A 72089-nucleotide genomic window follows, 5' to 3' on the forward strand; every position below is an offset into this window, starting at 1 on the left:
GGGACAATTACATACCATGCCCCGGGTGCCTCTAAGAGGCAATACTTCCCCTCTCACAAGCACAGAGTCCGAGTGTAGCAAAGTCCTTTTAATAAAGGAGGGAAACAATGTGGCATTATGTTGGGGAAACACCACAAATAGGATTCATAACACAAATCATGAGCAAAAGACCCACCCCCAAGTAAGTTTGCCAGTGTCCTTTTCCCGTAAGGGTATTAAGTCCAGCAACCCAAAAATCACCCAAAAGTCCAACAACCCAAAAGTCTCTGTCCTTGGTCAGAGCAGCCCCAGAGTTCAAAAGTTTATCTGCAGAGTTTTACCTCCCAACCTCGGTGGAAAGGAGAGGGGCCACAGGGATATTAAGGGGCATCATGCGTGGTCCGAGGCCGACTGCCCCGCCTCTTTGTGGGGTTTTGCTGCAGCCTTCACCGCCAGCCGCTCCGCCAGCCGCTCCAGCCATTCCACAAACTGCTCCACTCCACCAGCCACTCCGCTTGCCCTCCTATGATCCACACTGCAAACTGCTCCGTTCCACCAGCCATCCCATGAGCCACTCCAGCCGTCCCGCAAACTGCTCTGTGCCACCAGCCACTCAGCAATATATCTTCAGCCCCTCCCCCAACACTTAGTGATTTCAGCTTGTAGTAGGAGAGCCTCAGTGCTGCTACACCATTGGCCCAAAGTGAATTCAGCTCAGCAGCCTGTAACTAGACTCCTAATGGAATAAAAATTAGCTCTGATATTCCACAGTGGAGAGAGGAGGAGGTGCAATTGGTGTTTCAGGCCCTCAAATAGGGACCCATACTATCAAGTACAAATGCCTATCCCCAGCTTCTCTCTATTCACTGGGTTTTGGAACCCATGTCCCTTGTCTAGCGAGTGCTACTTAGTTGATGGTGAGTCCCTCTGTTATAAAACAGTTCCACATAATCAGGGTAACACCACTTTATTCTTCCTGCCCCAATAATAGAGAAACTGGGGATTCCAGAGCAGCCAAAGTGACCATTTGGGCTGCTGTGGGCTCATGCTAGGTGGGGTGGGTGTGCCTATGCAAACAAGATCAGTCCCTGAAATTCTTTTCCACAACTCACCACAATTCACTACCAGATGTCAGGGTAGAGCTCATCCTGACTCTGCTTACATAGCAATGATTATTAATCATCACTTAAGGCTAACTGTTTTCTTCCCAAGATATTATTTTCTCTCTTCCCACTAAAGTCCCCCATTTGTTTTATTGGTTATTTTGTGTGTGTCATTGCTTTGTTGGGTTTGTTTTATTTACTTTACTGTCTTCTGTGTACTGGGCTTTACACTCATTGTCAGCTAGTAAGTATTCATTTTCTGAAGGGACAACAGCCCTGTAGTATGGCATAGTGAGGAGTCATGATGGGTGGACACACTAGGAAAAAAAACAGGACCCAATCCACACAAAGAGAGGGGAGAAGTCACTCCAAATACTGGTGATAGGAAGCACCAGGGAGAGAGAAAGGAGGAGGTTTGAACCACACTTCAGGAGAATAGTGTATTTACATGGATACTTATAACATGCACAGGCAGATTGTGGTTATCTATGGTCAGTTACACACTTATCTAGCTACTTGAGGGCACAAATCCCCAATCTGCACACATAATTATATATTAGTGTTTAGATTATAGATTCTTCAGGTCAGGGAGTCTCTCTTGTTATGTGTTTGTACAGTGCCTAGCTCACTGAGGCCACAATTTTGGTTTGTACTACAAATGATAATAAATAGGGTACAGACAAGAAGGGTTCAAGTGGAAATTGAATCCTGACTGGCTCAGGATCTGATAACAATTCACAGTGAGACTTTCTCTTGATAAATATTATATTCCATTGTTTAATGTACCCTTTGCCACAGAAAAGTGCTCCACTTTTGTTTAAAATAATAATCTTTATTGTCCTTCTGCTTGAAGACAACTCTGAAAACATGAAACAAATGTAAACTAATCAGAGTTGTGCCCCTGAGCTTGCACAGAACCTGAAACAATAGCTCTAAAAATGTGAGCTGCTTTATCCATATCTCAATCAGCGCCTGTGGATGCCATAATTCCATGACCACCAAATTTGACATTTTTCCAAAATGCAGCAGAACTCAATTTTGCTGTATTCAGGCTCCTGATATTTTGTTTTGTCTCTTGAATTGCTGGGACCTGCCTGCAGCTACTTCTTTCTATCCAGTTTTCCACACAAGGGGAGTTATTTGGATTATAGTGCATGCTCCTTGCACTGTTTTATGGAGCCAGGGAGTGAAAGGAACCAGAACTATAGGCTGGCAAACTGAGCTGCATGGAGAACAGCCCAGGAATCAAGGCCTGGGGAGATGAGAAAATGAGCTACCAAAGCTGGTTCCAAGCTCCTCTCATCCCTGCCACACATGTGGCTGGGAGGAAGGAGGTTCTGATCGGAGTCATCTAGAGGACATCAAACTATCGTGGCCTATGTTGTTAAGCTATATGGAAACCCTAGCAAAAAATAAGTGCTAAAAATAAGTATTAGCTAATTTTACACAAATGAGTATTTAATTGTGAGCCATAAGGGTGTGTGTATGCTTAGTTAAAAGGACATGGTGGCACATTGCTGCTATTCTTAGGGTCCTTGGGCTGGAACTTGGAGTAGTGGGCAGGCCCGGTCCCCCCCATAAGCCACTGGGGAAGTGGCCTACAAATGGACAGTGATAACCCCCCAGAAAGGGATATAAACTGTTAAGAGGCCCAGCTGGATAGCTGGGGCCAGAACAGACCAGAGTGGGTGAAGGGTCTCCAGGGAGGAAGCCCTTTGGGCACAGCCCCTTACCAGAGCCAGGAGCACTTAAAGATTTTGTTGGACTAATACTCGGGAAGGGGTCTGTTTGAGTTGTGCTCCATACAGAATGTGTGTCACTCGGCCAGAGGGCTGAGTCACTAGGAACCGCCAGAGAAACTGCCAGAAGGGGTCACCACCAACTGGAAGAGATGCAGACATGCACCCAAACAAGGGGGCGCTCACGAGAGGTTACAGGCTGCTATCAAAGGGGTCTTGGATCCAAAGACAGTTACACCTCATGAAAGTCAATGGGCATGTTGACTGCTTTATTTCAAACTCACTGGAAAGAGCAATCAAGCTCACAGAGAGGCAAATATGAGATTTCAGAATCTCTATTCAAAGCAAAAACAAAACACAAAATGAAAAAAAAAACCTTGCCTCCATCATCCTTGATTAAGCAGAACCTATCAAATTCTAGGTCTATCTACATGAGATGTATGTGGTCTGTAAATAGAAATGGCAATCTGTAACATGGTTCCAAGAACAAGGACAACTTCAATAATGAAAGCCTGCTGACAATAAAACATGTTCAGTCCCTTTCATGACCTAAGAAGTTATTAAGAACATGAGGGAAATGAAATGGAAGCCAGCTTTGGGAACAGATTAAATCTGCTTTAAAAACTTGTACAAGGTGGAACGTGAAGGAGATAAGTTAGCTGTTCTCTACAGTGGTTCATAACACTTCTCATCTCCATCAGTCTCAAGGAATTCTCTGGAGCAAGTCTATTCCAATCCCTAAATCTATGGATCCGGAAGACCTAAATGATGTAGGAAACTGACATCCCATAACTATTGGCTCTATAGTGTTATGGCTCTACTCCTGATTACTGAGAGCTCATCTCACTCACCCCTTAACACTAGACAGAGGACTTTTATATCTGCTCTCAGCCACTGAGAAAATTTAGAAGTACTTGAACATGATGATTAAACATGCCAGAAAGATGAAGCTCCCATTGGAAAGTATATTCCAATGGGAATAACATTTGGAGAAGCAGAAGCATTTGACTCTGTCTCATAACCATATATTGGGATATTATCAGACAGAGACTTGGACCCACACATGCGTATCATTATCAAGGAATGTTGTATCAAAATAACAACTCATAAGGAGGCCAGAGAACAACTCCCACAGAAACGAAGGATTACTACAATCCTCATCACTTTCTGATTCCAGGTGCAAGGCATGCTTATTTGGTTAAAGGGATGTATAAACACAGCAAGCTGGAACTCTAAATTTCTTCCTCAGTCTTCCAAAGCTGGATGGGGTTTGCTCCATCTCTGCAGGGAAGGCTAGAGGTTCAGTCCCTTAAGCCCACAGATTCCCTGTGATCGGCTGGAGATAAGGACTCCTTGTCTCTTGTTCTGTTAAGGATTCTTGTCTCCACACTGCAATCCGACTGCTCCTCTTTCTCTTGCTTTCTATGACCTTCGGACAGTGTAGCATCTCCAGCTTCTCCCTCCCAACCTCAGTGGTCCCAGGAACCTGTCCTTCCTACTAGCAGAGGCTCCAAAGTCTAAAGGGAAAAACATTGTGAGGGAGGAAGAAGACCGTGCCACAGAAAGCAGCTTTTGCCCTCCAGGGTCCTACTCTCAACCCAAAATCTGAAAAAGAACTTCCAGAGAGCGTAGAAGCAGGAGAAAAAAATCAAACAAAACACAACTCTCCTGTCATCCTCTCTTCCATTCCAGATCCAGATCAATGGCTTTATCTTTATTGTAAAAAGCTGAGGGCAGCATAGGCCCTACAGCATATGCACCTTACAAAAGTAATTCTACTATTTTTCTATGACTTCATATATGCTAGGAGACTCTAATGACATATTGCATGTCACTCTAGAGATAAACCCCAATATTAATTTGAAATATATATATATATATATAAAACCATGCTTCAAGAGCCTAATTTTGTTTATCATTGTTGCCAACGGAACCCAAAATGACAGAGGATATGCCTCCCTCATGGCCTCTACCCAGTCTAATTATTCTAGAATAGATTTTAGTGTAAACAAACCAAAAAAAAAAACCTGAAAAAAATTAATAGCAGAACATATTGACAAATGGGTTTATTGGACCATGTGCACATCAATCTGAAATGGCATCTTTGCACTGGCAGTATGAATAAAACTAACATAAACTGGCATTTCAATTTGTTACTATATACAACTCTGGGGGAAAAAAACCTAATGAAGACTATATGTTGTTGTTTTTTAACCATAATTTGGAATGCATTCAAAGGCATGATACATGGACAAATGCTTCTCATCTTAAAAAGAAATAAAGATCACCAACAACATTGGAAAAACAGATCAAAACATGTACTGATGTGTAAGAGAACTACCACACTCACAGCAAGGTGCCTTAAGAGGCACTGAATGGAAATCCAAACAATTTTTGGGTCGCTTTAATGCATTTTTAACATGAGCAGGGCCTAGATACTACAGTATTTATAATTACAGACAGGTCACTCAATCAAACAGACACTTTAAATGTGCTGCTGTACCACATTCTCTCTGCAGGCCTGCTAGTGCTCGAGGCACAATTTCTTTAAAATTTTCAATGCAATACACCTTGTTTACCTAAGCAATTTGGAGTGATGAACATTGATGGCCTGTTGAGAGAAGGTAAGATCATGCATCCTGGGAGTTCCATGTGGTGACAAAAGATTGCAACGATTCATAAAGTTTGCTGGCACAGAACTCCACCAGTTAAAATAATGTCTTGGGGGAAGTGATCTTACAGTGTCCAGGTGTTGTGAGTGGCTCTAAACTGAAATAGCTGTCGTTCTCTATATTACTGTTAGATTTGTATACAAAATAAAAATGGGCCTCTATCCAAAGCTCTAGGCATCCCTGTCTTAAGTTAGAAAAGCAAATTTATATCACCCACAGAACAACAAATTCCCCTCTCTTCTACACAAGATTTCTCTCAAAGGCCTACTTATGTAACAGTCTGCATAAATAGAGGAGTCTTGTAAGTGTGCCCTGAAGATCAATATACTTGGGCAATTTCAGACAAGGGACTCGGAGGGAACTTTGTTCCAGAGCTGAAGTCCCCCTCAGAGAGAAAGCTCTGACACCACCCCCCTCTCTTAAATCAAGGGGGAGCTAGCTGGAGTGCCCCCACCAACTGCAACTTTCACACAATATTGGCTGAGGAGAGAGGAGGTTTCTGATAAAGACAGTTGGGAAGCCAACAGACAGCCAGTGGAGATCATTATGCATCATGGGATCCCCAGCACCTTCATCTCTTATCTGTGGACCTTATATGAGCAAGTTGACAGTTACTCTTTGGTTAATGGCTGGTTAGGCCAGACGTCTATCCTCCTAATGTCAGAGGTGAGGCATAGCACACCTGTGAGCACTTTGCTCTTTGTGTTCTCAGTAGTTCCCCTTGTTAGGGTCCTGGCAACAGGCAGTGGAATGTGAGAGGAGGGCAGGGTCATGTTATTTTCCATCAGGTTGGTTGTGACCCATGAGGAGAATGACACACTGAGGTCTTGCCTCTGGTGCTATGAAAAAGTGTTGGGATCTTGGTTAAGTTTGATGAATAATAAAGCTTTGTGGATGGGTGATGAAGGGGACAAGAGTAGGCAGCAGGAAGGCATACTGAAGATCTTTGGGGCTAGAATTCTGTTTGGAAGGAGTGACAGTGACACTGAATTGGGAATGGGATCTGGAGTGTGGGGAGCATGATGGAGGAGCTGGCATGCACTCTCCATATTCTACAGTGTGTGAATGATTCATCAGTACCTGCTTCTGCTCTTCCTTTACTTGGCCAGAGGGTACTTGTCCTTGGCGCAGTTGATGGGGAGAGTGATGGTATTACAAGAGATTTTTACCTGCTTTGATCCCATATAAAGATTGCAGCACCCTGGATAGAGATATTGACAGTCGGGGGTTGGGGGCGGGGGCAGGAGTGAGAAACATTGTGAACAATTCACCTCTCCCAGTTAGCATTACTAAGGTAATGATAGCATCAGAGTGCTTTAGTTTGCAGGGAACAGTAGTTAGTCCTAGACTACATGCTTTAAATAAGTTAAATTAATGATTGTTTATAGTTAAAAATCCAAAATGTCCACCACAATAATTCTATATTAGAAAATATCAAAGATGGAGGACACAGACTAAACTGACAAATAGCAGATATGAGATGGGGTGAAACAAAGTTCAATGAGACTCCAAAATACCTGAAGGGAGGGGTAGGAGGAGGAGCAGCCCGCGTGACAGGAAGAGCTGATTGGCTGAATAGTTGCCAACCATGTAGGGAGGAGCAGGGGAGGCTATGCTAATTACCAAGCCTGAAAGATCAACCAATCGGAGGAGGCCAGAAACTGAATATAAGGAGACACTAATGGGCTGGTGTGTGAGAGTGGAGAAGACCAGGAAAGGAGCAACAGGAGAAGATCAAGAACTGCAGAGAAGGCAACGAGGCGGAAGCAGCAGCGATAGAAGGGAAAGATCGGAGCGAAGGCAGAAAGAGCAGAAGGACCTGAGACAAAGCAGAGGGATTGGTGAAGGAGTGTAAGTTCGATTTCTTGTCTATTTTATAAGACTACTTGTGGGTGTGTCTGTCAATAAAGCTGGATGTCTGCTTCTGAGTGTGATCTACCCCACACCATCCTGTGAGAGTCTGATCACTGCTCACAGAATGGTAATATTAATTGTTCAATATTTCTTTAATGTTATAGTGTAGCGTTGTTTTATACATCTGCATAGGGTAATTCTATGTTATATGGTAATGAGTCTAATATTATTGTATAAGAGGCCTTATGCATATGTATGAAAAGGTAAGTGTGTACGAATACTGCAACATTGTATTCATCATATAGTCTGTGTAGTCTTCTGTGCCATTTGAATGTATGATCTTTAAGTACAATGTAATTGTGCCTTACTACCTATTATATATTCTAAGTTTTCCCCCTTCCTTGCTTTACTGAATATACTGTAGTCACCTAATTTTTTCTCAATAAATAAGACTTTGTTTTCAAAGAATTACTGCTTGCATAACAATCCTTTGAGCGGAGGGCTGTATCCGTGTCCTTTCAAGAGTTAGCAGGATTAGCCTGCTCTGGGGAGTCCTCTACAGGTTGGAGACAACCCCCTCCACGCCCCCCGGTAATACCCTGGCAATTCCTTTAGGGCAGCTCATCACCTTATTACGCATTTGGACAGAGTAGATTGACAATCAATTTATAATTATAGGCAGGCCAATATTGGGATGCTTTAAGTCTAAATAGTGCGGTAACAATGGAACTGTGTTTTTTTCCCTTTTGGTGGGATTTATCTGGTGGACTTATCCATTTATTAAGAGGTCTCTGGTCTGTTGAGCAGTGGAACATGGTGGCTTGGAGATGAGATTCCCAGAGGTGTTTCTAAGGACCTTGAATTTGCATTTTTATCTGCAAAGAATGCAGCAGTTCTTGAGTAAGCAATAGGGTCATGTTTAGAGTATGGCACCAGTTTGGGTTGAGTGCCCTTAGGAGTAGGGTTGGTGGGCATTGTTGCTGTAATGGTGGGAAGGGAAGCCTGTGAAGCCATGGCAAGGATGGAGAAGTAGGACAGTAGAGGAGAGGAGCCAGGGAAAGCAGTAGCCTTGCTGGGATGCAAAGTAGGAAGAATCAGCTCCCTCAATTCCTGGTCAGGGTGTGTCAGTACTTATCTCATTGTGTAGTTTTATGTACATTTTTCTGGAAGGCAAGGTGAGGTGATGTTTCAAATGAACCCCCTCACATAGGCTTGTCCCTGAGGAATTGGTGCAGACAACTAGGAAGGAGCAGGAGTGTTGAAACATGCAGAGAGGACACGTTGTCTGGTGGAGAAATGGTAGTGGAGGCACATCTGAGTTTGATACGGGTTGGGTTTGACAGGATGGGGGCAGAGCCTGATGGACAGTTACTGTTGTTACTCTAGATATTACAGATAGCAGTATGCTAGGGGCATGGGGTATCAATGATGAGACTCTATTATGCAATGACTCTGGGGATACTGTTATTGATGTTGATTGTTTCCCTTTGTCTTTAGTTTTTCATGGAGGGACTTGGCCCATGTATATTAAAGAGCTGGACTTGTACCCAGTTATTGAGAGGACTCTGGAAACAGAAACTCAGGCATCATGCAATGGACTTTCTATAGGGTTGGAGTCTCTGTTACGGGACTAAACAAGAACTACTAGTCATGCTTGGCTTCTGGTTTGATTGAACTTTGGATGTCAAAGGCCTGTACTTCTTGGACTTTGCAAGTGTACAGTGCTGGAATTCTCCTGCCAAAGGCATAGCAGACATTGGAAGGGACGGGTGAGTTGTGCTCTTTGGAATCAGTTTGGTCTCTGTTTTGACTTTCTTATGTTGTGTTTTTGATGTTTTGGTTTCTGTTATGGTGTTTGGAATTTGTTTGTTTTGATGTTGGCTGGTGTATTTAATAAAAAATCTCAGGGACCAGTTACCCTGTGACACATCCTCCCCACCCCATTTTCCATGAAATTTCCATTTTCTTCTGTGGCAAGATTCAGTATCTACCAATGTGTATATAGGCTCAGTCAGGATGACCTTATTAATCAACTTTTGTAAGGCTGCTGGCTTATTTACCTCTTTTAAACATCTCTTTCAGGCAGGGGGACATTTAATGTTTGGCTGCCTCAAGGAAGTATGCAAGCCCTTTAACCATTTTTTCTATTCTCATCAGTGAACTACAAAAATACTAGAAGTCACGTTCTCCAGTGTCATTAGTGTGGAAAATGAACTTCCCCATAGTCTTCAGTATGTCATAATTAAAAAAAAATGTTGTACATCTCACAAGTCTAGTCCTCTGACTGCATCAAAGTTAATCAACAGCAGTGGGCTCTAACTGTTGGCAAATCTGTGTATGGCTGATTCTTGGTCTCCTCGCAGTACCTTTAGGCTAGACTTATTTTAGGTCCATTTGAATTAGCATCTTCTGCTGCTGTTTCCAAATCTAGTCAGAGCAGTGATTCTCAACCTGTGTCCCGCAGGCCACTTATGATCCAATCAGCACACATCTGCAGCCCATGTGACTTCTTGCTAAAAAAAAGTTTAGAGATTGCCATGCAGATTGCCTCATTCCTAGGTCCTGGTAGGGGCAGGACTGGCTGAGTGGGAGGTGGTGCCACAGAGCCCTGCTGGAGCATTCATTCACTGCCCTGCCTGGGAGGATGAGCATGCGCCAGTCTGCAGTGCTCCCTGTATCCACCCAGCTTCTGGGCTGCCTGCAGCAGACAGAACCTGCCTGCCCATTCCCTGCTAGCCATATCTGGACCTGGAGCTCATAGTCAGAGCAGCAGGCTGCCCTGTAAGTCCTGTCTTTGGGGGGACAGCTGGGCAGGATGCAAATCTGTCCGGTGGCTTCCAAGATAGCATCCCCCAGGACTCAGTGGGTGGGATCACCCCTGCCACTAACTGTCTGGGAGCAGGCATGGAAGGACATGTGCACAACTGGGCAGCCACTGTAGGGCAGGGTGAGGAGGTGCCCCCTCTCCTTCCTGTGCAATCTCTGCTCTAGGGCTCTAATGCCCTCTGCAGCCAGGACTCTCTCTGGCCTGGACAGTGGACAGCACCCCAATGTTGAGCCCCACATGGGGCTGAGTTCACGCTCCTGGTGCCCGCGCTACTGAGCGGGGCTCTGAGCAGCCCTCCTCTAGCCAGCTGCACCCCCTTCACAGTCACTACCGTCAGCTGGAGGTCAGTGCCCACTCACCCACCCACACACAGGGACAGCAGCTGGGCAGCCTCCACCAGGGCTGTGTCAATGCCTCAGATGAGCTCCAGGTGAGAAGCGTCCAGGCCCCAGAGCTGCTGTGTATGCCATGCGCTATGCACACTGCCTCCTGCACTACTGAGGAAGAAACACTGCTGACACTGCAGCTGTTCTGTGAGCCCAGCTCAGGCAAGGTTTAAAGTGTGCAGAGTCGCAAGGGGTCACAGTCCAGGCAAAAAAAGAATTAAAAATGGGGTTGGGTCACTCCCCTACCAAATGCATGAACATTTATTTAACTGGGTTATCACAGAATCCCGACCATACACGCACACATGCTTTGTCTAGGCAAATTTAAACACTGAGCTCAGGGATTCACAATTATCTTGCAGTGGTCAACAGTCCAGAACGATCCTGACTATTGTACAGAAACCCCGCCCCCAAGTATTATATATCATGGGCACTGGTACTGTCTGTCTTCTATGACTCATACACACTGGCTGTCTCTCATACACACACTTCCCGTCTGTTTCACACAACTTTCACCTACACACACACTCATTCTCATACACATGCACATCCACTCAGCCACATCTGTATAGATCAATGTGTCAATAGAAAGAAAAACCTTCACTTCATTAAACAGATTGGGCTACTTTGGGGCTAATTTTTAAGTGAATTTGGGCTATTAATGCCATAGAAATCTGGCAAATCGGGCCCTGGGCACATGAGAGAAAATAAATTGCTTTGTTGTTCACTGAGAGAAACAACCATTGGTAGCTTCAGAAACGGACGAAAGAAAAAAAAGGAATATGAAGGAAAGAAGCATCACAGTTTGGCAGTAGAAGGCAGAAAGGTACAAGATGACTGGAAAGAAATGTTTGCAGTTAAAGAAAGAGAAGGGAAGCCATTTTGTTTATTATGTTGCACTGCCCTCACTCTGTGCAAAACAAACAATGTAAAAAGACACTCTGAGATAAAACATCAAGACTTTCAAACTAAATATCCAGAAAAATCTGAATATAGAAAGTTGAAAATTAGTCATCTTGAGAAATTGCTAAACAATGAGCAGTAATTGTTGTGTGCCACATTTACTGGCACAGATGCTGTGACACTTGCGCCTTACAAAATTGCTTGAATGCGTGCCAAAAATGGGAAAGCATTTAGTGACGGGGACCTAGTACAAGAATGTTTTTTATAATCCGTGTACTGTCTCTTTTTAATGATTTGAGAAACAAAAACAAAGTCATAAGAAGGATAAAAAATTTTCAGGTAAACAATGACAGTATGGTGGCAGATCTCAGAGCTTTTGGAAAATCTGTCTACCTAACTTAAATCAAAGATAGTCTCTGCTGCAGCTTTAAGAATAGCAGTTGATGAATCAACAGACATAGGATTTGATGCATTGATACTGCCAACTTTCAAATGAACAACCAAAGACTTGCTTTTGCTCCAGTCACCACACGATCATACTCGTGGGGAAGATATGTACATTGCTGTTCGCCAAGCCTGTGATGAAATGAATGTTCTGCTAAATTCAGTTGTTTCTGTTACAAGAGATGGAGCTTTGAGTTTGACTGGTAAACATTGGGAACTAGTTGCTGAAATGACAAAGGATCAGGCAAATGTGTAGCATTTCACGGTATTGTGCATCAATAGGCTCTGTGGAGTTGTTAATGTAATAAACTTCATTTGTGTCATACCTTTACTACACCACTGCTTTCTTTCTTTGCTGCAAGAAATTGAGTCTTCATATGGTGATATACTAAGTCGAGATAACCTTCTTCAAAGATTTGTTGCATTACTTCCAGAAATTGTGCAGTTTCTTTCTGAAATCGTAGAGGAGGATAAATATCCCAAATTAAAAGATGACAGCTGGAAGAAAGACTTGGCATTCCTTGCTGATCTCACTGGGCATCTAAACAAGCTGAATACACAACTACAGAGTGAACAAAAATTGATGAGTTAATGTGCGCTGTTACCAGTTTTAAGATCAATCACTCAAATTAAAGACGGAAACCTCACGCCTTTCCTGATGTTAAATGAAGCATGGGAGGTGCTCTGGAAAGTGACAAAAGAGAAATATTTATTATTTTAGTACAGCAGCTACAAGAAAAGTTTTCAGCACATTTTGGCGATTTCGTGAAAGTAGAGTCTGCTGGTGCTTTTCTCCCGGATTCTTACACCTTCCCTATTTTAAAACTAAAAGATCTTGCTGAAACATTTAAAGTTCTCAGGCAGGGACTGGAAATTGAGCTGTCAGATTTGCAGGGACCAAGAGCAACTTACACACTACAGCATGCAAGTTCTATTCTGGAATTATAGAAATGTGTTGCTGAACAAAATTTGCATCTTTTGAATGCCAAAATACAGTCTGTGTTTGGATCGGCTTACATTGTGAACATACATGCTCAGCCATGTGCCAGATTAAGTCCTGATATCGTGCACGCTTGGCTGATGCAAATCTTCATGTCCAGCTGCAATGTACTGTTACCCATCTTCAACCTGACTGTGAAGCAATTATTGCTTTGAACAAAGGAAGCTGCCAGATTTCCCACTAATGTAAGTGTTAGACCAAATTAATTTTAACAGTTAATGTTTTTGATTTATTTTGCTAATATAAAATGCTCTTGGTAGACATTTGCCAGGGTTGAAATGAAAGGTACTATATCAATTTGAATTGCATTGCTGTCAGATAACAAATACTAAACCTTGTGTTTTTTTTGGTGTAGATTTACAGGTAGTGTGTACATATATATTGCGTGGATGCAGCCTATATAACATACAGAGCTGCATATGTGGCCCACAATGGTAAATAGGTTGAGGACCACTGGGTCAGAGAGAGCAGTCTCATTTCTTCCTCTGACCTTTACCAAGCTTTCAGTCTGTAATTGCTCCAGCTCACCTTTCAGCTGGCTCTTCTCAAAGAGTAAATGACCACCCCCTTGGAGCTCCTCTTGCATGTCTTGGATCTACACTTCCCTCTCTTTCATCCTCAGTCTGGAACTCCACCCTTTGCTTTTCTTTCAGACACTCTTTTCCCCCCCAGGGCTTGATGCTTGGCTTCTTCTGAAGCAGCAGGTTCCACGCATTGCTTCTTGCCAAGGAGAGCAAGGTTCTCACATCCTCTCCTCTCAGTGCTGTACTCATGGTCAGTTTTCATAGTTTTTACTGGCCCCCTTAATGGGATCTGCTGCACCCTCACATTCTTTTGATACAGTATGTGCTCTCTCTCCTCCATTGTTGATCCATTCAGCTCCTTAACTTGTTTTACGAGGTGGCTGTTGGTTTGGAACAATTCTTGTAGATGGGTGTTGATGTCATTCTGTTGCCCCATGAGCATCGCCTTCTCACATTGTTGCAGCTCCAGGCTGAGCACTACACTTTGGTCCCCCAAACAATTCAGCTCCTGTGTTTTTGATGTCTAAATGTGTTCTCAGAGAGTTTGCAGGGCAACCTCCTATTCATTCTGCCAGTTCTGCAGCTGGTCCTGCATATCAGAGAAACTCTGTGTAGTTTCTGGTTGCTGAGCTGCAGAGATTTCAGATCCTCATACTTTCTCTGCAGAATCCCCTCACTTTTGGTCCTACTGTCATTGTAAAGAGTTTCCTTCTCCCTGTGCAGCCACAGGAAACTCTGTTGCTTTTCAGTTTCTCAGTGAGCTTGTTCAACTCTTCCTGAAGCCAGGAGATCTTGGCTTGCTTTGCTGACTCCAAATTCTGTAGTTGATTCTTTAACAGCTTCTTCTCTTCTTTCTCCATCTCCCACTTCAACTCCACCATCTCTGGGCCCAGGCAATACACAGCATGGATTGTGAGATCAAGAATTGGCCAAAACTCTGGAAAGACATGTGATTCCATACACAGGGAGGGGAGGCACAGCAAACAAGGGAAGTGGGGGGAGCAGAGCTGCATTGTATCTCTTTCTCACACACACAGATCCCTTTTCCACAGGCTCAGAGACTTGCCTAACCCGAAAGCAAAGGACATCCTCCTAGGAGTCCTCCCTCAGCCATATCCCAGAGCATAGCAGAATCACTCTTCATCTCATGGGTGCAGAGGCATCATGAGTTTATTCCCTTCAGCTGTTCAAGCAGCTCATACACACATAGAGGGGAGAGTGAAAGCCTGGGTCTCATTTGGCTTGCGCTCCAGAACCAGCAGGGCAAGTACCAGGTCTGGCAGTGAGGGAGTAGCTATTGGGAATCCTGGGGGGAGAGGGCAGGGCAGCATGAGAGGCACAGAGCAAACTTCAGTGATGCACAAATTGAAGTAATTAATAGCTTCATGTGCCCATATCGATATGCTCACAGGACGCAATGGCTCAACAATGAGCATGGCTACTTGGGATAGGCTGCTGGAGGAGTGCAAGGACTAGGTTAACATTCTGGGAGAACACGTATGGGAAATAAAGGACATTAAGAAAAAAATAGAGATTGATGAAGGAGCAGGCCAAAGCACGCTTGCAGGAGATCCAATTAACATCGCCATCCCTACTGGTTTCAGCTAAATCCCAAACACTGCCTGGAATAAAACAGAATCGAACTTTAACAACGGCTGCAATAACAACAGCCCCTCTCAGCTAACTTTTTCAGCATTCCCCAAAAAGATAGTCATTATCAACTTTAATACCATCTAGAAGACTGTCAAACAAGGGTTTCTGTTTTCTTCTAAAACTTTCTCTAGCTAAAGGAACACAAAAAAAAATCTTTTAAAGCCTTGCTTAAAGACTTTACTTTCAAACGCTTTAACTGTTTTTCCTTCTTTTCTATTTTTTTTTTAATAAAAAATGAATATGATTTTAATGGGGTGTTTGCCATAATACTGAGCAGGCTGAGGTCTCTGTATGCCTCTCTCGACCCTTGTTTTACAGTTTAATGTTGGACAGTGAAAGAGTTTATACCACTGTTAACTCTTCTTCTACATCCTGATCCTGAAAGATGTCCTGACCAGACTGAGCTAAAAAGAAAGGGATTACAAGAACAGAGGATGGGTGGGCATACTGAGGGGAATGGGGGGGACTTTAACAAAGGGGAGGGGAACTACAGGCCAATCACCAATAGTCTCCTATACCAAGGCAATTAATTGGTTCCACTGTAGGGGTTACAGAGCTCCTTACCATATAACCTGTAACTGGCACCAGAGTTACAGGGCTCCTTGCTCTATAACCCATTATGCGGGGTAGGGTCTTCTCAGCCTACCCTGTTAGGCGACTCGAGAGTCCCCCCCCCCCCACAGGTCACATCCTTAGATGCTCCTGTGTCCCCAGGGTGAGGCACCTTTGCCCTTCTTGTTTATGTTCATCTCATCACTGTTCCAGCATGTGTTTTGTTTATGTTGTAAGACATGTTTGGGTTCCATATTTTTCAGCAGTAGGGGGAGCCATGGTTGGGCCTGTCTGTGCAGGCTGTGCATGTGGCCATCACAATGTGCAAACGTTACTTAAGATATAGGGTGGGGTGGGGTGGTAAGAGCTTCTCCGTGTAGAGAGGTGACACATTCTGAACAGAGAGGAAGATTCGTCTGCCCACAACTGGTACGCTTCACTGGACCACCCTTTCCAAATCTTCTCTCTAACTCCTTTAGGCAGATGATTCCTGAGTGGGTGATCAGATCCCACATAAGCTCTAGGGGCATCAGCTGCCATGTCTCCTGCTTGCGCTTCATTAGAAATTATATCTCCTGTTGATGGAGGGGTCCCTCCCTAATTGCTCTCTATTTCCTTGAGGGATATTAGTCTCACCCCAACCCTGTGACAGTGCTATCACCTCATCTGAGAGGGGGCCACTCTTATTAGGCAGGCTAACCAACCCATGGGCCATCAATGCCAATGACTTTGCTGGTTAACCTCATAGTCCTTGACAGAGGGTGCCCAAGGGAGGAGGGAGCTGGGCTGCCACCCTTGCCCCTGAGCACTCAGGTTCCCAATACCCTCCTTCAGTATCTGTGGACTGCCAATCAACCCTATAGCCACATCTTGAGGATGTCTGATGGACTCTTGGCAGCTTATGGGAGTGAAGTGCAGGCCCAGGGCCACTCACCTACTCCTCATCATGTCCATCCACCTCTATGAGGCTTGGACCCTATCCTCAAACTCAGACCCTGAATCCATCCCATGAACCTCTTGTGTGAGGGTTTCTGGGTCCTATCTGAGAAGAACACACTCTTCTGACTCACTCCCATCTGCAAAATGAACTGTCCCTGCCAAGGTCCCAGCTCCTGCCCGGCTGCTCCCCTCGACCTGTGACTCTCCTCCTGTGCCTTTTGAATGCCATTGCTCCTCGCCTGATCTCCATTCCTGAAAGACTGAGCCTATCCTCCCACACAGGGCTGTGATGCCCATCCCACATTCCCTGGCAAAGCTGCTGGAATGAACCCTCACCCACCTCTGAGGCCACCACTCCTAGTGTCTCTATTAGGGCAAGGATGGCCCCCTTTTGGGTCTGCAGGAGGGTGCCCCTACTGCCTAGGTCTTGACTCCAGCTGCCTCACCCCAAGTGAGGTGGGGGAAGGGACTAGGCATTTTGCCTGGCTCCTTTAGAATAGCTCCTGGAGTGGGCACCTGCAGGCTGGCTGGCCATACCCTTGACCAAAGCCCCACAAGCTCTTCCCCTGCCACACACCAGAAGCTCGACCTGGAGGAGGTGTGCAGGACACAAGGAGCAGTGTGCCCGCATGGCCCCTCCTCCCACATGCAGGGGGAAGGGCGGAGCCTGGATCTCTCAGGGCCACTTAAGGACCACCCCAGACACCGTAGCAGTACCATTTGACCCCCATCCCCATCTCTGATGAGTGCGACCATCTGGATCCAGCCAGCACCACACTCAGGAGCCATGAACTCTTCATCCCCTCCCCCCACCCCGGATCAGCATAGCCATGGCCATACTGATCTCTGGATCTTTTCAAAGAATTAACACCCAGACCACCAGCACAAGCCAGTCCATGGCCACCAGCATATTACCAACAGTCCCTTGAGGCCTTCATTAGCCACGTGGAGGAGAACATCAATTTCCCTTGTGTCCCAGACACTCAGAGGCAAAACATGATTGATTTCTACCAGGTTGCAGCCTTCTCCCATATGTGAGGGATTGTGGATGTGACTTATGTCAAAATCAGAAAAAAAAACCTGCTTGAGGCCGATGCCTATATAGCAGATATCAAACCTATTCCATGAACAAATTGCCTGTGTGCAATGCTAAGATTATATCTATGGATATTGTGGCAAAGTACCCAGGATCTGGCATGAAAGACAGAACTGGTTGCAATCTGGGCTTACTTGACATGTTCAATGAGGGAGAGTTTCCCGATGGGTAGCTGCTAAGTAAGACACAGAAAAGTTCCTGTCCCTCATTTCTGCCCAACCTCTCCCTGCCCTGGTTGCCTATGTTTAAGACATATACAGCCCAAAATACCACTGCCTACTACCAACCCCCCCACAGGCAATCCTAACATGGGGACAGGTGTCTTACCCCTAATATGCATGTGCTCCACACAGGTGACAGGGGATAACCTTCGGACCATGGCTCCTTATACTGATTGTGAACCCCACAACTGATGCAGAGAAGCACTAAAACCCTGTTCATGCAGCCACTTGATCAGTGACAGAGACAGCCTCCAGCAGCTTAAAGATGCGACGGAGATGTTTCTGTACCTCCAGTGGTACACTACACTATATCACCAACACTGTGGGTAAGATATTCCTGGCCTGCTGCATCTTGCATAACATTGCAATGCAGTACAGAATACCTGTACCTGAGGGACTACAGACACTCTGCAGACTGCCTAGAAGCAGAAAAGTTGGAGGAGGAGGAAGGAAGAGCCACGCATGGTGGTGGTTCTGGAAGAAGGCTGACACCTGCATCACCCCAGGGCACATGCACCGAGGCAACCATCCCTTATGGAGAAAGTATAATACATCCATGACCATTTTCTTCAGGGGGTGTCCTAGAGCAGAAGTTCTGAAACTGGGGGTGGGCCCCTGGGGAGGGGGCACAGAATGTATTCTGGGGGCATGAGAAGTTTTGGAAAAAAATCTTACTTACTGCACACATTTTACCCACGGCAATAAATAACTAGCAAAGCTGATTCCTTCAGACATATTAGGTCCTCAGATGGCGCTGTGCATTTGACTCTAGACGGTACTGTGCATTTTGATGGATTTCTGTTGAGCTTGCATAGCATTATACAGTCATTGCCATCTATATGTTACTCCTGGGGAAATTCTGCGGGACTGCATGCCTGCAGAAAATGCCCCTCACCTGGCAGAATTCCTGTGCTTCCTTGCTGAAAATGGCAGGGAAGCAACGGGAAACCGCATGTGGGGAGGAAGACACAGGGACGACCATGGGAGCAGGTTTTTTTGGGAGGGAATTGCTCCCCCCCCCCAGAGACGAGGCATGGGGGGCACACAGGGTTATGTACCAATGCCCAACCCCGTTGTTTCTGCAAGTGCAGAGCTGCAAACCTGAAGGAGGCTGAGTCTCTGTTCCACTGACTCTACAGCTGAATGCCATCTCCTGGGTCCTAGAACCAGTCAGGCTCCCCTTCTGTGTGCTGGGAGCCTTCCTGTTTTCTGTGCAACAGTGAGTGCCCATTGTGGGGCTGGGTAAGGGGGGGCAGGGCAAATGAGGGAAGGGGGGTGAGGGGAAGAGGCAGTGAGGAATGAAGGGGGGTGGAATAGGGGAGGGAGAGGGTAATGTGGGAGTGAGGGGTGGGGATTGGGGCATGGGACAGTGAGGGGTGGAATTGCAGGGGGGAAGCAGGAGCCCAGCATGCAGCATCCCCTTGGTAGCAGCCGGGGCTCTCCTGTTAAGCAGGCCCATTGAACCCTCACCCTGACAAGCCCTACTTCCCTACACCTAGACCCCCTGACGAGCCCCCTACACCCAGACCTCCATCCCTCTCAGCCCCAACCAGCTGCACCTGGATCCCCATCAAGCCTCACTCCAGCACCCAGACCCCCCCCACTGAGTCCCATCTCCCCACACCCAGATACTCCCTCCCCTCTGAGCACCAACCACCTTCACCTGGATTCGCTGCAGAGTCCCATTGCCCCTGCATCTGGAACCCCCTAACGAACCCTCTGTGCATCCAGATCACCCACTGAACTGTACACACCCAGACTGCCCCACAGAAATCTCTCACCCCACACCTGGATCCCCTCACACTAAGCTCCACCTTAGTTAATACAAATTATGATTGGTTTAACATTTATGTGACCTACATCCTATGAGTAATTTTCTGTAGTATTTTTTGCATATTAAATTTAGCCTTCACACAGTATTATTTCACTGTTTTATATACATTAACCTGAACTACTTAAAATTGCCAAGATACTTTCACAAAAGCATTCTCAAGAAAATCTCACTTTGTTGGGTGTTAACTTTTGCCCCTTATACACTACTATTATTGAACTGTAAGATTTCACAGTGTTAAACACCGCCTCAATAACACAGTAAAATTTAAGAATCATGATTATCCAGTTTAGTTTGTGTTGAAACTAAGTGTGTAAAAATTGTTGTAATTTTTAATTAGGCATGTGTGTACTGAATATTAGCAATGAGATATAACTGTCACATGATTTGCAGGTGTTCCTTCTGACTCCTAGGTTCAGATTTAGATGGCCTTTTTGAACAAATTACTTGTTTGTTGCACTAAAGACTTGTTTATTTTAACACTGTTACTTTTAGTTTTAAGACTATCTCGGTGTTTGATTTTTTAAATAAAATTTCATTACTTATTTTTAGGATAGTTCTGTAGTTTAGGGCCTCAACTTTTCATTAGTGATTTTAATTTTGAATATGCTGTTTTGCAGATGAGTTATGGATGTCAAGGCTAGCCTATTTAGCTGACTTGTTTGTACATCTGAATAAACCGAATGCCAGTTTAAATGGACTGAAAACTACATCTTTAATGTCCGTGACAAAACATGGGCAATAATACAAAAGCCTCCTTGTATAGCATAAGAATGAGAAAAAGGAAATTGCCAATCACGTCCAACCTTGGAAAAATTCCTCAATGAAAATGAAATGAAAACTTATCCTGACATAAAAGAACATTGCCTGAATTTGGTGACCAAATTTAATGAATACGTTTTTGACAGTGTAACAAATAGAAGATACCCTGCTAGGTGGCAAAGGAAAAAGAAGAGTTTTGGGAGGGGGAATGCTGATGTCACCAGAATTTAGTGCCTGCTTAAGACCTTAGTTCTGAGGTGACACTGACATAATCTGCATCCATTGCCTCCCCCAGCACCCACGATGACCCAAAACTGCTTTCCCTGCTTAATGGCTACCTCACAGCGGTGGAGCAATTTAAACTTCATTTTCCAAAGAAAAACTCATTGGGATATGAGAAGGCTGAGCGGGCAGATTGGCAGCAGATGTCCAAAATGGTGCACTCCCACACACATGGGAGTTACTCTGTGGGGAGATGAATAAAAAGAAGGAGAGAGGAGCCCCTGTTAGAAAGGAGGATTTTGGTGAGCTAACTGCTGAATTTTAGGTCCCTTAAATGGTCCAGGGATGTCAAGATGAACAAGATTAAATCTGACATTGAAGAAATTGGGAACAGAGTGATTGATCTGGAAAAAGGCCTGGGGGGAGAGTGTGGAATTAGGAACACTGTTACAGAATAAAATTAAATTGCTTTGGGAAAAAGAAAAAAAAACCTGCAGAAAAGATAGAAAATAGAGAACCATGAAAGAAAAAAATAACATAAGAATTAGGAGACTCCCTGAAGGGGTAGAAAAAGATGAACCAGTTAACTTTCTAAAGCATGCCATTGCCTTCTGTATTTAACTATGGGAAAGAACTTAGAAATACTTTATTGATAGATCTCTCAGAGAATTATATGTCCCCATCCTAGCATGAACAGATATAATGTGAAGACTACACTACTTTGAGCCAAAAGAGCAGATTTTGAGATAAGCCAGAGAACTCTCTGTACTAAGTGTAGGAGGGCACAAAGTGCAGATCTTTCAAGATTTAGCAGGGAGATGAATGAAGTTACAGCCTACCGTAGGGTAGCCTGTATAAGGTACAGATGAGGTGTCCCCTTTAAAGCTCATGTTCACTCATCAAGGACAGCAATATGTCCTCAGGAACTAAAGGGAAGGGGATAAACCCCCCAAGAAATGAAACCTAATGGTAAGGTAGTCCTGAAACCAAGGAGGATTCAGACTCAGAGATCATGAGCCAAAATAGTAGCCAGCTTGAATTCAATTTTCAGAGTGTGAATTTCAGTCGGGTGAGAGGAGGAGTGATCACTGACACATGCAAGCAATGAACAAACAACTCCCTTGGGACTTGGATAGGAAATATGAGGAGACAGAGTGGAGGAGGGAGAGGATGCATATCCTCAATAGGCCAGGAGTAGGAGGCATTCTAGCATTTGGGAGCATTTGGCAGTGAGGCTACCTGCAATTATGGTACAGGGGGCTCCCAGGTAGCCATGGGAAAGACTTTGGGATCAATGTCACTGGTGTAGGAGGCAGCCAGAGATGCTGAGAGATGCACTAAGGGCCCCACCACAGAGTAACATACCACCTGCCACTGACCTCAATATTAGTCTGGCTCCTCAGCCCACACACCTGCAGGTGCAGCCTCCAGCACCTTGCCCGGGTCCCATCCCTGAAGAGTGGGAGTGAGTGTGATTGTACCTGGAAGTTGTGAGGAAGCAGGCTATGGAGCTGCTTTTGACTGTGAGATGGGAGAGGGAGGAACTACAAACATGGATTAGGGTGCTGCTCCAAATGGCATTCATGAGCACAAAAGACATGGGTCATGTGGCTCCTTTAGCCTCCTGTCTCATTCCTTCTACCTGGGGTTCCTTCCTTCCTGCTCCATTTTAGAGTCCACATGCTGGAAACATATTTCTTCTCTATGGGGCAGGACTATTTAACTGTCAATAGGTGGGCCCAGGGGTGTACATAGCTGTACAGCAGGAATCAGTAACCTTTGGCACGCGGCTCGCCAGGGTAAGCACCCTGGCAGGCCGGGCCGGGCTGATTTGTTTACCTGCCATGTCCGCAGGTTCGGCTGATTGTGGCTCCCACTGGCCGCAGTTCGCTGCTCCAGTTTGCCGATCCCTGCTGTATAGTTTCAGAGGTGAGAAGACTTGCCATTTTAGTATAGAGAACCTTGAGATCTCAGATCATTAAATCCTTGCATGATGGAAGACAAAATTGCACCGGCTACTCCTGAGGGCATTCTGCGCCAAAATATTTAAAATCCTGCGCACGGTAGTTTAAAATTCTGCACATTTTATTTGCCAAATAAATGTGGAATCTCCAGCATGGCACTGGGGAGCACAGGTCACTGGCTGCACAGAGGCGGGAGATCACTGTGCAGCTCACCCCTCCAGGACAAAGACTCAGCAGTGAGGCTACACCCAACTCTGACACAGTGCAAGGAATGAACCTGCCCCAGAAACACCCCAGGGCCCAGCCCCTACATGCCAGGTGCACCAGGTGTGTGCAGGCAGGCTCAGAAGGCAGTATCCAAGTGTGGAGAAGCTTAGTGTGGGGGGCCCAGGTGTGGGTTAAGAGGGTTCTGTGTGGGGCAATATGGCTGTGGCCAGCTCAATGAGGGATCCAGGTGCAGGGGGGATCTGGATGCACAGGGGCTTCTAGGGGGGTTCTGGGTGCAACAGTAATGGGACTCTGCAGGGAGGTCCAGGTGAAGGTGGCTGAGGCTCAGCATGGGGGGGATAGAGCTTGGCAGGGGGGTCTGGGTGTGGGGAGATTAGTGGGGTGGGGATCCAGGAGCAGCTGGTTGGGGCTCGGTAGGGTGGAGATCTGGGTGTGGATGGCTCATTGGGGTGGTCCAGGTGCAGGGGGAGTGGGGCTCATTGTGGGGGTTCTGAGTGTATGTGGGGGGTGAGGCTCGGTAGGACGGTCGGTATGAGGGGTCTGGATGCACAGGGGTTGGGAGGATGCAGGAGCAGCTCTCTGTATATTGATCCCTCCCCCTGCAGCTGAGGAACGATGGGTGCAGGAAGTGTGTGTGTGGGGGGGTGGGGGGATGTTGTAGATCTTCCTACAGCCAGGGGAGAAATCTGGGGATGGGTCTGACCTGGTCCCGGATGCCATGCAGGGGAAGAGGAAGTCCAGACCTCCCCAGCCCAGCCAGGACTAGCAGCTGAGCCAGGTGCAGGGTAGCAGCCACCAGCCGGGTCTCTCCCAGTCCTGCCCCCAGCCCCACAGTGATTTACCTCTCTGCCGGATGCCCTGGATACCTGAAACATACTGCTGGGGAGGGTTGCATAACCACTCTTATGGCTTCCCATTGCTTCCCCATCAGAAAGTCATTTTTCTGTGAGGAAGCAAAGAAATCTGTGGGGCACATAAATTCTGTACATTTGTGGTGGCACAGAATTCCCCCAGGAGTAGCCAGCAATTCATTAATTCAAGGGGAAGAGAGATTCTTGTGGGATTACTGTTTATACATCAAAAATTAGGAAAAATGGTTTTATACAACTTTTAAGGCCAGTTGCAATTACAGTCATGTACTCAAGTGAGCCTAGTCATTCTTCAATACATAAACGCCTGGAGAGAGCTGGGAGTAATGGAGGGAGTAAACTGTGTTATCCTCAAGGTTACTGGATAACAGGGGTGGACCAGACTCTTCCTGATGGGGGCGGGACAGAGGTGGGGTACACAGAAAATTGCGGAGGGGGGCTGCACTATACATCTTATGTGCACACATACAGTAGAATCTCAGAGTTACGAACACCAAAGTTACAAACTGACCAGTCAACCACACACCTCATTTGGAACTGGAGGTACGCAACCAGGCAGCAGCAGAGACCAAAAAAGAAAAAAGAGAAAAAAAAAGGCAAATACAGTACAGTACTGTGTTAAATGTGAACTACTAAAAATAAAGGGAAAGTTTAAAAAAAAAGATTTGATGAGGTAAGGAAACTGTTTCTGCGCTTGTTTAATTTAAATTAAGATGGTTAAAAGCTGCATTTTTCTTCTGCGTGGTAAAGTTTCAAACCTGTATTAAGTCAGTGTTCAATTGTAAACTTCTGAAAGAACAACCATAGCATTTTTTGTTCAGAGTTACGAATATTTCAGAGTTACGAACAATCTCCATTCCCAAGGTGTTTGTAAGTCTGAGATTTTACTGTACTTATTTATATTTTTAACAATACTCACTTAAATGTGTGTTCCATCGATGTTATCCTCAAAAGGAGAATAAAAATATATACAGACAGGTCAGTTTTAAATATCATCTCTGGCAGCTCACTGGTGCAACCTGTATTCACAGAAAATCAATCAGAAAAAAATGCAAGTTAATAAATAAACAAATAGATTAATAAATAAATAAAACAAATACTATTAACAATTATAACAATAAACAAACACAAAGATTTGGGGAAATTGCTGGTTAAATAATACAAATAGCAAATTACTTTAAAACATTGAATGTACTGTATTATATTTTTATATATATATAGAATGTGCAGTCTCTCCCACACTAGGAACACAGAGGCAGGATGATGTCAGGGGTTTCCCCCTTCCTCTGCCTCAGGATTGGCTGCTTCCAGTGTCTGTCTGAATTTACCAGACGGCATGCCCATAGACTCAATCTCTCCCAACACACAATCTCTCTTTCCCCATCCCCAGACATGCTCCCTGTCACACACTCTCCCACACCATCACTCCCAACTTCAGTTGAAAAGTGGCTGGCAATCTAGTCGGATGCCCATGGAACAATGGGATTGAGAAACCTTCATCATGTGACACTGTACCTGCCCCATGAGGGATTGCAAACCCTTCCCAAAGCACCCTGTGGCCAGTTGCACAGTGAGATAGCTACCCACAGTGCGCTGCTCTCTGTGTTGATGCAAGAAATGCTAGTGTGGGTGCACTTTGCCAACACAAGGAGCATAGTGTGGACATGCAACAGCAGTTTAATTAAAGCGCATTAAAGTGGCATAACTCTTGGTGACAAAAGTCTGCAGTGTAGACATAGCCTAATACACTGGTTTTAAAAGTAATTACTCCTACGTACCACTCTGCATAATGGTCAAATGACATGAAAACATTTAGGGATTCAGTCTCACTTACATTAAGGGCCCTTTTACACTGCTCTGACTGTGTAAAGTTGGCCTTTATAGTGGGCATAAACATCCTTTACTCCCAAGGTAGGGCCCCTTTATGCTGACTGAGTTGTGTAAAAAGGACTTAGTGTAAAAGGGAATCAGTCTCTGTCTTTTTTAAAATATAATCTTGTTTTTTACATAAGAGTACATAAATGAATTAATTTATCTTTTTTTTCACATTTATCAAATTCTAAAATCAGACAACGCCTTTTATTTGTATTTATTTATTTATTTATTTATTTATGAGAAATTATAGCAAAAATATCATTTGGGCTAAGATTCTTTAATCCAAAAATGCAGCCTGGAGCAAATATCTATGCCTAAAAGACAAGATCCTATAGGCCGAGATATATAAAACAGAACAATTACAGAGCCTTTAACCACAGCAGCACTGTTATGCAATGGAGCTGAAATAATACATATTTCCATAAAATCACTCTTCCAGAATACGAGAAGAGAGATATATAAAAATAGCTTTTGCACTAGTTTTAATTATGAATTAAATTGCTACAGATGTTGGAACTCTTGCAGCCTATCATGTTAACAACCTGAGTATTTAAAGTTCTTAAACATTTACATAAGACACTTTTAAAAATGTTTAAACATATGTTTGCATAATACACCATAATGGTTCAGCATATACCATACTATTCTATCAATTCTTTATGTGGATTTCCCACTAATAAAACTTAAAGAGAAAATAACAAATGTTTAATATATCTCAACAATCCTTAACTCTTGGTGTTGCAGAGATCTCAGGTCAGGGTGTGACAATACATGCCATATGAGTTGCACTAATTAAGTATAATAGGGCAAGTTTAAGAAAAGAATGGGGAGAAGTTAAGAACGGTGAATGTTGGTTTTTAAATGTGCATTTCTTTTTTAGATGTTGATTGTAAGAGCAATGTAATACTGAAAAAGAATAAAACATATATCTAGTTCATTAGGGTTCCCTCTTCCAATAAAGTTAGTTATATGTAATTATCAGACTTGAAAGCAAATGTAAATTTAAGTTGATTCAGAGGAGAAGGGGCGGCGGGGTGCCAGAACAGGAACCTGGAGCCTGACCTGGGTAAGAGTGGCCTGAGGACCCCCTGGCAGCTGTGGGGAGCCACGGACCTTCCACCTGCTCTGGGGGGAGGGGGTATGAGCAGCCCCCTGCTCATGTCCCTGCCCACCAGCACAGGGCAGAGCTGCCCGGGCAGCTCTTACCATGGTCCAGCTGTGGCTCTTCAGTCCCCAAGGTCCCACATCCAGGCCAGGCTGGAAGCTGGAGCTGGGTCAGGGTAGGATCCATGTGGGCAGCTGTGAGGAGCTCTATTTTCCCTGGGGGGGGCGGTTCTGGGGACACGGGCTGGGAGCTGCTCTCAATCCCCTGCCCCCGGCAGGTGGAGAGGCGCTGGGGGAGCAGGGCCTCATAGGAAGAGGCGGGGCAGAGGTGGGGCCACACGGAAGCTTGTGGGCCCCCACTTTTAGGAGGAATCCATCATCCTTGGGGGGGGGACACTACTGACTGGAGTCCTTGTGATTTGGAGTGCATGGCTGGAGACTGGTAAAACAGTATTTTTACCAATGGTCTGATTCAAAGCCCACTGATGTTAATGGTAGGCTTTATATTGAAGTCAATTGGTGTTAGATCAGGCCCTTAATATATATATATATATATATATATATATATATATATATATATATATATATATATATGGCTAATGGGTCAATTAGGCACTAGTGATGTCTGAAAATCTACTTCAGTTAAACAGTATTTTCCCCAATAATCTTGGTCAGCTTTATTGCAATAGCCAGTTATACTGCCATGATGAAAGAAGGCTAATGTCTATCCCATTTAAGTTATATAACAATACCCTTTAAGTAAAAGGAACATGTGGCTATTCCTCATAAATAGTCACCAGTTTAGGACAATGCACAGAACTAAAATAACTTGGGTGAACCAAATGTGGTGCTTCTGGATGGAATGAGTCATATGAAGGTGAAGACAAAAGTACACGCTGCTAAATATACTTCATTAAATTCACCAAAGCCCAAGTGTGACTCCAATATCTGAAGCCACAGACATAGATAAGGAGAAGCATCCTCTCCCATTAGACACAAGCCCACCTGCTCTAGCAGAGCAGTTCGTTTCCCAGCATTGGAGACATAGCACCCCATCCCCAACAATGAACGGGAGCAAGTTCTTGTCACCCCTGATCCTTCTGAACAAAGTAGAAGCTGGTTGTTCCTGGCAAATCCTGCCTTTCAGAGAGAAAACTGGCAGAAGTCATGGGGGGGAAGGGGAAGATTAAAACTTTTGGACAAAGTGAGCGAGCAGCACTCAGGTCATTCTTGGGCCTCACTGGCTTCTCTAAGAAGTTCATAGAGGGATACTCAAAATGGTACAGTCCCTCTATGCACTATTAAAAAAAAGGACAAGACTGGATAAGGGGAGAAAAAGAAAGGGACGCTTTTTGTAAACTCGAGCAAGCCCTTTTACAAGCTCCAGCGCTCACCTATCCTCAGCCTGGAAAACTGTTACATCTTGCAACTACAGATTGAGGAATAAGTGCAGTATTGCTGCAACAGGACAGAACAGAACTAAAACCAGTCGCCTTTGGGTCGAAGTCTTTGACTGAAATTGAAAAACGATACTCCCTGTGTGAGCGAGAGGTACTGGCGCTATCTGGTCGTTACAACATTGGGAATACCTTACGGGAATGTCCCCTGTCGTGCTGAGAACAATCCATACTCCCATCAAGTATTTGATATCTGGAAGGATAAATGAGGGGGGAATATCGAATCCCTGACTATGAGGTTGGACGCTGAGTCTTCCAAACCGTGAGGTGCAGGTAGAGAAGGTGCCAACATTTTCAGCAGTTCCCTTCGCACTGCTCACCCAAGGAAAGGAACACAAGTGTCTGCTACTGTTTGAAGACACCAAGGAAGCATCTTCACCTTTCCGATTGGAAACATCATAGGAAAAAGCCAAGAACAGCAATATCGATCTATGGGTAGTGGATGGCAGTTGCCAATACCACCAGGGCAAACCATACACAACTTATGCGGCTTTTCAAGTAAAGACTGACACTATCTTGCAAGGAACTGTTGTCCCCCGCTCTGCACAGGCAGCCGAAATAGTAGCCGTTGTGGCAGCTATCGATGCAACAGGGAAAGAAAGATCAATGGTTGTATGTTCTGACTCTGATGGGGCTATCCGAGTCCTGATAGACTGGATTCCCATTTGTATGACCAGAAACATGAGATCTGCAGATAATAAGCCCATAGCCTATGTAAAATATCTGGTCCAAGCCTGGAAGCTGGCAGAGTCAAGACAGGGACAAACTTACCTGTTCAAGATACTAGCACACCAAGAAAACATGGCAGAGATCTCCGTTCTGAATAACAGGATTGATCTCCTGGCCAAGCAGGCTGCGCTGATGGGACCAGAGACTCTGTGGACAAAATCAGCAGATATGGTATGTAAGATGCAGCCATCAGAAATTGATAATCAAATGGACATTGTAAATTTGCAAAAACAAGATAAAGAATTCATGGAATTGCTGGAAAAACAAGAGCAAAGGGGATATAAGATCTTCAAACACAATAGTGGCCTGATAATGACAGTCAAGAAAGGTGCTAATGAAGATATTCCCATCCTAGTAATTCCAGGATGTTTAAGGAAGGAGTTAATTGCATTAGCCCACCATCAGGGACAATTTGGGGTCGCAAGACCACCAAAAGAATTTTGACTGTAGGATGGTGGCCAGATTTGCTTAAGGATACTAAGAAGCATATTTGGAATTGTCTGGCATATGCAGAAAATAACCTAGACCAAAAAATCATCGAGGGACCCATGCTGCACCTGTCGATTGGAGGGCCTTGGCATGGGCTGCAAATCAACTATATTGGCCCTTTGCCCTGGTCTGGAAATGGAAACCAATATTGTTTAGTTTTCATCAATCCATTTTCGAAATGGGTAGAAGCATACCCAACGCGTAATAACACTGCTGCCACTAACACACGGGTACTGTTGGAATAATCATTTTCAAGGTTTGTGATTCCTGACATTATCGATTCTGACCAGAGACCCCATTTCATGCAGAAAATCTTCAAGACCATTTGCCTAGCATTCAATATCAGCCAGAAATTTCACATAGCAGGCCACCCACAGAGTTCCGGGGCAGTGGAGCGAACAAACAGAACCCTGAAGACAGCACTGCAAAAAATTATGGAAACATCTGTGAAAAACTGGGATAAAAGGCTACCCTTTTTTAATGGCTATTTGTTCATCCATAGTAACTCATGGGAATACGCCACATAAAATCATGATGGGCAGAGTCATGAAAATGCCAGAACAATGGTGGCTCGGAGGAGCACCCCCTGACCAATATCACCCATAAGTCCAAATAGACCAATATACGGGCAAGTTGTTACACAATATCAGCAATGCTCAAAAACAGGTGGCCTCCCAACTGACATGCAACATAAAACAAATGGACACAAGATTAGGAAACAATCTAAAATTTACTGAATGGCAAGTGGAAGATAAAGTCCTTTATAGATTCTTTTCTGAGAGAGGCCATTCATTAACTCCAAAGTGGGTAGGACCCATAGTTATAGTTAATAAGGAGAGTCCCATCACATACCAAGTAGAAGTAAAAGGGGGAAAGAGAAAAATCTTAAAGTGGTTCCACTCCATGCAATTAAAAGACAGGTGTTAGCTAAACTGCTTCTAAAATGCTAATTGTATCCCTCTGTTTCTTCTGTTTCAGGACAAAGTCAAGTCTGCAAAACAATAAAATGCATGTGTATGGTTCTTATATGTATTTGCTTATAATGAACGTTTAATAGCAGTCAAGGAAAATGAGTATACATAGTGTAAGGTTAACACCCAAAGCCTTAATGAAAATGAATGGATATATGGCATGGATTATAATTTGCCTAATCTGTACTTTAAAGGGATCATCTCGGTGTATGTGTTTGAAAAGTATGGTTACTGTTATATAATATGGAAAGAACAAGCTAGCAATGAAACCTTAATGGCCTTTGCAGATAATAACAAACGCCCTCATGAAGCAATTATTGATGAGGAAGAGCAAATCTCTTTCATACAAAAGCTTCCAAATGAATATGCATGGCAATTCGACAACAGCTTCCTCGAAGGCTGTTCAGATAGAATAGAGGTGTGGGAATCAGCCAAGTGTGAAAAAATTAAATCAAACCTTCCCTCTAAAGTGTCAATAGGAACCTGTAAGGTCATGGTTTTCATGGGCCTCCAATTATGTAATAAGCAGAGGTGAAAGTAAGCCAGTACGCCCCGGAATGGCGTACCGGCAAGAAGCAGCAGCAGCGAGTTATATGGGCTCGTGGCTCCAGCAATATTGAGGGTTGGGGGCTCGGCTCCACAAATGTTCGGGCTCCTGGCCCCACCTGCTGTCCCCGTACCTCCCCTGAGTGCCTCCCGGCTCCCCTTTGCTGCCCCCGTGCACCTCCCTGGGTCCCGGAGCAGAGCCTGACTCTCCCCTTCCCCTGCAGCTCCAGGCTGACTGCCTGCATTAACTACCACCGCAGGGTCCTAGTGCCCCCCTACACTACTGCCAGGGCAGGCTGCCCTTCCCCTGCCCTTCCCCCTCAGACCCTTTCATTTTCCAGTGGGACCCTCCACCAGTACAGCCGCCCCCCCCGCCTGCAGTCACCGCTCTTGCCCCACGCTGGGCAAGGGGCAGCCCCATCTCCCACCCCCAGTGAGGCTACAGTGAGGGGCAGTAGCAGGGGAGAAGGCACACATGTGATGGCAGCCCCCCCGGCACCCACCACAGGGGAGGTGAGGGAGATTCCTGGACCTGAGAGTGGCCCTAGGAGCATGTGCAGTGACAGTGGTGGGGGTGAGTGTGCTGCCAGGGGGGAGAAGGGGGTCCCTACACCAGAACTCGCTGCTGCCGGTGGGGAGAGGGCTGGGGGGAGTCCTTCTCTCTGGCTCCAGCCCCAGGGCAGCCTGCCTGCACCCCAAACTCATCCCCAGCCCTGCCCCACTCCAGAGCCCACACCCCCAGCCAGAGCCCTCATCCCCCACACCCTAACTGTCTGTCCTAGTCCTGAGCCTCTCCAACACCCCAAACCCTCATCTCCAGCCCCAGCCAGAGCCCTCATCCCCATGCATTCTAACCCTCTGCCTCAGCCCTGAGTCCCCTCCCACACCTCAAACCCCTCATCCCCAGCCACACCCCAAATCCACCCCAAGCCTCACCCCACAGCCCTCAACCCTGAACCCCCTCCCTCTGCACCCCCTCTTATCCCCAAACTCCCTCCCAGAACCTGCACCTCCTCCCATCCCCAAACCCTCCCAGAGCCGGCACCCTGCACCCCAGTCCCCTGCCCCAGCCCAAGGCCTGCACCCCAGACCTCCTCCCCCACCCAAACTCCCTCACAGAGCCTTGGGCAGGTGGGGGGTGGAGTTTGGGGGGGGGCAGAGTTTGGGCAGGGGCAGGTTCTGGGCACCACCAAAATTTCTACAAACCTGCCAGCCTTGCCGGCAAGAGCTGTTGCGCCATACCGGGGTGGACCGGCTTCCTCAGGCTGGAGCCCAGGGCCCTTTAAATTGCTGCCAGAGCCCCGCTGCCAGAGCCCTGGGGTAGTGGCAGTGGGGCTCGGGTGGCGATTTAAAGGGCCCAAGGCTCCTGCCGCCACTACCGCCCCAGGCCCTTTAAATCGCCGCTGGAACCCCACTGCCGCTTCCCCAGGGCTCCAGGGACAATGTAAAGGGCCTAGGAGGTAGAGGCACTGGGATCCCCGGGCCCTTTAAATAGTCCCCAGAGCCTGCCGAAGCCCAGGGGTAGCGGCGGCAGGGCTCTGGTGGCTATTGAAAGGGTTCGGGGCTCCCGCTGCCTCTACCACCCTGGGCCCTTTCAATAGCCACCGGAGCCCTGCCGCCACTACCCCAGGACTCAAGCAGCAGGGCTCCAGAGACGATTTAAAGGGCCCTGGGGGGTAGCGGCAGCCGGGGACCCAGGCCCTGCAGCTGGAGCCCTGGGGCTCCGTTGGCAATTTAATGGGCCTGGGGTTCCCCTGCAGTAGCAGCAGCTAGAGCCCCGGGACCTTTAAATCACCCCCTTTAAATCACCCCCGAACCCCAGGGCTCCCAGCCACCTCTGCAGCTGGGAGCTCAGGGCGTGATTTAAAGGGCTCGGGGCTCCCAGCTGCTGTTACCACAGCCCTAGCCCCGGTCCCTTTAAATCCTGATTTAAAGGGCCTGGGGATTTAAAGGTCCCGCCTCTTCTGGTGGAGACCACGCCTCTTCCTGTTGAGGCCCCGCCTCTCCTCAGGACTCCGGAGTACCGGCAAGTCCTTTAAGTTACTTTCACCCCTGGTAATAAGTAATGCTAGTGAATATCTATGCACCCCATCATACAGGTAATCACATCAAAATGGTGTGTCAGAATTGTACTCAGTCTTGTTATGTTCAACATCCTAATGTAAATATGTTTTGTGGTAAAGGAAAGATGTCCTTCCATGTACAATGCTCTGGAGATGTAAATATACATCTATATTTACAGGGGCGGCTCTATGTATTTTGCCGCCCCAAGCACGGAAGTCAGGTGGCTTTCGGTGGCGCGCCTGCGGAAGGTCCGCCGGTCCTGCGGATTCGGCTTACCCGCCGCCGAATTGTCGCCGAAGCCGTGGGACCGGCGGACCTCCCGCAGGAACGCCGCCAAAGGCAGCCTGACTGCCGCCCCAGGCACGCGCTTGCTGCGCTGGTGCCTGGAACTGCCCCTGATACAGGTACATCCTAATGACACAGGCACATAGTTTTTAAATAGTTTTTTGGGGTTCAGGAGATTACCAATGTTGTAGTAATCCCTAAACCTTATGTAAGCAATATTGGCCCTGTCATCATAAAATGTGACATTAGAAGGTTACTAATGAACAACCCAGTTTACCCGTTGAAAAAGATAATCATGCCTACTCAAATTTCATTAGCCCAAGTTAATTTTAATTGTATACCTTGTCATTCCTTTAATAGCAGGATGGAATGCATGGGTTAAAAGTGTAGTGCCCAGTGTATTTGCTCCCAAAATCCAGATGTGAGATACAGTAGCAACTATCCTATGAGGGGTGGGGACTGGATTAGGTGTTCTAAACACCGTAGACAAACAAGTCTTAGCTAATAAGATTGGCGCTTTGGACCACGGCATCTCTGTTTTATTCAATCCCCTGACCACCTCACTTAACAGCGGAGTGTGCTTGAATATAAAATTGCCAGTGTACTACCAGGATGAATGCAAATACAAGAAATAGATCATTTTGGTGTTGTTGGAGCAATAGATGTTTTGCAATCCAACATTTCTATGGCAATTGTGTGCATTCAAGCCCAGGAATAGATAATAAATGTAGCAAAGGGCATAATCAGAGAAGGACTTAACGGGTTACTCCCAATAGAGTTGCACAACATCCTGTGGGCAAATGCCACCAATGTATTTGAACGGCATCACCAAACCTGGTGGAAGCTAGTTAATTTTTCATATCTGCAAAGTAACCAAATTATCATTGTGCATGTCCTCGCATTAGCAAGAGCACAAGAAGAATGGATATATCCACTGGTGCCTTTAGGACTGAATTTAAACAACTCAGTTTTACTCCCTAAGGAGCTGAGTAAATGGGCGCATGAAAAAGATAACACATATTGTAGTGTAAATTTATAATCTTGCATGGAGGAAAAGGGGTTAGGCTACACCTGTGACTCCGGAGTCCGTGAAACATCTCATGTCTGTTTAAATTCCAAAGAAAGAAAGTGTAATTACAAGCTTCAATCATATGGTTTTAATAGCTCTGCATTGGTATTAGTGGACTCCACTTGCGTTTGCATAAGAAGCTGGTGTGAGGAGCTTTTTTATAAAATCCCTCACAATCCATATGTTAATTTATGTTTATGTTCAGTGTTTTCTATTATTGGGTGTGATATTAATTTCACCAGGCATGAAATATCTATGCAAACCGTTCTTGCACACTATATTTTGTATAATCACATTGAACTCATCCATTTAGGGGTAGGCATTACAGCGCTCAAGCAACTCATGCTACATCCAGATCTAAAACAACATTTAAGGCAGTTACAGAAAGAAAGCAAGGAAATGATGGTAACTGTACATCATGCATCCAGCCAAATTCAAAGAATCTTTAGAAGGATACAAAGTAACACAGCATCCTCACACTGGTTGGAAAGTTTGTTTGGAGGTTCTGTGGATTTTGATCAAGTTTGGCATATTTTGATACACTCTGCTGTTTATTCAAATAAGTCAATATATATTTAATTGCCCTAACCTTTTGGATCAAAAGAAAGGGAAAGTTAGGTAGCTGTGGCTTGATTAGCGGATTAGATAAATTAGTAAAATTGATTCCAAATCTTCCGGTAACAGGGCAGGCCTCCTCCTTGCACCTTGTAGGAACAGATTAATAGATCAACATCTTGGGAACCTGGAAGTAAGCAATAGGAGGGCTACTCTGGGATCACTGAGTTTGTTCTTGGGTAATGGGAGGGGTGGCTATGGAGGGGCTAAGGCAAATTTTGGGTTGGCAATAGCCCCCTCAAGTCCCCCTCCCTCAGTGCCTCCCCTGTTGTATGAAATTTATTAACACGGTGATTGAAATAAGCCCTTGCCTCACTCAGTGCTCAAAACTGTGCAAGACAAAACATGATACTCTTCTTCCTGATACAACAAATGAAGATGACTTCTGACCCATTTGCAGTAAAGTTGCCCCTTATGAAAACTAATGTGAAAGCTTCTCATCTCATTAGGACAGCAAATGGCCACTACATTTTTACTCTGCTCTAATCATAATGGTATTTGATCACTTTACTAGAAACTTCTGACTATTTTTTCTTAAACTTCTTCTCCTATAACTTTTCCAACTATAAAGTGAATTTCACTTTTTGTTCTGAAGGCAAGATTTGTGGGGATTCTGATCTGTTCTGGGAGATAGTCCTACAACTGTGGGCCTGTGTCTCAGAAAACTCTCCCTTGTTCACAAGTCTCACCCTTCTGTTCCTTTGTTCCAGTGGAATAAAACTATGTGAGATGTCATGGTCACACACAGTGAAGTTGCTCCTCCAAACCTGTGGAGAGCTGTGAATATCAACATGAAAATCTGGAATTGTGTTCTGTATCCCACAGAGAGAGACCAGGCAGGATGAAGCACTGACATTTTGTGCATTTGGTGACCTGCGTGGCTGGGCCACTCTGTTTCAGAACTAACAATCACTTTCTCAGGCATTATTTCTACATGAATGCTGGGCTCCTAGCTTTGGATGCAGGCTATATTTTTTCCCATCTGACTTTTAATTGAATTTACATAACACCATATATAGTGAAGACCAAAGCTTGTAGAAGAAATCTTACCCAAAATACATTTCTTTAAACAATTCTTAAATAATACTTTGTGTTAATTGCTAATAAGATTCTCACTATGCAACCTGTAACACATCTAATTTAAACCCTGCCTAACAGAACAGTGTGAAATTAATTAGACAGATCAGCTTCTATACACGTTAATCACTAAAATATTACACTAAACTAATAAGTCTGAACAGAATGCATTTCACGAAATATATATGGCCTAGGAAGGGCATAGGAAGATCCTTGGTAAACTCTGGCAATTCTACAAGGTGGGGGCGGGAGACCTCCTCCTTTCATCCTGCAGGAACAGATTAACATCTTGGGAACCCGGAAGTAAGCAACAGGAGGGCTACTCTGGCACCCCTGAGTCTGTTCTTGGGGCAACAGGTGGTAGCCCTGGGGAAGACATTCTGTGCCTGGCTGTCAACAGCCACTGAAGGCATAGCAAGACCTCACCATTTTGTAAGAATTACTTGAGAGACGAAGGAGGATTTGGAAGTGTGGGAACAGTTTCTGAGCCATTTTAATGGTGTGTCATTATGGAGAGAGGAATGGAACTAAAGGCTGATTTAAAAATCCACTCAGATGCTACAGCAGCTATAGGTTGTGGGGCATTTTACCAAGGTAGGTGGTGAGCCCAACAACGGCCTGCCATGTGGATGCAAAAAGGGATAGATGGACGGATATTGGTGTAAGTCTACTCCACTAAATTAACAATTTAAAAGATTATTGTTCAAGGGATATGAAAAAAGAAAGCAACCTTTGAGAAAAGGTCACTGTATATGTAATGATGGAGAGAACTGACAATGGAAGCTTCTGCAAGAACGGGAATGGCATTGCTAACTTTCTGGAAAGGAGGAGTAACGTTGATTCAAATAGAGAATACAGAAAGTGCTTACTAAGAAAGCTGAGCAGGGGAAGACAGAATCAGCAATATAGAAAATTGGTAGCAGAAAACTGATAGCAAATGCGAATTGTGACAGTGTAGTTTCCCGTTGTCACATTTGTCCAGTGCCTCAGTTTCTCTTGTTGGTTGGATGGTTTAGCCCTTTGTTATTGTTGTTGTGTGGGGGAGGGGGAGTTGGTTGGTTTGTTTTTTGTTTACCCTGGAAAAAGGATTTTAGGTTTAGTCAAACAAACAACACTCTCTCTGGGTAACAGATTCCTCGTCAGGGTATGGGTGGACCCCTCTTCATGCAGGGCTCCCAAGCAGTCCTTTACAGCACAGGTCCCCAAACTGTGGGGCATGCCCCCCTGGGGGGAAGTGGAGGAACATTCGGGGGGACAAGGCAGGGCCTGGGCCAGCCCCTACGGGGGGCGCAGAGGGAGCACCACCCAGCCCCGCTCCGTTCCCAGATCTGCTCCGGACCCACCCCCAGGCATGGCCCTGGTTCCCAGTCCCACCCACAGCTTTGGCCCCCAACTATGGCCCAGTCACAACTCCACACCCGGCCCCAGTTCTGGCATCACTCCAAACCTTGGCTTTTGGCCGTGGCTCTATTCCCACTCCCGGCCCCAAACCTGCCCCCAGCTGTGGCCCCAGCCTCGGCTACCTTTACTCCTGTCCATGTCCCGCCCCCCCAGGTGCCACTGCTCCTGGTCCCAGCTCAGGGTGGGAGGCCCAGACAGGGATAAGGGGGAACATGACCCTGAAAAGTCTAGGGACCACTGCTTTACAGGCTTCTCTTGAGCCCTTCCTGTTTAGCAGGATCAACAGTCCTATCCTTTCCTTGTCTCCTCCTTAATAGAGCATGTTCAGCAGGTCCTATCATCTGTTTAACCTCCCTCAGACTGAGGAAAGCATGTTTTTTATACTTAGCATGTTTTGTTAGCAGCCTGCAGCTCCTATGACTGCTGGATTACAAATGACAGAATCAATCTGTTTTTAATAAATACAGTATTACAAAACTGAGCTGAACTTTGACTCTCTTAAAGGCCCAGATTCACGCTGCAACAGAGTTTTGGCCAGTATATAAACTACCATTTCCGCTATACATTCCTGAATAGAAGCTGGATTTTGTTCCTTTTTAATTTGGTCTTTAACATTCTATTATAGGTTGTTGTAAAAATATCTATTAAATATGTTAAAAACATTGTTACTTGATGTTTTAACATATATTATGCTGACAGAATTTTTCATTAATTGAGGAAACTGTAAATGTACTCTTAAGTGTTACCCAGGATTATGTTGTAAAATGGAAAGCCCTGCAGACAGATGCCAGTAACTACTTTTTAATTCTGCCATGTTTGCTGCTTAGTTATATTCAGTGCACATAGTGATGAAGACCTAACTTAAGAAGAACAAAGTCCTATACCTTTTAGGTTTTCAAATTTCAAGGCGTCTGAGAGCATATCTGGAGTATAATATTCAATAGTAAACTAACCATCTGAGAATAAAATATAAAGAAAATTGAAAACAGCAGGGAACAAAAGACTAGAGCATAGAGCCTTCTGAACATGAACTGTGATAATTCTCTCAATTAGAAACTGTTAAAAATCAAAAGTATGTTCCATTAGGTTAACTATAAAGTTTAAAAATAGTCTTACAGAATTAAGCATCTGAACTAAAGGAACTGAGGTTGAGGTTATCCAATTAATGATGGATTTAATTCAGAAAGCTCAACCTTAACCAGTTCTTGAAAAACAATGAAATAATCAAAATGTCACTGAATCAGCATGCTGTTATCTTAAGGGTCCAGTAAGCTAGCATTATATTACTAATTAAAATTATGACTGCACTCTCCAGAGGAGTGACTATTAGTTGGGCTATTAAGAAAACCCTTCAAACATTGTTAACCAAAATGGTTTGGTTCTATCTCAAATCTACAGACAATATTCGTAGAAGATGTAAATATTAAAAAGTGTGCCTACTGTAAATAAACCACACAAAGTTAATTGAAAACTGGTAGTCCAGTTCACTAGCCCAGGAGTTCTCAAAATTTTACTTTTGGAGACCCCCCTCAATGTGCTAGAAAAACTCCAGGGCACAGCGGGGGAAGGGGGGGAGGGACTCAGGGCTCCAGGCCAGGGGTGGGAACCCTTGGGCATAGGCAAAGTTTGACTTCTATTTGTGTGGGGGGGAGGGAGGCAAGGGAGGGCAGGGCTCAGGCCAGCTGTGCACAGCAGGGTCCAGGGAGGGAGTGCTACCTCACGACTCACCTCAGCAGGCAACCCACCAGTCTGGGGCTGTGTGCCGGTGGATACTCCCCAAGGGTTCTGCTGGGCCCGGAGCCGCCTGGGCATCTCTGACTGGCTGTGTGAGCAGTCAAAGGGGACTGGGAGCTGAGGAGCAGCCACAACCCAGGGCACCAGCAGTAGATGGGAGAATGCCATGGCTGCCCACTCCATGGCACCACCAGCCAGAGGAGCAGCTGCCCCACACTGCCTGGCTCCAGCTTCCCACCTAGGACCTGGGCAGAGTGCGAGGCCTGAGGGGGATTGGGGGAAAGAAGGTGGCAGGGTGGAGCTGCCCCCAGAACTGCCCCACTCTGGGTAAGGCACTGCAGTTTGGAGGGGCAACACCCTTGTGCTCCCTCACCTCTGTCCATTGGCTCAAGGTGCCTGCCCGTATCAGGGTTTCAGCCCCCGCTCCCAGCTTCAACGGGGAGTGGGGAAAGCTCGGGGTTTCAGCCCCGCGCCACTCCTGGCTGCAGAGGAGTGGGGGGAAGCTCGGGGCTTCAGCCACACGCCACTCCCCCCCTTCAGCCCCACTTGGGGTGCTGGGTTTCAGTGGTGGGGCTCCATGGACCCCCTAAAAGGGCTTGCGGACCCCCAGTTGAGAACCACGGCACTAGCCAATGTTTTTTTGTAGAATTCTAAAATGTAGGGGGATGTGAAACACTATCCCTTTCTTGTCCAAAGAGATTGGTACATGGCTCTTTACCTCATTGCTGACTGGTTCCACACAGCTCCCCAAAACAGTCACAACACAAATATATGGATTTCTGTATGGAAGAGAGGGGCATCTTCAACAAAATGATGCTTCCTTTTATTCTATCCACAGCTCTGAGATATTCACAATATGTCAAATCTGCAAAGGTCCTTATTCCTGGGGGAAATCTGCGCCACTGCGTACATGCAGAATTCATATCAGGCACAGACATTTTTTCCCCCACGGAAAATGCATTCTGACTGAGAAGTGCTGTAGTTCTTCCTTTCACTCACTAGAGGCCACTGTGGCGCCAGAATAGCAACGAGCTGGATGTGTTCATCACAGCACCCTGAATGCAGAGCCAGGTTAGGACAGACAGAGTGGGGTAAGAAGGGCTGCTGGGGGGGGGTCACACACTGGGGATCAGAAGGTCTAGTGAGGGGACAGACCGGGATACAGGCTCAGGCGCTAGTGGGATGACAGCATTGAGCAAGGGGCTGAATGGGACATGTGCTTCACAGCCACATGGTGACAGGGGTAGAAGGGTTCACTGCAATGGCACAGTTCAGGGAGCTCCTGCCATTGCAATCCAGGAGTGAGATTTCAGACCTGGTGGAAGAAGGCAAGGCAATGGCCAAGGCGTCCCTTCAGGCAGCTCTGGACATCACAGACTCTGGAGCCTCTTCCATGCATTGTGGGCATAAGGCAGAGCTCATGGCTTCAGTCTTTGGAGCTGCCCTATGAAGTCCAGAAGCATTATGATGGATGGTTGGGTACTGCGCACAGTAGAAGTGGGATACACCCTTCAATTCAGTTGTTCTCCTCCTTCCCACCCTTCCTCCTCCTCTTTGGGGACCCTTCTCATGAGATTCTTCTAGCCCAGGAGGTCAGTCACTCCTAAGGATGGGAACAGTGGAGGAGGTTCCACCTGAGCAGGTATACCCCTACCTGGACATCTGGCTGATCAGATGTCAGTCCAGGGACTAAGTGGAGGCAGATGTCAAATTAATACAGTCAACTTTCCAGGACCTGGGGCTGTTGATAAATATGCAAAAATCCACCTTTTCCCCAGTTCAGAGAATCAAATTCATAGTGGTGGTTCTCAACTCAATCCAGGTCAGAGCTTTTCTCCCAGAAAGCTGGTTTAGAGATATATAGACACTCATAAAGAGCCTGAGGGATCACTCCATCAACACAGCAAGAAACTGCTTGAAACTTTTGGGGTATACAGCTTCATGCACCTAAGTGGTGCAGCATGCGAGACTACAACTAAAGCCTCTCCAATCTTGGCTAGTGTTGGTATACTTACCAGGTAGGCACCATCGGACAAGGTGGTCTCATTTTGTCCATCAGTGATTTCCAGCCTCCTGTGGTGCCTGGACCCAGAGACGGTGTACATAGGCACCCCCTTCTTGAGACCCACGCATTCAATGTCCCTGGTCACAGATGCCTCAGAGATGGGCGGGGGAGCCCACTTGTGGAGCCTCAGAACTCAAGGCCACTGTTCCCTGTAGGAACTCGAGTTACACAACAATGTGAGAGAATTGAGGGTGGTATGCCTAGCCTGCCAAGTGTTCCAGCCTCACCTGGAGGGCAACTGTGTGTTGGTCCTCACAGAAAATACAACAGCAATGTTTTACATAAACAAGCAGGACGAAGAACAATAGTAACAGAAGATTAGTCACCATTTTTTTAAAAAGGAACAAAGCATAGAATGATTAAAACTGAATCCATGCAATTTGAAATATTAGTTGTAGAATATTTGGTATATTTAAAAAGATCCCTCGTAGTAGAGAATGGTATAAAAATCAAAGTGCACCAAGACAGAGAGGAATTTATTTATTTATTTTGGGTGTTATCTGAGGAGTGGAACACAATTTCATTGGAAAACTCCACAATCTACCATTCCCATGGTAAGGGGTACTATAGTCAATGAATTAGATGTAACTGTAACTCTAACATATTGGTTAGAAGTATATTTACTTCAAGAAATCAGTCCTTCTTGTAGTGCATTGTTGGGACGGTGATGAAATATTATGAACTACAGTGGCTGATATGAATAAGTGTGGTAAGAATGAGTTTGGTATGACTTGGTAGTCTGAATTTGCTAGAGGATTCTAGGAGCAGGATTCTCTTAGCATTAGCTAGATGGTGTGGAAATGTACTGAAAGTGCTGAGATAAAAGCTCTATTTGCGTGTATGTTTCAACATAGAACTTTGGAATATATCAGCTGGGGGGCCAGCTCACCAAAGTAAAGAAGACGTAAAAACATGTGATCAGTGGACTTGGTACAGGCTGACCTGGGTCAAAATGACCCCTTTGCATGGTCACGCTAAGAACTCAAGTGAATGACTGATGAGAGGGTAAACATTGATTGAGCTTTGGTATGTGTCCATTTTGTAGCTCCCCATCTAAAATATTAATCAGAGAAAACCAGTAATGAAATGCCCACAGGTCAGATTTCTGGGACATGTGACTCCTTTAAGAACAAAAGGTATAAATGATAAACAGAGTAAATTAGTTAGTTAGTTCCCCAATTAACATCTAAAGAGGTCCGTGATGCTTTAAGACAGAAGGCCTCAGGGTAACCAAGACCCTGCTACAAGGGACTTTTGAACCAGAAGGCCTAGGGGTAACCTAGACTCTGCTCCGGGGGACATTTGACAGACCAAGTACCTGAGAGGTGAAAGAAGATAAGAAAAGAAGTCTCCATCCAGAACTGGCAGTTATATCTGCTTTGCATGCCAAACGAAGAGAGGGAAGAGCATCTTCGCCAGCAGGCTGGCTAACCTAGTGAGGAGGGCTTTAAACTAGGTTCACCGGGGGAAGGAGACCAAAGCCCTGAGGTAAGTGGGGAAATGGGATCCTGGGAGGAAGCACAAGCAGGAGAGCGCAACAGGGGAGGACTCCTGTCTCATGCTGAGAAAGAGGGACGATCGTTGAGTTATCTTAAGTGCCTATACACAAATGCAAGAAGCCTGGGAAACAAGCAGGGAGAACTGGAAGTCCTGGCACAGTCAGGGAACTATGATGTGATTGGAATAACAGAGACTTGGTGGGATAACTCACATGACTGGAGTACTGTCATGGATGGATATAAACTGTTCAGGAAGGACAGGCAGGGCAGAAAAGGTGGGGGAGTTGCGTTGTATGTAAGAGAGGAGTATGACTGCTCAGAGCTCCGGTATGATACTGCAGAAAAACCTGAGAGTCTCTGGATAAAGTTGAGAAGTGTGAGCAACAAGGGTGATGTCGTGGTTGGAGTCTGCTATAGACCACCAGACCAGGGGGACGAGGTGGACGAGGCTTTCTTCTGGCAACTAGCAGAAGTTGCTAGATCACAGGCCCTGGTTCTCATGGGAGACTTTAATCACCCTGATATCTGCTGGGAGAGCAATACAGCGGTGCACAGGCAATCCAGGAAATTTTTGGAAAGTGTAGGGGACAATTTCCTGGTGCAAGTGCTGGAGGAACCAACTAGGGGCAAAGCTTTTCTTGACCTGCTGCTCACAAACAGGGAAGAACTAGTAGGGGAAGCAAAAGTGGATGGGAACCTGGGAGGCAGTGACCATGAGATGGTCGAGTTCAGGATCCTGACACAAGGAAGAAAGGAGAGCAGCAGAATACGGACCCTGGACTTCAGAAAAGCAGACTTTGACTCCCTCAGGGAACAGATGGGCAGGATCCCCTGGGAGAATAACATGAAGGGCAAAGGGGTCCAGGAGAGCTGGCTGTATTTTAAAGAATCCTTACTGAGGTTGCAGGAACAAACCATCCCGATGTGTAGAAAGAATAGTAAATATGGCAGGCGACCAGCTTGGCTAAACAGTGTAATCCTTGCTGATCTTAAACGCAAAAAAGAGGCTTATAAGGAGTGGAAGATTGGACAAATGACCAGGGAGGAGTATAAAAATATTGCTCAGGCGTGCAGGAGTGAAATCAGGAAGGCCAAATCACACTTGGAGTTGCAGTTAGCAAGAGATGTTAAGAGTAACAAGAAGGGTTTCTTCAGGTATGTTAGCAACAAGAAGAAAATCAAGGAAAGTGTGGGCCCCTTACTGAATGAGGGAGGCAACCTAGTGACCGAGGATGTGGAAAAAGCTAATGTACTCAATGATTTTTTTGCCTCTGTCTTCACGCACAAGGTCAGCTCCCAGATTGCTGCACTGGGCAGTACAGCATGGGGAGAAGGTGGCCAACCCTCTGTGGAGAAAGAAGTGGTTCGGGACTATTTAGAAAAACTGGACGTGCACAAGTCCATGGGGCCGGATGCGCTGCATCCGAGGGTGCTAAAGGAGTTGGCGGGTGAGATTGCAGAGCCATTAGCCATTATTTTTGAAAACTCATGGCGATCGGGGGAGGTCCCAGATGACTGGAAAAAGGCTAATGTAGTGCCCATCTTTAAAAAAGGGAAGAAGGAGGATCCGGGGAACTACAGGCCAGTCAGCCTCACCTCAGTCCCTGGAAAAATCATGGAGCAGGTCCTCAAGGAATCAATTATGAAACATTTAGAGGAGAGGAAAGTGATCAGGAACAGTCAGCATGGATTCACGAAGGGGAAGTCGTGCCTGACTAACCTAATTGCCTTCTATGATGAGATAACTGGCTCTGTGGATGAGGGGAAAGCAGTGGATGTGTTATTTCTTGACTTTAGCAAAGCTTTTGATACTGTCTCCCACAGTATTCTTGCCACCAAGTTAAAGAAGTATGGGCTGGATGAATGGACTGTAAGGTGGATAGAAAGCTGGCTAGATCGTCGGGCTCAACGGGTAGTGATCAATGGCTCCATGTCTAGTTGGCAGCCGGTTTCAAGTGGAGTGCCCCAAGGGTCGGTCCTGGGGCCGGTTTTGTTTAATATCTTTATTAATGATCTGGAGGATGGTGTGGACTGCACTCTCAGCAAGTTTGCAGATGACACTAAACTAGGAGGCGTGGTAGATACACTAGAGGGTAGGGATCGGATACAGAGGGACCTAGACAAATTAGAGGATTGGGCAGAAAAAAACCTGATGAGGTTCAAGAAGGACAAGTGCAGAGTCCTGCACTTAGGACGGAAGAATCCCATGCACTGCTACAGACTAGGGACCGAATGGCTAGGTAGCAGTTCTGCTGAAAAGGACCTAGGGGTCACAGTGAACGAGAAGCTGGATATGAGTCAACAGTGTGCTCTTGTTGCCAAGAAGGCTAACGGCATTTTGGGCTGTATAAGTAGGGGCATTGCCAGCAGATCGAGGAACGTGATCGTTCCCCTTTATTCGACATTGGTGAGGCCTCATCTGGAATACTGTGTCCAGTTTTGGTCCCCACACTACAAGAAGGATGTGGAAAAATTGGAAAGAGTCCAGCGGAGGGCAACAAAAATGATTAGGGGTCTGGAGCACATGACTTATGAGGAGAGGCTGAGAGAACTGGGATTGTTTAGTCTCCAGAAGAGAAGAATGAGGGGGGATTTGATAGCAGCCTTCAACTACCTGAAGGGGGGTTCCAAAGAGGATGGAGCTCGGCTGTTCTCAGTGGTGGCAGATGACAGAACAAGGAGCAATGGTCTCAAGCTGCAGTGGGGGAGGTCCAGGTTGGATATCAGGAAAAACTATTTCACTAGGAGGGTGGTGAAACACTGGAATGCGTTACCTAGGGAGGTGGTGGAGTCTCCTTCCTTGGAGGTTTTTAAGGCCCGGCTTGACAAAGCCCTGGCTGGGATGATTTAGCTGGGAATTGGTCCTGCTTTGAGCAGGGGGTTGGACTAGATGACCTCTTGAGGTCCCTTCCAACTCTGATATTCTATTATTCTATGATTCTATGATCAGGATACTGTGTAAGGCCAACATAGTTACTGAGGGTTTATGCTTGAGGAATTGAGGCTTATTAGGGAGATGTGTATTATATAACCTTTACTGCTTGTGTGATTCTTTCTTAAATAAATTACTATACATTAAGCATATTTTTTTTCTGAATTTTCACTGGTACCGGTAATAATCCACTCAGCTATGGACCATTAAAGATCTGTTTCAACATGCATCACCACTTTACTGGTCTCCAAAAAAGGACCCAGACTCTGATACAAGTTATTGGACCCCCCTGATAAATAAAACACTAATTATGTGTAGTACTAAAAGACCTCAAGAACCCACACCTACAGAACCCAATTCTTCCCCTACCACCTTAAAAGTTCCAAAACCACTAGAAACACAATCAGGCCCATTTTAGGTCCATTTCACTATTGGGATGGTCATCTATTACCACTGGAATTTTAAATAAAACACTGCACCCTATTGTATGGATAACTGTAATACAAATTATTTGTGTAATATCTGTAATAAATAAAATAATAATAAATATGTTGCTGGACCAAAATAATCTTATCTAAAATACAAATTGCCCAAAGATGAGTAGAAATTGAAAACAGTCTGTTAAAAGTTCTACAATCAGTTCAAGGAAAGTTGGAAATTGAAGGCAAACTTATTAAAATGATTAAAACTGTAAACTAATGTATGTAACAGTTTTTGTGTTAAAGTTTAAAAAATAATGCAAACAATAATTTAACCATTATGGAAATTATTACACACATTAAAGTTCAATATAAGCAATGTTAAATTTATTTGTAATGTTTGTTAAAACTTATGTTTACTCATGTGGTACATTTTTACATATATATTCTAATGTTTAGTTAAATAAGTGTTAAGTTATCATTTATTTTATAAGGGTTTATGTTATGTAATTGTTAAAAGCTTAGAGTAGTTGTGTCTCAATTTTGGCTAAACTGAGGACATCTGTCATAAAAATTACTGTCTGCCACCCCACCAATAAAAGTAAACAGATTCTAATGGAAAATTTACATTTTGCATATGATAATCCTAATGTTTAAAATCTTGGTGGTAGTGAGATGCTTATTTTAGTATTCTTTATATGGAGACTTAGAAGTTTTAAAAATAAAGCTAAATAGTTACATTATCCTAGTGAGGCAGAATCAGGGGTAGTAAGGTTTTGTGCCAACAAGCAGAAATTCATGCTCGCTCCTAAATAAGAACCTTGATCCAATGTTGGGCAAGGCCAAACACCCACTGAATTGACGAGTAGGTGAGGGCCAGATAATAGATATTATCAAACCCTCAAGGAGGGAAGTATTATTGGAAAAATTCTCCAGTCTCTCCTTTGTATTTCTGATCTCTATTCTGAATAAGCAAAAAACACTCCACCCTGAGATGAATGCTGCAGACTGTGGGGATGCTCAGTGAAACTTTAGGATTTCTAAAATGGTGCCCTGGCAAAGAACCAAGTACACTATATGTGTGAGTGGATCACCAGAAACACAGCTCTGAGGTAAACGACAGCAGTGAGCATGTGCAAGATTGTTGGCTACTGAGCATGTGCAGTAAGGGAGGTCAATTAACTGAGCAGCTAGCAGCTAGTCAGAGCCCATGGATACCAGTCGCAACTTGTTTTAAAGGTTAGAGCTGTCAATCAAAAGTAATGGTTGATACTGGGCATGTGCAAGTGAAGTAATTGTTGCTAAGATTAGAAAGGTATATTAGAAGGGAGCTACAATGTAGCATAAAAGGCCAGCTGCCAGCAGGCAGTTTCAGAGGCCGGAGTCAGAACCTTAGAGAGAGAGACAATCAGAAACAGACAAAAAGCTAGAAAGAGGAGCCAAAGAAAAGCTGCAGAGAAAGAGAAGAAAATTGGAGCAGAGCAAAGCTGACTGACCAGGAACTGAACAGCAACAGCAACTAGAGAATTTATAAAGCACCAATATTGATTTCTAAAGAAACAGCAACAGATTTATAAAGTAAGCCTGTTATTCTTTTAAATATTGAATAGTATAAGTGTAGTGTAGGATAGTATACAGGGTTAGCATGTCCATGTATGCATTTATAAGAATGCATAAAATTCTATTATTATTTGCATTATATCTATGTCAACTTTAAAGCAATTTAAGATGTGCTGTCAGCAATTTGTTGCAGACTGGCCACTTGTAACAAATCACTTTGCTTAGAATCATTTGAACTATATGCTATTGTAGTCTGAGCGCTCTTTAATTTGCAATAAGGAATTTGTGTCTCAGGGATTTTGTGCCTTGTTTAGGATTTTTAGATCATACTGTAGTAGGGATTAATAATTCCATCAATAAATGATACATTGTTTTGGAAAGAATACTGTCTGTGTCAATTATTTTATCAGAAGGTTATATCTGTGTCCTTTAGTGTTTCCTTAAGAACCATGGAAACTTTTACCTTGGGAAGAACAGACTATGGGGGTAGTTGGCAGCTTATTATACCAGTGTCCCAAATCGGAGTAACACCACTATCAGAAGCTGCAGGTCACATGATATTTCTGAGCCTGTGCAGCCAAAAGTCGGGGAAAGGTCAGATGAGGTAAATTGGTGGGTAGTGTTTTTGGGATGGTCTCCCACAGCTACAGGATTCTTGAAGGTAATTTTACATCCTATTATAATAATCTTGGCATTTAAAATTATAATGTCTATTATGCTTATTATTTTGGTGTGCTGGATCAAATGAAAATTCAGGCAGCTAAAGCATATGTAGTCCCTCAGGCACACAGGCAATTGTGACCAAAGTGAGAATCAAATTGGTGAAGAATTGTGCCAGTATGAAGAAATATCGGCTCGGTTTCCTACAAAGGAAAGCCTTGAGTCAACACTGGACAAGACCACATACTTATTGGACTCAGAAAATTATGAAATGCTGGATTTATAAACAAGTTAACAAACCTAGCAAGGAGGGGAATTGTAACAAGAGAATTTGCTTTGAGCTGTTTTGAAAAACGTTGTAGCACTTTAATAGAGACTGGTAGAGAAAAACTGAAAAAGGGGGGGTTAAATATCACAGAAATTTGATATAATTAAGGCGGTGACAGTATCAGGACACTCTGACTTGCATAAAACAGTAGTTAGTTTTAAGATTAAGGTTTTAGATAAATAGTTATTAGTGATAGTTTAAAGTTAGAAATAAAAAATGGCGGATGCAATAATCCTCTATGAAAGACACAGGGTTAGGGTATGGAAAATTCCAGCAACTCATAGGGAGGAGCTTTGCTATCTAAAAATAGGTCAGAGGGAGGAGCTCTACCCATCAGGGGGAGGAGCTTTACTATGTAAAAAAAGGATGATGTCAGGGGGAGGAGCTAGAAGCTGATTGGCTGAGATGAGCTGACCTTGAGAGAGCAACCAGTAAAGAAGTCTGACAGCTAGCAGGCTTAAGTGTGGGTGTGTGAAACAAGGCAGATAAGATCAAGCAGCAACTACTTGAAGAAGTAGCTACCTGGAAGCAGCAGCAGAAGCTCCTGAGACAGCAGCTAGAAGCTTGCAGAAGCATCGACATTAGAACACAGCAGTGACGGAAGCATCTAAGCCAGACAGCCTGAGGGAGATGGCGGCAGCAGCTTTAACCACCACTACAGCAACAGCTCCTTCAGGACAAACAGTTACCTCGACTCTATGGAGATAGCACCAACCATCATCTCTGGTGCCAACCCCACCCAATTGACAGAACAGAAGGACCCCTGAGACAAGTCAGAAGGAATTGAGAAGAAAGAGTGTAACTCTGATTTTGCCATCTCCAGTTAAAGGATGTCTGGATGTGCCTGTCAATAAAGCTGGATGTCTGTGTTTGAGTAAGATCCACTCCACCCATCCTGCGACCAGCTGATCACCACTCACAGGATGTCAGTGCTAAGCAAATGATTTCACTAAATCTGTAACACGGTAATGTTCTCTTTTATGTGCGTGTAAATGTCATGCATACTATATTATAACGGTATCAGATTATAACATTAACACTAAGGCCTCTATGTATGCAGCCTCTCTATATGCTTATTACAGAGTAACTGTAAAAAGAACAGGAGTACTTGTGGCACCTTAGAGACTAACAAATTTATTTGAGCATAAGCTTTCGTGGGCTACTGCCCACTTCTTCGGTCTGTGTATTCTGTTTTTTATTATTATTATTTTGCTGCACTGCTTTATTATACGATTTTTAAATGTAATTCTATTGTGTTTTACTATGTTTTATGTATCCTTTCTTGCTTTCTTAGATACATTGTAGCTATTTATTTCTTTTAAATAAATTGTTTTCAAAAAATTTCTGCTTGTTTATCCATCCTTGAGCAGAAGACTGTATCTGTATCCTTCCAAGGTTAGCAAGATTAGCTTGCTTTGGAAGATCCCCTGCGGGTCAGAGACAAACCCTCTCTAGGCGAGCCACTACCTTATTACCCATTTGGACAGAATAAATTGCATAATCATAGGCAAACCATTATTGGATTGCCTGAGGTCCAAATTTTGGGGTAACACTAGGAAACTTGTAAAATGCAGCTTGGGACAAACATTGTACTTTGCTGTATTTGTATTGTGAGCAAAAATATTTGTTCAGTGAGATAATATCTGGAAATCATGTTCACCTACCACGAATGCATGGGGAAGCAATCTGACTAATTCTCATAAATGGATAGTGTTAATATCCTTGCAGCTAATACCCCCAAAAGTAAACCCCCATATTTGCCACTAATAAAATCCCAAGAGCAAGCATATGAAATACGTTGATATGGTAAGGAAGTGAAAATAGTTTACAACTAAATGGCTTCATCCTTGGCACTAATAAGTTTTTTATGAAGTTTTTTTGAATTATTTTCATCCCCTGTGCATAAATCTTGTTTACAAGTAATGATGCAGCAGTTTACAGTGCTAACTATGACCCAGTTGATGGTTGTTGTAATGCGATCAAAATTTTTCACATATCAATAAAAAAACAAAGAGAGTGGTGTATCATGAGGAGACAGATGTGATAACAAATGGTGGCCTAAAGGCTATGATTTAATACGTTTCAGCCTGGGAAATGTAGTAAATTAACTCACACAAAGTGAAAGATGGCTAGCACTGTATAGATAGTCATAGATCTGAGATTAAGTGGTGAATGTGTTTTGCATTTGAAAGAATTCCCTTCCTTTTGTGAGGAAGACACATTGACAATAGCAATTCTAAAGGTTGAGATCTGAGGGCTATTAGCAAGCTATTTCACTTAGTAACATACAAATAATTTTTGAACCCATGAGGCAAAAATGTTGTAGTCATAAAACAAAGACATAATTCCTTCAAGAGGCAGAGTTCTTTAGAAGATTATGCTCCTGTCATAAACATACAGCTAAGGGTAGCATAAAATTCCTCTTTACCCTGTAAAGGGTTAATTCCTCTTTTACCTATAAAGGGTTCAGAAGCTCAGATAATCTGGGTGGCATCTGACCAAAAGGACCAATAAGGGGAGAAGATACTTTCAAATCTGTGGGGGAAGGTTTTTTGTCTGTGTCTCCTGGAGTCAACAAGGAACCAAGGCAGGGAAAATACATCTCCCTAAGCCATATCTAAGCTAGGCATCTAATATTGCAGAAATAGTAAGTAATAGCAAAGAAATGCATTAGGTTATCTTTTGTTTTAGCTTGTGAATTTTCCCTGTGCTAAGAGGGAGGTTTATCCCTGTTTTTGTAACTTTAAAGTTTTGCCTAGAGGGGAAATCTTCTGTGTTTTTGAATCTTTTGTTATTCTGTAAAATACTTACCATCCTGATTTTACAAAGGTGATTCTTTTACCTTTTCTTTAATTAAAATTCTTCTTTTAAGAACCGGATTGATTTTTCATTGTTCTTAAGATCCAAGGGTTTGGGTCTGTGTTCACTTGTACCAATTGGTGAGGATATTATTCTCAATCCTTCCCTATGAAAGGGGGTGCAAGGCATGGGGGAATATTTTGGGGGAATAGACTCCAAGTGGTCCTTTCCCTGATTCTTTGTCTAAATCACTTGGTGGTGGCAGCATATTGTTCAAGGCAATGTGGAATTTGTGCCTTGGGAAAGTTTTTAACCTAAGCTGATAAAAATAAGCTTAGGGGGACTTTCATGCGGGTCCTCACATCTGTACCCCAGAGTTCAGAGTGCGGAAGGAACCCTGACATCCCTTTGCCAAATCAATGTTTATTCCAGAAGGAAGAGCTACATAAGTGAGGCACAAGGAAGCTCGATACATAAAAATTTCTAGAACCGACCCACCACTTTTGAGTTTTAAAGGCCATGAAAGAATCCCAAAATCATATCTGGACTACAGGGTAGCAGGTTACAGTGAAAGCACAATAGCATATAATTTGGAATGCCATGGTGGCTATATTGGAGAAAGTTAGACATTTGAATGGTGTGTTCAACCCACAATTATTTAAAAGTTTATTATTTGAAATGGTGCTAATAAGAAATCATACAAAAGTGCTATTTACTGGTCTGAAATATATCCACTACTAGTATGTTTTACTGTGTTTTGAGGGAATGTGTAGGTATCATTATGGTTTTTCCTGCCCCCAAAAAAACAACTAACAAAATCATCCAAAGTCAAGGACTTTGTGGTGGTAGGGGACTTCAACTACCCAGGCATTTGTTATGGGGAATAATACAGCAGGGCACAGATTGTACAGCAGGGCCCAGGCCAAGAAGTTCTTGGAATGTATTGGAGACAACTTTTTATTGCAAAGGGCGGCAGAAGCAACTAGGGAACAGGCTGCTTTAGATTTGATTCTGACAAACAAGGAGGAACTGGTTGAGAAGGTGAAGGTGGAAGGGAGTACGGGTGAAAGTAATCATGAAATGATAGAGTTCATAATTCTAAGGAATGGTAGGAGGAAAAACAGCAGAATAAAGACAACAGACTTTAAGGTAGACTTTAGGAATCTCAGAGAATTAGTTGATAAGACTCTCTGGGAAGCAAGTTTAAGGGGGAAAAGAGTTCAGGAGAGCTGGCAGTTTTTATAGCAACATTATTAAGGACACAAGAGCAAATTATCCCAATGCACAGGTCAGATAAGTATGGTAAAAGAGCACCCTGACTTAACCAGGAGATCTTCAACAACTTTAAACTCAAAAATGAATTGTACAAAAACTGGGTCAAATTACAAAGGATGAAAATTAAAAAATAACATAGAGAACTCCACTCTATCCTTTAAGCATAGCACTAAAAGCATCACTTTACCACCATTAGGTAAAAATAAGGGGGAAAGTAAATTAAATTGGCAGGATATAGGCAACAGCAGACCATAACATTAAGATAAATAAACTAGCATAGGAAATGTGGACATGCACACTAAAAGAATGAGGTAATTGTTTACGGTTTGGTATGTGTGGCATGTTGGCATGCATCCAAGTAAAAGTGGAACACACTCGGCATAAAAATAGGCTTATGGTTGCTCAGGTACTAAAAAGTATGTTCGTCAGGCAAGCTCAGTATGAATATAGGCTAAAGGCAACAGACCATATTATTTGGTTAGAGACCATAATACTAAACAGACAATAATATTCAGTACAGATCATAATATCTAAAAGCGGTTAACAATGACTCAACAGTTATGGTACCAGCAATTGTGATTGGAGAATAAGAGAAGGATTAAAATGTAGCCAAGTATGATGGGGCGGCTGCCCATCACTGGCAGAAAAGGGGTTAAAAGCAGCCCTAGGGAGGCTGCACTGGAGGCAGCCAATCAGAGAAGGGATGAAGGGAGCAGCCAAGCAGGGCTAAGCTGCAGGGCAGAGAAGTTCATTTCTCTGCTGTGAGTCCAGGAAGGAAAGACTGTGTCTCTGGAGGGCTGAGAGAACTGCAAGTACCCTGGACAGAGCAGTGCTATGAGCAGGGACCAGGGGAGCAAGAGACAGCTCCTGGCTGGCTGCTGGGGTTTGCAGGCTGAGGCAAGGGGCAAAGAGGATACTGGGGTCATGAGGAAGTGGCCAGACAACTCGGTGCAGTTGCCACTAAGGGAAGTGACTGAATAGTGGACTGCAGGTCCCCTGGAAGGAGGGAGCACAGGGTGTGGCATGGCTGGAGGGATGTGTTGCTGAGGAGAACACCATGGTCCTTGGAAAGACACGGGTCCTAGAGCCAGAGTGATGGCGGCGAGGCACCACCCAAAGAGGGCACATTAACTTGCAGAGCTAATTCCCAAGACAGCCAGCAGGAGGCACCACAGTGGTGAACGAATCCCACTATACCAATACAATGCTTGAAATGTGAGCATGCTCAGAAAGGGTCTGGTGGCTGGCAAAACTGTATAAAAGACAGACAGTCAGCAGGCAAAGATTGAGAAGTCAGGAGCAGGAGAAGAACGAGGTCGTTAAAGAGTCATTGGGAAGGTGTGAGGGAGGAGATTGAAGAGAAAGAAAAAGAAGCAGCAGCAGCCACAAGGTGAAGAGCAGCAGCACCAGCTGCTGGGACAGAGCAGAAAAAGGACCTTGACAGAGCAGAGGGAGAGAAGCCATGGGAAACAGTAAGGCTGCTGAGAAATAGTTATAAGTTAGTGTGTATACATTTGTAATTTAATAATGATGTGTATGGATGTATGTTATATTAATTTACATGTATAAAGTTTCAAGTATATCTATAAAGATTGCTGTCAGCAAGCTGCAGGCGACTGATTACCACATGCAGAGTGCAGTCATTTAGTATTGCTCTAACCATATGTCATTGTGGTTCACGTGTTTTAGCTTGTACTCAAGTATTGTGTTAATAAAAGGGATTTATGTTTAGATTATTATATCAGAAATTACTATTTGCACCAAAATAAAGAGGTGCCTTGTTTTGGAAAAATACTGTCTGTTTCAATCATTTCTATTGGAAGGGTATATCTGTGGCCTCTTGGGGTAATAGTTCCAGACTGCTGTGGGAAGTATCCAAAAGGGGAAATGCTGGTAAATCCAGGATTACTTGCCCACCTGGGAATCCTTACCTGACAGAAACAGATTAGCAGACAAGTGCACTGTCTTAAAGGGACTCTTGGCAAACCCAGGAGGGGGCAACAGGTAAGTTATTTTGGGGGTACCCTAAATCTGTTTTTGAGGTAACAACATAAGAAGGTAGGGACAAAATTAGAAAGGTCAAAACACAAACGAGACTAAACTCGCTAGGGACATGAAGGGTGACAAGAAAACATTTTACAAAGACATTAGAAGCAGGAGGAAAGCCAAAGGCAGGATAGACCCTTTACTAAATGTGGAGAGAAATGTAATAACAAAAAATGCAGCAATGGCGGAAGTGTTAAATGCCTTTATTTCAGTTTTCACCAAAAAGGTTAGCACTGATCGGACAACTAATATAGTGAACATCAGTGTAAATGGGTAGTATTTGAGGCTAAAACAGGGAATGTACAAGTCAAGAATTAGACAAGGTAAATGTCTTAAAGTTGGCAGGGCCTGGCAAAATACAACCTAGAATACTTAAACTGTCTGAAAAGATCTTTGAGCCATTAGCAATTAGCTCTGAGAACTTGTGGAAGATGGGAGAGATCCCAGAGGACTCAAAAAAGGTACTATATTTGCCAATCTTTAAAAAAGTGAATAAGGACAACTCAGAGAATTATAAACCAGTCATCTTAACTTCGTTACCCGGAAAGATAGTGGAGCAAAATATCAGTTTGTAAACACCCAGAAGATAATAAAGTGATAAATAACAGTCAACATGGATTTGTCAAGAACCAATCATATCAAACCACCCTAATATACTTCTTTTACAGAATAACCGGCCTTGTAGATAAAGAGGAAAGCAGCAGCTATGATATATCTCAACTTTAGTAAGACTTGATACTGTCTCGTATGGCCTTCTCATAAACAAACTAGGTTAACATAGCCTAGATGAACCTGCTATAAGGTGGGTGCACAACTGGTTGGAAAACCATACTCGCAGAATAGTTATCAATGGTCCATAGTCAAGCTGGAAGGGCATATCAAGTGGGGTCCCATAGGGATCTGCCCTAGGTCCAATTCTATTCAATAGCTTCATAAATGGTTTGGATAATGACATAGGAATTATGCTTCAAACCAAGAATAGTCCACACACTGTCCAATCACTCTTTTCAGCCTCTCTTATTAGAGAAAACACGAGTCACTTCAGATACTTCTTCTGATGTAATACACACTTCTACTTTGGAAACATCAGCAGTTTTTTTTTTTATTATTATTATTATTATTATTATTATTATTATTATTATTAATGTCCCAATGTAAAGTACGGGGATAATCTTATAAACATTTCAGATTCCTGATAAACAAGAAGTCATTTCCAAAACACTGCAAATTGTTGATCCTTAATAGTTTTTAAATCACATGTACACTGATACACTTCCTGATATATTTGGAAAATCCCCACATTTCTGATTTATATATTAATTTTGTTTGTTTAATACAGGGGTAGGCAACCTGTGGCACGCGAGCTGATTTTCAATGGCACTCACACTGCCCGGGTCCTGGCCACCGGTCCAGGGGGCTCTGCATTTTAATTTAATTTTAAATGAAGCATCTTAAACATTTTAGAAACCTCATTTACTTTACATACAACAATAGTTTAGTTATATATTATAGACTTATAGAAAGAGACCTTCTAAAAACTTTGTATTGTAATGTATTTGTATTGTAATGTATTACTGGCATGCGAAACCTTAAATTAGAGTAAATAAATGAAGACTCGGCACACCACTTCTGAAAGGTTGCCGACCCCTGGTTTAATAGACTCAGACCATCCCCTTGCACTGAGGCAGGAACAATAGAGACCATTCCTGAAAGATGTTAGTCTAACTTGTTCTTTAAAACCTCTAGTGACAAAGATTCCACAACATCTCTTGGTACATCTTATGGTTAAAAAACTTCTCCTAATGTCTAAAATTAATCTCCCTTGCTACAAATGAAGCCATTACTTCCTGTCCTAACTTCAGTGGACAGGGAGAACAATTAATCACCATACTCTTTATAATAGCCCGTAACATATTTAAGATTATCAGACCCCCTGCTCAGTTTTCTTTTGCTCCTCCCCCCTGCAAGTAGTTTATGCAAACTAGATTTTTTTCAAAAATTTTGCTTACTCTAATTAACTTTTTTTTTAATATGATTTCCATAAATACCTCACTCAGATATCACTTCATGCTTTCCTCTCAGAACTTCTTGTGACCTCTCCTGTTATGTTTTTTAAATGTAGTTCCTGTAAAGATGCATCACAATAACATTTTCTTGAAGAAATCCTCTCCTAAACTTTTATGGCACCATATGAACTTTTTTTTTTTAAATAAAAAGTTTGCATGCTACATATTTTCACCCATTTAACTGCTACTCCAGAGGCATCTTTGCATCTTCTTTTCAGAGTGCCCCTAATGTTTGGAATTGCATTTCAATATTCAATCATAGCTTTTAAAGAAGTGCTCCATATTCACTCCAGTAATACATGCTCCTATTTTATGTCTTTGCCTGCAGCAACAAAATCCCAAATCACCTAAACTGTCCCAGCTCTCAAATAGTAGTGTAGCTTTGGTTTTATATTGAGCATTGCTTTCCTAGCTTATCATGTTCTCATCTGTATGCAAAAGTGTGATACACTACATAAACATGACATATGAAAAATAATGTTAATAGATATTAACAAAAAATTGATCACTTGCAGTTTAAATTGGGTGTTATTCACATTAATCCTGATCCTCAAGCCATAAGCCACAAATTTCAAGAGGTTGAGATAGCAATTAAGTAACTATATAGCCAGCAGTTAGCAACTACACATACAAGTTAGTTTTATGTCCCTACTCAACCTTAATTAAACTGCAAGAACCAACTGACTTGTAACTTTAGGGATTTGTATGTTTGGGGGTTTTGCTTTGCTTTTATTGTTTTGTTGCAATTCTGCATAGATTCAACAGAATATGGCCATTGCTTTTTTTTTTTTTCTATTTAATATCCATCCTTTGGTATCCAATCGTATTTTTTTTTTTGTTAAGGGACTTCCGTTACCAAAAAAAAAGGGGGGGGTAAATAAAACTGCAGCAATGAGACACTCAAATTAATCAGGTTTATTGGTTTGACTTAGGACGTGACACCCTGGAAGCAATTACTTAGGAGAAAAGACTTCACAGCAACAGCAGCTAACTGGCCCGAGTCAAGGGACAGGCGGAGTGTGGAAGCAGCGCCCTGTCAGCTACAGGGTGTCTCCCCTTCGCCCTCCCTAGCAGAGATGGCAACAGCCAGTGGTGCAAACTCCCCAACGGGAGCAAGGAGCAGTCCCTCCCCTCCCCGTGGACCCGACGGACCCGCCACAGCGGCGCACGGGACCCATTCACCCAACTGCTCACGAGATCCCACACCCCGGCACCGCCCACCCCGCCAGCGCCCAACAAAAAAGGGGGGGCGGCCTGTGGACGCTCCGAGGTTTGGTACTCGTTCTCGCGAGAGTTCTTTAACTGCCCTTTTTTCCGCCTTCCCAACACGTCCGTATCCCTCTGCCGCCACAATCCCGCGAGAAGGAGCGAGTTCCTCGCTCTCCCCCCCCAGCCTCTTTACCCTGCTCCCGCCTAGCTCTGCCCCTTCATTGTAGCGCTGCTAGCTCTTTGTCCTGCCCCAGGTCCCAGTGCCTGCGCACTGGGGCTCTGCCTCGTCGCTTCTTTATTGGCGGGAGGGCGGAGCTGCTGGGTTGGTGTCGCTCAGCTAGAGTTACCATATTTCAGCAAGCAAAAAACAGGACGGTAGGAGCCCCGCCCTAGCCCCACCCCTGCCCCTCCCACTTCCCGCCCCCCTCAGAACCCCCAACCCTCCCCCTGTTCCTGGTCCCCTGACTGCCCCCTCCTGGGACCCCTGCCCCTAACTGCCCCCCAGGACTCCACCCCCTACCTAAGCCTCCCTGCCTCTTGTCCCCTGACTGCCCCCTCCTGAGACCCTCCCCCCATCCTAACTGGCCACCTAGGACCCTACCCCCTACCTGTACCCTGACTGCCCCAACCCCTATCCACACCCCCACCCCCAGGGGCTCCCACGCCCCATCCAACCACTCCCCACCCCCTGACAGCCCCCCCCCCCGAACTCCCGACCCATCTAAACCCCTCTGCTCCCTGTCCCCTGACTGCTCCGATCCCTCTCCCCACCCCTGCCCCCTGACAGCCCCCCTCACTCCTTGTCCCCTGACTGGCCCCTCCTGGGACCCCTGCTCCTAACTGCCCTCCAGAACCCCACCCCCTACCTAAGCCTCCCTGTTCCTTGTCCCCTAACAGCCCCCTCCTAAGACCCCTCCCCAAACGCCCCCCAGGACCCTACCCCCTACCTGTACCCTGACTGCCCAAAACCTTATCTACCCACCCAAAAAAAGCCCCCCCCCGAACTCCCGACCCCCCCCCGGTTCTTGACTGCCCCCTCCAAAATCTCCCTGCCCCTTCTCCTGCTGCCCCCTGTCCCCCTTACCCTGCCACTCAGAACATGGTGTTGGGCTCTGTGTGGAGCTGGACACGTGGCTGCGCTCCCCAGCGCAACACACAACCCAGTCCCACCCCTCCTAGTGCTGCCGGAGCGGGACGCTGGGCTGCAGGGGAGGACGAGCTGCTGAGGCCCGATGCAAAGGGCCCGGCAGGCCGGCCGGCTCAGAATGCGCGGGGGGCGGCGGGGAGGAGGAGCTCTATAGCTACTCCGGAGTCCAGCCCGGCAAGCTGTGGGGGAAGGGCTCTGGCTGCCAGAGCCCCATGCGAGCGGCTGACTTTCCTGCAGCCCTCCCAGCCGCGCCTCACTCTGCATGGGGGGGGAAATCCCAGACATTTTTAGTGATTTACAAACTCCCCCCCCCCGGACACTATTTTTAACACATAAAGGAGGACATGTCCGGGTAAATCCGGACGAATGGTAACCCTAGCTTAGCTGGTGGCAGCCAGCGGGGGTGGGTGGCTGGCTGTATGTGCGTGCCCGGCTGCTAAGCCCACCTGCCTGGGGGAGGAGAGAGGCGGCCCCTCCACCCTTATAAAGCGGGAGGGTGCAGAGCTCGTGCAGGGTGGGACCTGTGGGTTGCCTCGTGCTGCTCCTGGCTGCAGCCAGGGGATGGGAGAGCCTGATGAAGCTCCAACCTGACTTGGGTTGCTGGGCTATGCTCCGCCAAGATTCCCTCTGTTAAGAAATTTGCCCTCCCTCCATCAGTTTCTAGTTAACCCGTTTCAGGGTTTGAGACCGGAGTGGGATGGGTTGGTCTCTTTGGCCTGATAACTGGCCTGTGGCGGTGGGTGGTGCTAGCAGGGCCGGCTCCAGGGTTTTGGCCGCCCCAAGCAGCCAAACCAAACCAAAAAAAAAAAAAAAAAGCCGCGATCGCGATCTGCGGCGGCAATTCGGCAGGAGTGAGGGACCGTCTGCCGAATTGCCGCCAAATACCTGGACCTGCCGCCCCTCTCCGGAGCAGCCGCCCCAAGCACCTCTTGAGAAGCTGATGCCTGGAGCTGGCCCTGGGTGCTAGCGGTTCCAGGGGAAGGTGGGGAAAAAAACAACAATTTGGGTGTGTGCTAGGTATCCTAAAATTCAGGATCATTTTGCAAATTGCAGAGCGTCAGGCCAAAGTACTTTGTATAAAAACGCTCTTCCTAGAAATGAGTGCAAACTGAAGCATCAAAAAAGGAAACTCCTGATTCCAGTATTGAAAATCTTATTGAGGGGGTAGGTCATTGCCTCACTCCTTTCAGAGCTTTTTCTGATATGTAATAGACATGCAGTATATTTTCTAGGTGGTGATGAGCAGTTCCTTCTTTACCCCTAAAGCAATTAGCTGGAGCCATCAGGCATGAGATTTAATTACACTTGTTTTAGGTTGCAGAAATTAGAAATCTTAACTTTGTCCTGAAAATTGTTCAGGTCTTCATTAAACATAGTACTAGTGAGGACAGCAAACAGGTTTGCTGTATTATGAATATGTAACTTTTCTAAGTATCTTTTTTGTTTGTTTTTAAATAAATCAATGCAAACAAGATCTAAATTAAATAAATTCCAATGAGTTTTTTTTTCTTTGCTGCTTTTTATAGTGTTGTACGTTGAGGACTGTAATATTCTTTTATTTTAAAGGTGTTATATGTTTTCATGCGTTAATTGGCCATTATGCCAAATAAGAAGAAGCATCAATTTAAATTACTTGCCTGTGCAATACTTTCTTAATATGGAAGAAGAAATGTGGGGGGCTACATACAGTTCTTGCTATCATTTACTGTAAATTAATATGAATGGGGTTAATAGTAATATGGCATCTTATATAATTCTCTTAATTCATACTAATTCTGTTATTCCCTATCCTTCAGTCTATGACAGTGTTTAGTCACATACTGAAATAAATCAAACAGGGAAAAAAACAGATCTTGTTGCTTTTTAAATTAAAATGTTACATTTATAATGACCTTTACTAGAGAAGCAAAGCTCAAAAATTAATTATGCTTTCTATAGGGGAAAATATTTACAACACAGATCTTCAGTCAAAAACTTTTCTTCAAATAAGAGTGAAACTGTCATTTCCCACATTGTTCTCTGCTATTGAGTTGGTAATAAAAGGCTACTGATAGTCACTTCAGTACCTGCTTCTATATTGTCTTAAGTTACTGTCAACAAACACATAAATGAACACGTGATAGGGACAAACCAGTATTGTTTTTATAAAGGAAAATTATGGCTCTCAAATCCACTAGAATTCTCTATTTATGTCAATAAAATACTAGATAATGGATATAATTTGATCTTCAAAAAGTCTGATACAGTCCCTCACAAGAGGTGACTATGGAAGTAAAGGGTTTATCTATGCAAACAATTAGCTCCACGGCGAGCTGGGGTGTTAATCTAGCCCACCTAGCCCAATGCCATCTAGCTGATGTGCATAAACAGTTTGTTAGAGCGCTTTGACATACTCCCTTTTGAAACAGGACTAGATCAAAGCACGCTAGTGGGCTGTTACTGCACATCAGTGGAGTGCACACAAGCAGACCACAGTTGGTTAGTGTGGGCTAGATTCACACCCCAGGTTGCTGTGAACTAGATGTTCTTGTGGACAAATCCTAGATAATCCTGCAGTGAGAACATGGCCAGTAGGTATCCTAGGCATGGGAAGGTTCTGCCTTCCCAAACAGCCTGACGTTCCCCCCACCCATGCTCTGCCCCCAGATCCCATCCTGCCTGTTGTTCCCTTTGTGCCAGAGGCTGCGGCAGGCAGGCTTGGGGCCGCACCACACTACCCGTCCTCCTGGCGCTCCTGCCATGCTGTCTGCCCTGTGCTGGGGCTGATGGGGGCTCCAGCCATGCCTCCTGCTCAGTACTGGGGCTGGAGACGCCCCAGCCGAGCCGCCCGCCCAGCACTGGGGCTGACACCTCTGGGGGCAGCAGGCTGCGGGTTGGGCCAGGTGGCCTCAGCCCCCACGGCCCGGGGAGGCTGGAGCATGCTGGTCGGGCAGTGCAGCCTGGGGAGGCTGGGGCTGTGCTGCCTGGCGCTCTGGGGGGGAGGGAAGGGTTGGGCACGCTAACCTGGGGCAGGGGCCAGCGGCCACAGTGGGGTCACTGAGCTCTGATGGGTCTGGAAGGGGCGGGGCCTTGGGCGGGAGGGGTGGGGCTGGGGTGCTAGTCTCCCCAAGCCAGGGATTCACCCGCCGCCCATGAGTGAGAAGTAAAATTATGATTTACAGATTACAAAGTAATTAAGAGGCAGCATACAAAGACTAAGAATAATTGAACAATTTTGGAAATGGCCAAAAGTTAACAGTTGAGTGTTCCTTCTTTCATAGGGCCAGGGTTACTCAATATAATTATTAATGATCTGGAAAAGGGGATAAAAATGAGGTTCCAACATTTTCACATGACTTATTTAGGAGAGTCAAGACTGAGGAACTTCAGTGGGATCTAAAAAAAAGGTGAATAGGCAACAGGATAGCAGGTAAAGTTCAGTGTTGGTAAATGCACATTGGAAAGAATAATCTGAATTATTTATACACGTTTCTCAGTTCTAAACTAATTGTAACCAATCATGGAATCATGATTGTAACTAATCATGTTTGCCAGAAGCTGGGAATGGGCGATGGGATGGATCACTTGATGATTACCTGTTCTGTTCATTCCCTCCGGGGCACCTGGCATTGGCCACTGTCGGAAGACAGGATACTGGGCTAGATGGACCTTTGGTCTGACCCAGTATGACTGTTCTTACGGAAAAGGCCTAGTTCACTGTGTTAAATTAAAACTTAAAATCAGTGGATGGCAACAATCAATAAAGAAAAAAAATAAGATGTAGAAAGATGTTGTGGTCATTTATTCTTAAAAAATTATAACTGACATAAAAGGGATTTGAAGACTGGGAAGAAAAGTGATTAAAGGCATGGGATGGAGCAATTTTTGAAAAGATAGGGCTGTTTTACTTTATAGAGAGAAATGAAAATAATAGAGGTATATATATGTCAGAGAATGGAATAGAAGAAAATAAATTGGGTGCTGCTATTAACTCTTTGATAAGAGGTCATCTAATAAAATTGGCAAAAATATAAAACTGGTAAAAATAAATATTTTTATACAGTATATAATTAACCTGTGTAACTTAGCACAATGCAACACAGTCTGAAAGTTTGTAAAAGGATTACATGTTTATGTGGCTAATGCAAAGAACATTCAGTTACACCTATGTGTGAATATCTATCATAACTATATGAGTTAATTACCTGCCATTGTTTAAAAACAAAAGATAATCACTAACTTCCTTAGTTTAGGAACTAACTTCTGTGAACATGTTAATCTATAAATGTTCGTTATGAGGACTCTTGAATCTTCCCGTGGAGAATCTGATTCCAGTGTTGGAGACCGGGTACAAGGAGTAAATTGGACACTGATCTGACCTGTTATAGCAACTAAATGAAAGCCCCATCAGGTCATGGAGAAACCCCTGTGATAAGTGCGGGCAGATAGGGGATCCTGAAAACCACTGTTGTGGATGACCTGAGGATCTTATCCGTCCAACTGGTGAAGTGGAACATGAGTAACTATGTTCCGCTGGTTGGGGAAAACAAATCATATTGCAGTTTGGTATAGTGGCATTATGCTGAGTTAGAAGAGATAATCAAAGACTCATTAAGACCTTTAATAAAGTTATGGTATAAAAATTCTAAAATTAACTTTGATTTCTTAAAAAAGAAAATTAGGCTAAACTCTCAGAGTTCTTAACATATATCTGCTGGTATTTACAGTAGTCTTTGCAAATACTGGATATTAGTCATGTACTGTGTAGTAGTCTTACAAAGCATAGAAAATAGAACTGTGAATTTGAAAGTGTTTTAGACCTCATTCATATTCATGCTTAAAGTGTTTTTTAAATGATTAATACAAAAATGTTCTATTTTCTATTTATTTAGTTGCTTAATTCTTTTAACTGTGCTTGTCAAAGGTAGCTGGTTTTAATTTTTGTTGCCTACAATATAGTAATTGTATTCTTTAATCTTCTAGCTAAAGTGGTTTAAATCATTTTAGAAAATGGAATATAAAGAGCTCTTTGAAAGCAAAGTAGTCGACAAGAATGGAAAACTAGGAAGAAAATGTAAAAAAAAAACATTCTAGTTAAAACTATATATGACAAATAGAACAAGCTTTAGACAGAAAAATAAATTATTTATAACTGAAGGAAACTGGGAAGTAAAATATATTTGACCACATACTTTTCACCAAAATTAAAAGAAATACAAACTCATGGAAGATTAAAAACAAAGGAATACTGAGAAAATAACACAAACTGGAAAAAAAATGATACAATTCAGCAATAAAAAGCAAAACAATAACATAAAGAGCTAGTGAACAGGCGACCGCAAACAGAGGAGTTTGAGAGGGGAAGAAAAAGATCCCCCTGCTGAATGAAAAGGTGCAAGTACTAATTTTGGGGTGAGTGAGTTTGGCTGTTTGTATTTTTCTTGCTCTTTCAGGTTTTTAACGATCAGGGTCAGTTGGTATTGAGTGTTTGGGGACTGTTTGAGCCTTTGTTCCCTGGATCTTCTTTGATCAGCCTCAATCAGCTTTGTGATCCCTCTCCTCCGGTGTGATGAATGAGGGGGTAGAGCTGACCTAGGAGAGAAGGCCTTAAAAGCCAAAGACTAAGCAACCAAGGGGAATTTGAGAGGGAGTTTGTAAAAGGGAGTCATAATATAATTGCAATGGTTAGGAAGGGCTGCCTCACCAATGCCAACCCTGCTCTTGTCTCCACCTGCACTTGTATCCAGACAGAGAATCTAATCATGGATTCCTCTATCCAGATCCTGGTGTGGATTTGCAGAGACTGTGGCCTGCATTTCCCACTGTCAGCAAGTTAGGCTGTGGGGCCTTCAAGTGTAAAAGATGCCTGCTCATGGAATCTCTCAGGAATCAGGAGGGAGAGCTACTGGAACAGGTGGCTATGCTGAGGAGCATCCTTGGCCATGAGGAATTCATTAGGAGTATTCATATGGAGACGTCCAAGGCTGAGGAAGCTATCCAGCTAGACAGGACTTCTGTCATGCCATTGGGAGAGGAGGATATGACTCTGTCACAAGGCTCCTGGTTACTTCTGGCAGCAAGCACTGCTCCAGCCCTACTCCCAAACCACACGCAATAGTGATGAAGAACCTTTATGCTGCCTTGGAAACAATTGATGAGGAATCACCCCCAAAGATGGTGGAGGAGAAGCCATGTACTCCAAGGCTGGGAAGATCGCAGCCACCAGTCCCAGGAGGAAACGTAGGGTAGAGGTGGTTGATGACTGTGTTCTGATGGGATGGAGGCACCCATCCGGCACCCTGGTATGACATGCTGGGAGATATTCTACCTGCCAGGAGCCCATATCCGCGACTTTACGGAGGGATTGTCAAGAATCATCCAGCCCTCTAACTAATACCCCATGTTACTCATCCATGTGGGCACTAATGATACTGCAAGGTATGACCTTGAACAGATCAGAAGTGACTACAGGGCTCTGGGAATAAAGGTGAAGCAGTTGGAGGCACAGGTGGGGTTCTCTTCGATCCTTCCGGTCAAGGCTAGTGTTACCCCAAAAATGGATTTTGGGACCCTGCTACAATAACCTGCCCATTGCCCCTTTCGTCTGTTCTTCCTAAGGTAAAAGTTTCCAGGGTTGTTAAGGAAACACTAAAAGACATAGATATAACCTTCTGATAAAATAATGGACACAGGCAGTATTCTTTCCAAAACAAAGTATCATTTATTGATGGAATTAATAATCCATACTATAGCATCATCTAAAAATCCTAAACAAGGCACAAAATCCCTGAGACACAAATTCCTTATTGCAAATTAAAGAGCAGTCAGACTACAATAGCATATAGTTCAAATGATTCTAAGCAAAGTGATTTGTTACAAGTGGCCAGTCTGCAACAAATTGCTGACAGCACATCTTAAATTGCTTTAAAGTTGACATAGATATAATGCAAATAACAGAATTTTATGCATTCTTATCAACGCACACACACAAACACATACTAACCCTATATACTATCCTATCCTATACTTATACTAAACAATAACTAAATGAATATCAAGCTTACTGTATACATTTATTGATTTTTCCATTTAAAAATCACTGCTGCTGCTGTTCAGTTCCTGGTCAATCAGCTTTGCTCCACTCCAGCTTTCTTTTCTCTCTCTGCAGCAGTTTTTGTCTTCTCTTGCTGGCTTTTAGGCTCTTCCCAAATGTCTCTCTGTTCCTCAAACTCTGACTCTGGACTACAAAATTGTTACTGGCAGCTAGCCTTTTATGGTGCATTGTAGCTCTTTCTTAATATAACGTTCTATTTTTAGCAGCAGTTACCTCAGTCACACATGCTCAGTCTTAACCCTTATTTCAGATTTCTGATTGACATCTCTGACCTATAAAACAAATTGTGACTGGTATAGGTGGGTTCTGACCAGCTAGCTGCTCAGCTAACTGACTGCTCTGTCACCCCTTACTGTACATGCTCAGTAGCTACCAATCTTGCACATGGTCACTGTTGTCATTTACCTCAGAGCTGTGATTCTACTGAGCCACACACACATACTTGGCTCTTTGCCGGTGCACCATTTTAGAAACCCTAAATTCTTACTGAGCATGCTCAGAGACTGCAGCATTCATCTCAGGGTGGAATGACGTTTGCTTATTCAAAATAAAGATTTAGGAAAGCAAAATGGAGATTGGAGAATTTATCTGCTAATTGTAGTGGTGCAGGCAAAGACAGATGTATCCTAGAGGTGAATGCCTGGCTGTGAGGATGGTCTCACCAGGAGGGCTTCAGCTTCTTTGACCATGGGATGCTGTTCCAGAAAGAAGTACTGCTCAGCAGAGATTTGCTCCAACTATTGAGCAACGGGAACAGCATATTTTGATACAGACTGGCTAACCTAGAGGGGAGGGCTTTAAACTAGGTTTGATGGGGGCAGGTGACAAAAGTCCACAGATAAGTCAAAAACATGAGACTGGGAGAAGAATCAGAATCTGGGGAGTGGGGGAGCATGGGCCATTATAGCTAGGATAAGGGAAAGACAAGAGAGAACATAGGGGGAAAATCAAATCAGTATCTTACGTGTCTGTATACTAATGTGAGAAGTAGGGGAATAAGCAGAAAGAACTTGAAAAGCTAGTTAATAAACACAGTTATGACACAGTTGGCATCACAGAGATTTGCTGGGATAATACATATGACTGGAATATTAGTATAGAAGGGTACAGCTTGCTCAGGAGAACAGGCAGGGAAAAAAGGGAGGAGGTACTGTCTTATATATTAAAAATATATATTGGATTGAGGTTGAGATGAAAATAGAAGACAGACTTGTTGAAAGTCTCTGGATAAGGATAAAAGGGGTAAAATAAGGGTGATGTCATGGTAGGGGTCTACTATAGACCACCTAACCAGGGGGAAGAGATGGATGAGGCTTTTCTTAAACAACTAACAACATCACCCAAAACACAGGACTTGGTGGAGATGGGAACTTCAAATACCCAGTCATATGTTGGGGCAATAATACAGTAGGGAACAGATTATCCAACATGTTCTTGGAATGTATTGGAGACAATTTTTTAGTTCAGAAAGTGGAGACAGCTACTAGGGGGGAGACTCTTCTAGGTTTGATTTTGACAAATAGGGAGGAACTGGTTGAGAATTTGAAAGTGTAAGGCAGCTTATATGAAAGTGATCATGAAATGGTAGACTTCATGATGCTAAGGAATGGTAGGAGGGAAAACAGCACAATAAAGATAATGGATTTCAAGAAGGCAGACTTTAGCAAACTCAAAGAGTTGGTAGGTAAGATCCCATGAGAAGCAAGTCTCAGCGGAAAAACAGTTGAAGAGAGTTGGCAGTTTTTCAAAGAGACATTATTAATGGTACAAGAGCAAACTATCCCACTGCATAGGAAAGATAGAAAGTATGGCAAGAGATCACCCTGGCTTAATCAGGAGATTGTCAATTATCTACAAAATTAGAAAGGCCAATGCACAAAAATAGATTAAACTAGCTAGAGACATAAAGGGTAACAAGAAAACATTCTACAGTACATTAGAAGCAAGAGGAAGTCCAAGGACAGAGTAGGCCCATTATTCGATGGGGGAAGGGGAGGGCAATAACAGAAAAGGTGGAAATGGCAGAAATGCTAAATTATTTTTTTGTTTCCGTTTTCACCAAAAAGGTTAGTAGTGATTGGATTTCTAACATAGTGAATGCCAGTAAAAATTAGGTAGGATCAGAGGCTAAAATAGGGAAAGAACAAGCTAAAAATTACTTAGACACCTTAGATGTCGTCAAGTCACCAGGGCCTGATGAAATGCATACTAGAATACTCAAGGAGCTGACTGAGGAGTTACCTGAGCCATTAGCAATTATCTGTGAAAAATCATGGAAGACGGGAGAGATTCCAGAGTACTGGAAAAAGGCAAATATAGTGCCAATCTAAGGACAACCCGGGGAATTATAGATCAGTCAGCTTAACTTCAGTACCCAGAAAGATAATGGAGCAAATGATTAAGCAATCAGTTTTCAAATACCAAGACAATAATAAGGTGATCAGTAAAAGCATGGATTTGTCAAGAACAAATCATGTCAAACCAAACTAATATCTTTCTTTCACAGGGTAACAAGCCTCCTGGATGGCGGGAAGCGGTAAATGTGGTATATCTTGATTTTACTAAGGCTTTTGATACTGTGTCACATGATCTTCTCATAAACAAACTAGGGAAATACAACCTAGACGTAGATACTATAAGGTGATTGCATAACTGGTTCGAAAACCTGTTCCCAGAGAGTAGTTATCAGAGGATCAAAGTCAAGCTGGAAGGGCATATTGAGTGCAGTCCTGCAGGTATCAGTCCTAGGTCCGGTTCAGTTCAATATCTTTATCAATGATTTTTATAATGGCATAGAGAACATAAGAACAGCTATACTTGGTCAGACCAAAGGTCCATCTAGCCCAGTATCCTGTCTTCTGACAGTGGCCAATGCCAGGTTCCCCAGAGGGCAGAGGGTACGCTTATAAAGTTTTTGGACAATACCAAGCTGGGAGGCATTACAAGTGCTTTGGAGGATAGGATTAAAATTCAAAATTATCTGGACAAACTCGAGAAATGGTCTGAAAAGAATAGGATGAAATTCAATAAAGACAAATGCAAAGTATTCCACTTAGGATGAAAGAATCAGTTGCACACGTACAAAATGGGAAATGACCACCTACGAAGGAATACTACAGAAAGGGATCTTGGGGTCATAGTGGATCACAAGCTAAATATGAGTGAACAGTATAACATTGTTGCAAAAAAAGCAAATATCATTCTGAGATGTAGTAGCACGAGTGTTGTGAGCAAGACATGAGAAGTATTTCAAGACATTTCAGGAAAGATGCGGACAAATTGGAGAAAGCCCAAAGAAGAGCAACAAAAAAGGTCTAGAAACATGACCTCTCAGGGAAGAGTTAAAAAAAATGGGTTGTTTAGTGTGGAGAAGAGAACACTGAGAGGGAACATGATAAAAGGTTATTACAAGGAGGAGGAAGAAAAATTTTTCTCCTTATCCTCTGAGGATAGGACAAGAAACAGTGGGTTTAAATTGTAGAAAGGGCGGTTTAGGTTGGACATTAGGAAAAACTTCCTAACTATGAAGGTAGTTAAGCACTGGAATAAGTTGCCTTGGAAGGTTGTGGAATCTGCATCTGTAGTGAGGCAGTGTGGTTCCCTGCCTCCCCGAGAGAGACAAGCCTGGGCTAACCTCGCTACACGTGGTGGACAATGTGGGCGCAATCCCTTGGCTCCTGTGAGAAGGGATCTGAGGGGGAGCGTAACCCCGAGAGAGCTATGGATATGGACCAACTGATCAAGCTCCCGATGGAGAGCCAGGAGCGGCAGCAGGCCTCCCAACTGCAGCAGCAGCAGGCAACCACCCAGCTCCAGCAGCAGCAGCAGCTCATTCAGCAGCTAGAAGTCCAGCTGCAGCAGCTGGCTACGGCACTGCCTTGCCCCATGGAGCTGCAGCTGGGAGACACGGCCGGGGCACCGTGCCCCACCGTGCCAGTGCGGCTAACCAAGATGGGACCCGATGATGACCCCGAGGCCTTTTCGGTAACATTTGAAAGGGTGGCGCTGGTCGCAGGGTGGGCCCCTGACCAATGGGCCACTCTTTTGTCCCCATACCTGACGGGGACTGCCCAAATGGTGTACCGAGGGCTTTCTACAGAAGAGGCCAGGGATTATAGCCGGGTAAAGGCCGCGATCCTCAATGCCTTAGATGTCAGCCCAGAAACCTTTCGGCAGCGGTTCCAGAGCCAGACCTACACCACAGGTGCCAGACCCCGGCTGATGGCCCAAGCCCTGAAGGAAACATGCAGGCGGTGGCTACAGCCAGAGAGGAGAATGGCGGAGGATGTCACGGAACAAATCATTTTAGAACAGTTTGTGCACATTCTCCCACTGCGAGGAAGGGCCTGGGTGCTGCGCCATCAGCCAGCGACGCTAGCCACTGCCATCATGCTGATGGAAGACTTCCTCGCAGCCAAAGCGCCGGTGGGGCCCGCTACCAGAGCCCACCCTCCCAGGCCACTACATCCTAATGCCGAAAAGAAAGGGGGTGCACCGACCAAACTGCGGAATCTCCCCCACAGGCAAGAGGCTCGCTCGGGGCTTTGGGCCAGATGCCCCAAACTTCCTCCTCAACAAGGGTCTGCGGCCCCCGTGCCGAGTGTCCCGGGGACCAATCGGAGTGCACCCAGGCGCCCGCTGCGAACCCCCACCCAGGGCGGTCGCCCAGAACTCGGGTCTTGCTTTCTATGCGGGAAATATGGACATTTGCAGCGGGACTGCACAGGAATGGACTGCAGCTTCGGCCATGTCTGTGCAGGAGAAACCCGGGTCTGGCTACCACAGGCCCCCAAGATCACAGTTCTGGTAGTTGTCTGGGGCCACCCAACCCGGGCCCTGATAGACTTCGGCTGTGGCCAGACCCTGATCCATCAGACTTTGGGACCCCAGGCCGACCCCCACGTGGGAATGATTCGGCTGCAGTGCATCCACGGTGATGTGCAGCCCTACCCCCGTGCCTGGGTCCTGCTAACAGTGGCCGGGGTCACACAATGGATGGTTGTTGGCCTGGCACCTAGCCTACCCGGTGATTCTGGGGCGGGACTGGCCAGCGTTCTAAGAGATCCTCCGCTCAACCCCCGCACTGCAAGGAGAGTGCCCTGAGGCCCAGCCAGAGGAGGAGACCCCAGACGCAGAGGGAGGGACCAAGGAAGCAGATGACCCCCTGCCGGGGCTGGCTGTCGAACCCCAACCCAATACCGATTTTTGCCGCAATCAAAAAACTGACCCCACCCTTAGCCAGTCCTATGAACAGCTAGCTGAGGTCAATTGGGCCATAATCGACCCACAGCGCTAATCCAGTGGCCCCATGTCAAGCTGCGCCATGACCGTCTATACCGGGTCGAATGGGACTCCTACACGAAAGAACCACGGCTGCAGCTACTGATGCCACAGTGCTACCGACAAGCCATAATGAAGCTTGCCCACGACATCCCTGCCGCCGGACACTTGGGCCAAGAAAAGACCCTCGACCGGATTTTGACGCTGTTCTTCTGGCCCGACATTCACCAAGAAGTGAAGAACTATTGCAGCTCATGCCCGGAGTGCCAGTTAGTGGCTCCCCCATGAGTGCCCAGGGCCCCTTTCGTTTCCATGCCCATCGTGGAGACGCCATTTGAGCGAGTGGATATGGACCTGGTGGGCCCGCTCCCGATAAAGGCCGCAGGATTCCAGTATGTGTTGGTCATAGTTGACTATGCCACTCGTTTTCCCGAGGTTGTGTCATTGCGGAGCACCACCGCCCGAACCATCGCCGGTGAACTAGTAAAGGTCTTTGCCCGAGTGGGCCTGCCCCGGGAAATCCTAAC

This window comes from Malaclemys terrapin, chromosome 2, assembly GCF_027887155.1.
Source record: "Malaclemys terrapin pileata isolate rMalTer1 chromosome 2, rMalTer1.hap1, whole genome shotgun sequence".
Taxonomy (NCBI): Eukaryota; Metazoa; Chordata; order Testudines; family Emydidae; genus Malaclemys; species Malaclemys terrapin.